Source organism: Bombina bombina, chromosome 3 (assembly GCF_027579735.1).
Source record: "Bombina bombina isolate aBomBom1 chromosome 3, aBomBom1.pri, whole genome shotgun sequence".
In the NCBI taxonomy this organism is placed as follows: Eukaryota; Metazoa; Chordata; class Amphibia; order Anura; family Bombinatoridae; genus Bombina; species Bombina bombina.
Genome location: NC_069501.1, coordinates 895277686 through 895349774, shown reverse-complemented (window position 1 = coordinate 895349774; position 72089 = coordinate 895277686). Strand labels below are relative to the sequence as shown.

Below are 72089 nucleotides of genomic sequence, written 5' to 3'. Positions count from 1 at the left end.
AATACCTTCGTTGTTTCTGTTCCTATCAACAACATAACTGGATAACATTTCTACCATTTGCAGAATTTGCGTACAATAATCTAACTAATTCTTCAACTAAACTTACTCCGTTTTTCGCGAATTATGGATATCATCCTTCTTTCACTCAAGTTTCCTCTACTCCTTCAGATTCTCCCCTGGTGGATGAATTCAATAATTCACTACAGGATAATTTCAATTTTATTAAAGACAATATTATAAAGGCACAAAATTCACAGAAGTACTACTATGATTTAAGACGCCGGGAACCACCTCGCTATCAAATTGGAGACCAAGTTTGGTTATCAACCAAAAACTTAAGGATACAAGTACCCAGTAGGAAATTGACTCAAAAGTATTGTGGACCATTCACAATTGTGAAAGTTGTTAATCAGAATGCGGTTACACTTAAATTACCACCTTGTATGAAAATACACGCTACTTTTCATGTTTCCCTCCTTAAGCCTTATACTCCAACGAGATCTAAAGCTCCTATACTCCCATCCTCACTCAGCATGCAAGACTCGGATGTGTATGAGGTTAAGGAACTCCTTGATTCACGTTATTCTAGAGGAATGTTACAATACCTTGTGAGGTGGAAGAATTATTCGGAAGAAGAAGATAATTGGGAGCCTGCTTCTAATATTTACGCACCTAGGTTGGTGGCACAATTTCACAGGAGATTTCCGGACCGTCCCAGGCCTCAAGCTGAGGATCAGCTTGCTTGAGGGGGGAGTCATGTCAGGAATTGTGGTTATGCTGTACCTTTAAGGAATTCAACCAATAGGATTCTTCCTCCTCTCATTTAAACACCTGCTCAGGTTACAAACGTTGCTTAGTATTTTTTTATTTTCACTAGTAACACTGAGCCTTGCTACAGCTGAACTACTGCCTTCTCTCTGCATTTGTTTAACCTCTTGGTCTTTTGTGTTTGCAAATAGGAACTACAGTCACTGGAATCAATTCCTTTTATTTAGGAACTTTCTGTTTGCACATTCCTGCACAGCCAGTGACTGCAACTAAATATTCATCTACCTTATCAACACCCTCCAACTGCCTTCCTCCAGACTCACCATTGTCTACTTAACAAAGGTACTCTGCAGATGTACATATTTAATTTTACCTTATATTTCTTGTGAATTGCATAATATCAGTTTAAGCTCTCCACTCTGTCCTGTGACATCACAAGCTCTGCAAAGACTCATCTGTGCACACAGAACAGGAAGTCTCCTCCCCTCCAGATCAGATACCAACATTCAGAGACTCTAGTCACTGCTGTGAGCTTCACAAGAGATTCTGTGAGTACACAATGTTTTATTGAACAGACTTAGCATTTAAGAAACTGCTACTTAATTGTGGATTGCATAAAACATATAAGGTTGTCTAAACTGCTACTGAATTGTGGACTGCATAAAACATATAAGACTGTCTTACTTCTCATGCCTGATTAACTCACTCACTGCAGCTTAACTGTTAAAGCAACTCTCAAGTATATTCTAAGGAAAAGACAAAGTAATTCCACCTTATTTTAATTTTTCTTACTACTCAGTTAATTTATCTTTAAAGTTCCATCATCTATAAATAATAGATTGAATGGATACCAAAGTTATATCTTGTTTGTACATTCTCCATACAAAATTAACCTTTGCAAACTAAATGACACTATACTACTTGGTTTCACTTTGAAGCTAGTGTTACCATATCAATTAGTGTTACATTCAAATATTTCTAAATCTTACAGTAATACACATATTTGGGTAATATCAAGTGCTTAATTGGTGTTCTAATGCCTTCCCCTTAATCTGTATTGAATATTGCGTTTCCAATTAGTATGTGTTACCTTAGGAGAACACATCACTGAGGGGAGGTCCTGGACAATGATGCTGCCTTAGTTACATACAGTTAATGTAGCTTAAAGCCATCCATATATACCAGCTAGGAGCAGGTATATTCTTGAATCATTGCAAGAGGAATCACGTGAGCTATTGGTTAAGGAACCAACTCAAAAGGAAGCATTATTAGATATATTGCTTACAAACAGTGATACAGTATCAGGTGTGTCTTTAGGTGAGAACTTAGATTTGCGAGATTTGTTGGGTGTTAAGTTTTATTTCCACTTTCCACTCCTTTGAAGTCTATGGGGGGAAAAAAATTCTACTTTCGCACTTCATTGAAGTCTAAGGGAGAATATTTTAACGCAGTCAAAATATTCAGACTCCGGCTTGCTTGCTCACATGGTGCACATTGAGCTGAATTCTAGGGGAGTGGACAGTGTGCTCACTAAAACTAAAACTAGTTTTCAAATATTGTTGTGGGGACCTAAGTTTATTTAAACCTACACTAACTAGCTTAGATGATGTAGTCTAGGCAGCTGATAGCTAGCGAGACAAACATGAACCTATTCTCCTCACAACCTGCACTTTGCTGCTTTGAACATATTGATCTTGTGTTAATGTGTCCAAAGCAAAATAGAGGCTACTCCTACTAGCATGCCCCGCTAACTCCCCCTGAAGGCCTAAAACTACATCACACTTAAGCTACAATCTCCCTGCACTGCCTCGCTACCTCCCTATGACCGCCTACACCTACATCACAGCTAAACTACCCTCCCCTGCACCACCCAGCTAACTCCCCCTGACCACCTACACCTATGTCACACCTAACCTACACTCCTCTGGAACATCCATCTAAGTAATACTGCGTACACTGACGTAATGTCTAAACAACACTCCTCTGGAAGGCGCAGCTAACTGCGTAATGTCAATAAATAAAACACTATAATAAACTATGTTAAAAAAAAGAGAATAAATCACATAAGAAATTCAGCGCAACAAACACAATGTTATCAAGATAAAGTCAGTCTTAATAGAAGGTCAGTCTTGATATAAAGCACTTTTCTGATCTTCGTTCTTGATGCTTCTAAAGCCTTTCTATCCCCAGTATTATTGTGAGATGGAATATAAATAATACAATATGGTGGGTGTCTCCTTACCGGAATTACCCTCAATCGTATCAGGTAATGAATGCTCTCAAATGTTGGCCCAGGCAACTCTGGATCGGTAGTGATGTTTCGTCTGTAATAGTTCTTTACAGAGTGGTTTAGTTGTTTTTTTGCTCTGTTCTTGTACGTGCCACTTGTCGAATGGAAACTTCCAAAGAATATTCTCCTTGTGATATGGATCCTTCTTGTGGTCTCTCAGGAGTATGGTATTCCTCAGATTCAATAGTTATAGAGGAGAAAAGAAGAAACAAGACATAGCGTAATACTGTATAAAAAATGGTTTATTACAGATACTTTAACGCTACACACTTACATTAAAAGCCCTCAATCCATGATGAGGTAAGCATTCACATGTATAAATGATACAAGATGTAGGTTGGACCAGGCCAATCTAGTAGTGCAGGACTGGATACAATGTAAACCTTAGTCCAGGTATGTTATATTACCATACTAGTTGATATTAAAAAGTCACTCCAGAAAAATAATGAGGCTTCCAATAAGAAACTTCTTGGTGCAAACAAATAACAGTGAGTTAGGTCTAGATATAGTTTGCTATATTTGGGAATACGGGATTGCAGTGCACTTGCAAAACCAAATCATTAAAACATTTTGAATAGGTACCATAAAAAAGCTAAACTAAAAAGTTCGCTATAAGCCCTAAAAACACACTGTGAGTCTTTTATTTCCTGTGGGTGGTTTGTCACCTGTCAGCGTGTTAGAAGCTTAGTGTGAGGCAAGCTGAAAGAACCGGACCGCTATGGGTATGAAACTGCACTGCCGCTATTTAAAAAGAACCCTTACACGTTTCGAAGTATGTCCGTTTGGTACTTCTTCGTCAGAGGTGTATAGTTGTGCAGTCTGTCCGGTATCCGATTTAAAGCCAGCGAAGGGGAGTTTCACTACGCCATGCGTTACGTTGATGCGTAGCGGTCCTCAGCCGCCAATCGTAAGCAATGTTGATATTGTAACCTTAGAAACGGGGAACGGCTACTGTTTGATCTGTTGTCAATGCTTTCTATGTTCACCTAGAGTGAATTAAATTTCTGTTTACGATTTTTTGTAAAACGGAATTAAGTAAAACTTGGTAATTTAGGCAACTGATTGTTGCATGTATACTGGATCAAATACTGTTGTTCAATTTTCGAGGGACTATGTGTGGATTCTATGGTAACTATGGCAACCCCTCCGCTGTCTCTTAAAGGGATATTGTACTCTGTTAGTAATGTAAGTCAGAGTCGTCAAGGGAAAAAAATTCATTGTTGTAACTTGTATGAATTTTATCAGTTTACTCTAAGATTCATTTTCCTCTTTATTAAATGGATTTTGAGCCAGCAAGATTTTATTCGTTGCTGCTAAAGATGCAACTAACGTAAGTTTGTAAAACCTTGTGTGTAGTATACCCTCTAGTATCTACTATATATTTCGTGTGAATTTGAGAAATGGCTGAAGCCTTATGTGCTATATAGATAGGATTGTTCCATGACTATTTGTACATACCATTTTAATCTTTGGTTCCGTACTTAAAAATAGCAAACAGAAACACCATTAGTCTTTTTTTTTTTTTTTTTATAATTTTTATTGAAGTATAAGACAATGTGTACAATACAAGCACATCAATATAGATTATACAGTAAAACATATTCCATACGTGTCATGAATGTCCTTAAACCTGACACACCAAATACATTTACTTGACATTTGAATACATTATATCATACAGCTTGCTTGTTGTACTAGAAACTCTCTATATGGCACCTGAGGCCCCTTTTGGACCTCTTAACTAAATATGGAACTGGAGAGAGTTAACATTCACACTAGGAGACTACTCTTGAGTCTCAAAGAAACACCTCTAATTTACTTTTTTTTTTATAAACATACCCATACAACATATAATATTATAACTGGTTTGGAGGCTTCCCCATGTTGAGATGAACCAGCCACTCATGGGCCGCTGATCGCTAAATGAGAATAGAAAGGGAAGTATAAGGGGTCAAAAATAAATGAAGGGGCCACTTGTGGACCCAATTTCTATAATAAACAGACATAAAGGGGAAAGAACCATCTTAGAGAAATTTAAATGGAACTGAATAAAACAGAGATTTGACTGTAGTACCCCTAGAAGGTACAGAAGAGGAACATACAATATGGGCACATAAGAACTTCTAGATCTACTATACGGTAGTTCTCAATTTACATACAAAAGTACTATAGTATTTCCAAAGTCCTTTAACTAGAAGAAAAATAACTAAGTGGCGGAGTAGTCCAATACAGTGTTTATTCTTGCCTACGTGTAGCTGCCTACTGGTAGTTCTGCTGTTACCATGGGGGTAAAATATTATTGGGAATACTGACCATCTAGACTAAAAGGCCGTAGATGGCACCTCCAGCCAGGAAGAGAAGAAATTAGGGCAGACAGCCACCATACTAAAGGTACAATCATAAAGATTGGTTATCAAGGATGAGAGGGAATAAAACTAGGCAATAAACATCATATGTGGAGAATTATAATGCTCTAGATCTGTGCTATAATATTTATTCTGAGCTACAGAGGTTTACAACTGAGTGGGAATAACAATTAACTGAACTATGCCCATTGTAGGTTGAGGGTGCAACGCCCACCTGTGCATGGATTAATTCGCATAGAAGAGATATTTTGATGAAGTAATAAAAATAAAAAATAAAAAAATAAACAGCCTGCATTGCGAATATAGGGTAGTCCATTAACCTGCAAAACATATAGTTATGTATTCAGAATTTCCAAGCAGCCATTGGGGTTATTGTAAGCTTAGTAAAGAGGGTTTTAACAAAGTAGGATGTCAGTTTTCTATAAACTAACCTAGGTACGCCAAATAACACCTGACTGCGTAGGGACTTACTCCGACAGCAAATGCACTGCACCTAAAGGAGTGTGGTAGGTAGCTTGTAGTGTGGGCATAGGGTAACACGTTGAACCACCAACAATATACACAGTAGTATTGGATAATACCGGCAGTCACTGGGGTCACTGTATAGAAATATAACCATGTGTGTTATTATACCATAGGATGGTAACCTTTCATTTCTAACTTACCCTAGACTTAATGAGGTCAAGGCACTAACTATGCTGTGTCTATTACAAATTATCAATATTACCTTCAATTGTGTGCAAGCTCACTCAAAAAAAAACAATTTTCATATTTAACTGTTAGGAATATTAACATATACTGCATTTGAGCATAATAAGGGTGAATAAAGCATAACACATCTGCTGCCCATAACAAATTTTAACTAACATCAAACAGTGAACTAGGTTGATTGACACATGATAAACAGTACCTATGCTGCCGAAAATTTCACTTCAGAATGCAAGCAGCTCACAATACCCTGTGCTGGAAACTAGTCCAATAGTGGTGCCCTGCTATAACATTAGAGATACTCCTCAAAATATATGCCCCTAAGCAGTTTCAAAGGTGGGACTCATATGCAGGGCTTCAAAGCTTCAGATCTCTTTAACCCACTCCCTGTCGGGTGTCCTGCAAAGGTCTCCGTCTGTGGTAGAGTCCGGAGCGCCAGGAGCACATGCTCCATATATCCATCGCTTGTGGAAGTCCTATTTTAGCATTGCCCAGGGTAACCTGGAAAGTTAAGAGCACTCTGCTTTTCTCCCCTCCAGCTACAGACACTATTATAGGTGTCCGACCAGCAGATATCAGGCAGCGGTAATCATATACTGTGGAGTTAAAATGTACCTTCTCTCCAGCCTCTGTCACAGTTATAGGTGGATGGGTAGGAGCTAGTAGTCTAGGACTGTTGGGCAGGCGGGTCCCTCTCTTCTTCTCTAAGTCCTGTGAAGGGCTCACCATAATGAAAGAGATAGGGCGCCGAGGATGCACACTCCGTGTGGTTACTACTTGTGAGCCTCTTGTAGCCGCAAAGCCCCTTTTTTCTTGCCCAATCAGGGAGTTACCAGATATTTCACCTGCGGCTCCGGTCCCGGTTATAGGCGGTAAGTTAGTAGATAACAGATTAGGTCTATACATTAGTTTGGGATTAGAGCGGATCCGATTATGATTCTCATCAGCCTCCAACCACATTGAATATGCGGGTCTATCAAGCCGCCTACTATAAGGTTTTTTGCTGCTGCAGGCCCTGATGTTATGCTCCCTCAATGACCCGGGCTGTTTAGTTCTCTCACCGTCCTCACTCAGGGGGCCCCCTGTAGCTGCCGGTCCCATGAAGAGTCCACGTACTTCAGCTTCCAAGCTCTGATAGTGTTCTTTAATGAGCTGTGTCACATCTCTTTCCCATTTGTTTAGGGCCTCCATTATCTTCTCTGATTCTGTACCCTGTATTGACCAGTTCGTGTGCGGCTCTGTTTCCCCACTAGCTCCGTTTGTATAAAGATATCTTGAGAGATGGATCCCTTTGTAGAGAAGTGGACAGTCAATTCCTGACTGTAATACCCCAGGTTAATGGGGGGGGGGGGGGTGTCGCAGTCCTGTAGCAAGGCCACCGCCTAAGAACTCAACGGGCCAGATCTGGGTCCTAAAGTTCATGAGCTCTGCAAAAGTAGTGTAGGTCAGCGCTGCTTTCCTTCATCTAATCAAATATGAGGTGAATGGTAGTAGCTTTTGCAGACTTACTGCTTTAATCGGCGGATTGAGCAGGTCCCCTTAGGAGCAACAGATATTGCGACCTTTCATGGCCGCTGCCTAGCCACGCCCCCCACCATTAGTCTTTTTATAATAGCCATAAACTATTTTTATTTTTATTTTTGTTTTTTGGCTTGACTTAACGTGGAGCTTCTGTATTCCCTATAATAAGAAAAAAAAAAAAAGGACTGAAAGGGTGGGTATAAATTTTTCTCTCAGCTGGAAAAAATCTTAAGGGAATGGACCCAGTTAAAAATTATATGTATATATATATTGGAACTGGTTTCTTAAGGATAATGGTGGCCCAGATTGTTGAGTAATTAGGGTTACTATCCTATAAATGAATTGTGTTTTATAGTGTGGAGTTGGAGAGGTTTCTAATAATTAAAAAAAAAATTCACACTTTTTCATATCACATTTCTATACCTATGGGTCTATGTACATGTCTCTATGGGCTACTGCATAAAAACAAAATATATATATATATATATGTGACTATGACTATGACTGTGGGATCCACCCGGGAGGTTTATTCATAAAAAGGCCGCTAGATCAATTTCTTCATTGAGGCCTTTGGGTGCCAGAGTGCCCATATAGTGAATCCAGAAGGATTCTCTTTGCCTTAGTAAGTTAAATCTGTCTCCTCCTCTTTTTGGAACTTGTACGTGTTCTAAAATCGTTCCCCTAAGGAGTTGGGGATTTTGTTGGTGGAACTTTCTAAAATGTTTAGGTACACTGTGATCCTTGTGTCCATTTTCAATTTTTTTGAGGTGTTCCAGCAAACGAATTTTATAGGGTCTTTTCGTACATCCTATATATTGTTGCTTACATGGGCATTCCAGCAGATACACCACAAATGTGGTCTTGCAATTCGTGAGTTTGTTTATTACACATTTTTTATGTGGATATGTATTGGATTGGACAATTTTAGTTGGTTTTGATTGATCATATGCGTGTTCGCAACCTTTACAGTTTAGTCTGTTGCATTTAAAAAATCCAATACATACACACATAAAAAATGTGTAATAAACAAACTCACGAATTGCAAGACCACATTTGTGGTGTATCTGCTGGAATGCCCATGTAAGCAACAATATATAGGACGTACGAAAAGACCCTATAAAATTCATTTGCTGGAACACCTCAAAAAAATTGAAAATGGACACAAGGATCATAGTGTACCTAAACATTTTAGAAAGTTACACAAACAAAATCCCCAACTCCTTAGGGGAACGATTTTAGAATACGTACAAGTTCCAAAAAGAGGAGGAGACAGATTTAACTTACTAAGGCAAAGAGAATCCTTCTGGATTCACTATATGGGCACTCTGGCACCCAAAGGCCTCAATGAAGAAATTGATCTAGCGGCCTTTTTATGAATAAACCTCCTGAGTGGATCCCACAGTCATAGTCATAGTCACATATATATATATATATATATATATATATATATATATTTTGTTTTTATGCAGTAGCCCATAGAGACATGTACATAGACCCATAGGTATAGAAATGTTATATGAAAAAGTGTGATTTTTTTTTTTAATTATTAGAAACCTCTCCAACTCCACACTATAAAACACAATTCATTTATAGGATAGTAACCCTAATTACTCAACAATCTCGGCCACCATTATCCTTAAGAAACTAGTTCCAATATATATATATATATATATATACATATAATTTTTAACGGGTCCATTCCCTTAAGATTTTTTCCAGCTGAGAGAAAAATTTATACCCACCCTTTCAGTCCTTTTTTTCTTATTATAGGGAATACAGAAGCTTCACGTTAAGTCAAGCCAAAAATAAAAATAAAAATAGTTTATGGCTATTATAAAAAGACTAACGGTGTTTCTGTTTGCTATTTTTAAGTACGGAACCAAAGATTAAAATGGTATGTACAAATAGCCATGGAACAATCCTATCTATATAGCACATAAGGCTTCAGCCATTTCTCAAATTCACACAAAATATATAGTAGATACTAGAGGGTATACTACACACAAGGTTTTCCAAACTTACGTAAGTTGCATCTTTAGCAGCAACGAATAAAATCTTGCTGGCTCAAAATCCATTTAATAAAGAGGAAAATGAGTCTTAGAGGAAACTGATAAAATTCATACAAGTTACAACAATTAATTTTTTTCCCTTGACGACTCTGACTTACATTACTAACAGAGTACAATATCCCTTTAAGAGGCAGTGGAGGGGTTGCCATAGTTACCATAGACTCCACACATAGTCCCTCGAAAATTGAACAACAGTATTTGATCCAGTATACATACAACAATCAGTTGCCTAAATTACCAAGTTTTACTTAATTCCGTTTTACAAAAAATCGTAAACAGAAATTTAATTCACTCTAGGTGAACATAGTAAGCATTGACAACAGATCAAACAGTAGCCGTTCCCCGTTTCCAAGGTTACAATATCAACATTGCTTACGATTGGCGGCTGAGGACCTCTACGCATCAACGTAATGCATGGCGTAGTGAAACCACTCCCCTTCGCTGGCTTTAAATCGGATACCGGACGGACTGCACAACTATACACCTCTGACGAAGAAGTACCAAAAGGACATACTTTGAAACGCGTAAGGGTTCTTTTTAAATAGCGGCAGTGCAGTTTCATACCCATAGCGGTCCGGTTCTTTCAGCTTGCCTCACACTAAGCTTCTAACACGCTGACAGGTGACAAACCACCCACAGGAAATAAAAGACTCACAGTGTGTTTTTAGGGCTTATAGCGAACTTTTTAGTTTAGCTTTTTTATGTTACCTATTCAAAATGTTTTAATGATTTGGTTTTGCAAGTGCACTGCAATCCCGTATTCCCAAATATAGCAAACTATATCCAGACCTAACTCACCGTTATTTGTTTGCACCAAGAAGTTTCTTATTGGAAGCCTCATTATTTTTCTGGAGTGACTTTTTAATATCAACTAGTATGGTAATATAACATACCTGGACTAAGGTTTACATTGTATCCAGTCCTGCACTACTAGATTGGCCTGATCCAACCTACATCTTGTATCATTTATACATGTGAATGCTTACTTCATCATGGATTGAGGGCTTTTAATGTAAGTGTGTAGCGTTAAAGTATCTGTAATAAATCCATTTTTATACAGTATTACGCTATGTCTTGTTTGTTCTTTTCTCCTCTATAACTATTGAATCGGAGGAATACCATACTCCTGAGAGACCACAAGAAGGATCCATATCACAAGGAGAATATCCTTTGGAAGTTTCCATTCGACAAGTGGCACGTACAAGAACAGAGCAAAAGAACAACTAAACCACTCTGTAAAGAACTATTACAGACGAAACATCACTACCGATCCAGAGTTGCCTGGGCCAACATTTGAGAGCATTCATTACCTCATACGATTGAGGGTAATTCCGGTAAGGAGACACCCACCATATTGTATTATTTATATTCCATCTCACAATAATACTAGGGATAGAAAGGCTTTAGAAGCATCAAGAACGAAGATCAGAAAAGTGCTTTATATCAAGACTGACCTTCTATTAAGACTGACTTTATCTTGATAACATTGTGTTTGTTGCGCTGAATTTCTTATGTGATTTATTCTCTTTTTTTTAACATTTTTATAAGTGTTAAGGGTACACTTTTATCATTTTTTCATGCTGCACATCCACTGAACTATCAGGTAGTTACATAATATACTATATTGTGTCCACCTTTTCTATTGGTTATAATTTAGCGCTGGTAACATCTCTTGTCTAAAACTATAATAAACTATACTATAAATAATAAACTTACCCATTATACCTATGAAGCTATATCGCTAAAGTTATAATCAATATTTAAATAATGTGTCACATAGATGTGCTAAAATGCTGGCGGCCGACCATCGGAGGGCTGGCAAAGCCTCACCAGCCTAGCCGGGCTCCTGGAACTCAGGGCTGGACTGGAATTTAGCCCCGGTCCACTGCTTTTTTAAAGCGGTGTCAATCAAGTAGGGTCTAATGGATTAAGTCGGTCCTTTAAAATATTATCAGCAATTTGATGAGGCACCTAGGGATACCACTTTTTGGGGGGTTCTACTTTCTGGGAGAATGAGGTACACTTCAAATCCAGTCCACCTATCTTCCTTCAACTAATATAGTGCTTTGTTGGGCCAGTCTCCTTCCATATCCAATGCTGCTTCTTCTTATCTTCCACCCGATCCATCTTCATGCGATCACCACTGCACACTGAAGCTTGAATGCAAGGTTCCCCCTTAAACAGGGTGGCCTTGTATTTTGTTTGGCTGATTTTCAAATCCAAATTAAAATCAGCCAATAGAAAAAGCTTTCATTATATTGGCTGATTTGAATTTGGATTTGAAAATCAGCAAATAGAAATGCAATGGCACCCCTTTAAGGGGGAACCTCACATTCAAGCTTCAGTGTGTGGCATTGACTGCATGAAGACGGGTTGGGTAGAAGATATGAAGATAAGAAGAAGAAGCATAGGATGGAAGATAGAAGATGGAAGAAGTCTGGCACAGCAGAGCACTGCCATGATGAAGAAAGAAGAGGAGCAATGCCAGAGGCGATCACCTAAGAACCGGATTCAAGTTTAGTGAGTACCAATTTTGGGGTTTGGTGATGCTCTTTTCACTCTTCAGGGCATCTTTTTTTAGGATTGGGGTTCTTTTTAGAATAGGTTTTGTTATTTTTTGGGCAGCAAAAGAGCTGAGTGATTATAGGGCACTGCCATACCAAATACCATTATCAGGGCAATGCCCAACCAAATGCCTATTACAGGGTATCTTTTTTCTAGGATAGTTTTTTTAGATTAGGCTTTATTATTTTTTGGGCAGCAAAATAGCTGAGGATGTTTAGGGCACTGCCCTACCAAATTACTTTATCAGGGCAATTATTATAGATTGACTTTTTGGCAGGGGTGGGGGGTTATTTTCAATGTAGAAAGGGTTGCTATATTTTTTTTTATTAGAAAAAGAGCAGTCACTTTAGGGCCATGCCCTACAAAAAGTCCTTCTAAGGGCTATTGCTGTAGTAACTTTTAGTGTAAGACGAAGGTTTTTTATATTGGGTTGTTTTTTTAAGGGGGGCTTTAGTTTTAAAATTCCCATTACTGTGAGTTGTTTTAATTTTGGTAAAAAATAAAAAAAATTCTTTAATGGTAGTTTATTTATTTTCTGTAATGTTAGTTTTTTTATTTTCTTTAATGTTAGTTTTTTTATGTAATGGTACTTTTTTTGCTAACTTAGGGTGTGTTAGGATAGGGGTGTTAGCTGGTTATGCGGGGTTAGAGGTTAGTAAGTGCTTTATGATGTAGGGGTGTGGCAGTTGAGGGGTAATAGTGTTGCTGGGTACTTTGCAATGAAGGGTAGTGGGTTCATGAGTAATTTGCGGAAGCAATCCTCCACAGAAAAGTGATTGATTCTTGGAATAAACTTCCATTAGAGGTGGTAAAGACAAACAGTGTGGGGACTTCAAGAATGCCTAAGAATGTGAGCTCAATCCTATTGGCTGATTGGATCAGCCAATAGGATTGAACTTCAATCCTATTGGCTGATTGCATCAGCCAATAGGATTTTTTCTACCTTAATTTCCAATTGGCTGATAGAATCTAAGGGACGCCATCTTGGATGACGTCACTTAAAGGTACCTTCATTCTGTGTCAGTCGTTGGATGAAGAGGATGCTGCGCGTTGGATGTCTTGAAGATGGACCCGCTCCGCGCCGGATGGATGAAGATAGAAGATGCCGTCTGGATGAAGACTTCTGCCCGTCTGGAGGACCACTTCTGTCCGGGCTTGAATGAAGACTTCTGCCTGTCTGGAGGACCACTTCGCCTGGCTTGGATGAAGACGTCTCCCGGTAAGTCGATCTTCAGGGTGTTAGTGTTAGGTTTTATTAAGGGTGTATTGGGTGGGTTTTATTTTTAGGTTAGGGACTTTGGGCCGCAAAAAAGCTAACTGCCCTTTTAAGGGCAATGCCCATCCAAATGCCCTTTTCAGGGCAATGGGGAGCTTAGGTTTTTTTAGCTAGTATTTTATTTGGGGGGTTGGTTGTGTGGGTGGTGGGTTTTACTGTTGGGGGGTGTTTGTATTTTTTTTAACAGGTAAAAGAGCTGATTACTTTGGGGCAAAGCCACGCAAAAGGTCCTTTTAAGGGCTATTGGTAGTTTAGTTTAGTTTAGGCTAGGGTTTTTTTTTTATTTTGAGGGGGGCTTTTTTTATTTTAATAGGGCTATTAAGTTAGGTGTAATTAGTTTAAATTTCTGTAATTTGTTTATTAATTTCTGTAATTTAGTGGGGGGCTTTTGTACTTTATCTCATTTAATTGTATTTATTTAATTGGATTTAATTTAGTTAATTTATTTAATTGTAGTGTAGTGTTAGGTGTTAGTGTAACTTAGGTTAGGTTTTATTTTACAGGTACTTTTGTATTTATTTTAGCTATGTAGTTATTAAATAGTTAATAACTATTTAATAACTATTCTACCTAAACTAATTACACCTAATCTAATCCCCCTAACAAAATAAAAAGCCCCCCAAAATAAAAAAAGCCCTACCCTACACCAAACTATAAATAGCCCTTAAAAGGGCCTTTTGCGGGGCATTGCCCTAAAGTAATCAGCTCTTTTACCTGAAAAAAGTACAAATCCCCCCCAACATTAAAAACCACCACCCACACAACCAACCCTACTCTAAAACCCACCCAATACCCCCTTAAAAAACCTAATACTAACCCCTTGAAGATCACCTTACCGTGAGACGTCTTCATCCAACCGGGCCGAAGTCCTCAACGAAGCCGGCAGAAGTGGTCCTCCAGATGGGCAGAAGTGGTCCTCCATATGGGCAGAAGTCTTCATCCAGAAGGCATCTTCTATCTTCATCCATCCGGCGTGGAGCGGCTCCATCTTCAAGACATCCAACATGGAGCATCCTCTTCATCCGACGTCTTCTTGAACAATGATGGTTCCTTTAAGTGACGTCATCCAAGATGGCGTCCCTTCAATTCCGATTGGCTGATAGAATTCTATCAGCCAATCGGAATTAAGGTAGGAAAAATCCTATTGGCTGATGCAATCAGACAATAGGATTGAGCTGGCATTCTATTGGCTGATTGGAATAGCCAATAGAATGCCAGCTCAATCCTATTGGCTGATTGGATCAGCCAATAAGATTGAACTTCAATCCTATTGGCTAATCTAATCAGCCAATAGGATTTTTTCTACCTTAATTCCGATTGGCTGATAGAATTCTATCAGCCAATCGGAATTGAAGGGACTCCATCTTGGATAACATCACTTAAAGGAACCGTCATTGTTCAAGAAGACGTCAGATGAAGAGGATGCTCCGCGCCGGATGTCTTGAAGATGGAGCCGCTCCGCGCCGCATGGATGAAGATAGAAGATGCCGTCTGGATGAAGACTTCTGACCGTCTGGAGGACCACTTCTGCCGGCTTCGTTGAGGACTTCGGCCCGGTTTAGTGTAGGGTAGGGATTTTTTTATTTTGGGGGGGCTTTTTTATTTTGTTAGGGGGATTAGATTAGGTGCAATTAGTTTAAAAATCTTATAATTATTTTATTATTTTCTGTAATTTAGTGTTTGTTTTTTGTAATTTTATTTAATTGTAATTAATTGTATTTAATTTAGTGAATTAATTTAATTATAGAGTAGTGTTAGGTGTAATTGTAACTTAGGTTAGGTTTTATTTTACAGGTAAATTTGTATTTATTTTATCTAGGTAGTTATTAAATAGTTAATAACTATTTAATAACTATTCTACCTAGTTAAAATAAATACAAACTTGCCTGTAAAATAAAAAAGAACCCTAAGTTAGCTACAATGTAACTATTGGTTATATTGTAGCAAGCTTAGGGTTTATATTATAGGTAAGTATTTAGTTTTAAATAGGATTAATTTAGTTAATGATAGGAATTTTTAGTTAGATTTCTTTTAATTATATTTAAGTTAGGGGGTGTTAGGGTTAGACTTAGATTTAAGGGTTAATAACTTTAATATAGTGGCGGTGACGTTGTGGGTGGCAGATTAGGGGTTAATAAATGTAGGTGGCGGCGATATTAGGGACAGCAGATTAGGGGTTAATAATATTTAACTAGTGTTTGTGAGGCAGGAGTACGGCGGTTTAGGGGTTAATATATTTATTATAGTTGCGGTGATGTCCGGTTCGGCAGATTAGGGGTTAAAAAATTTCTTTTAGTGTTTGTGATATGGGAGGGCCTCGATTTAGGGGTTAATAGGTAGTTTATGGGTGTTAGTGTGCTTTTTAGCACTTTAGTTAAGAGTTTTATGCTATGGCGTTGTAGTGTAAAACTCTTAACTACTGACTTTAAAATGCGGTACCAGTCTTGACAGGAGAGGGTGCACCGCTCACTTTTTGGCAGACTCGTAATACCGGTGCTATGCAAGTCCCATTGAAAAAAGAGGATACGCAATTTACGTAAGTGGATTTGTGGTATAGCCAAAACTGGCCAAAAAAGTGAGCGGAACACCTGTAACTGCAAGACTCGTAATACCAGCGGGCGTTAAAAAGCAGCGCTAGGACCGGTTAACGCTGCTTTTCTACCCTAACACAAAACTTGTAATCTAGCCATATGTTTCTATAGAGAAGTATTTTTACAAATAAATTATTTTTTTCTATTAGTGTTACTTTGATATTTTGGGGTGACATTGCTGCACTACAATTAGATATTGACAAAACATGTGTTGCTATTGAGTAACTGCTGGGAGTAATATCAATCATTCAATTATACTTAACAAAAACCTTAAATCATTAACTTGTAAAATAAACAATGGAAATGTCAAGCCTTTCAGCCTACATCACTGATAACATTATTACCCAGGAACTGAAAATTGACCTAAGCACCTATGTTCATTTCTAGTCTGAGGTTGGGATAAGAAATTGGATCAAATCCTGCCAGTAAAGAAATTGAAAACAATTAACTCTTAGGGGGAATATTAGAATAGCAGTGAGGCTAAAAAAATGTCTTCTCTGTATTTACACCTTTGCAAGACAGACCACTTCATAGCGTTGAAAACACAATTAAAAGTATATTTACCAACTTTGGTCTCCCTTCCACTGAGCCATAATTAGGTTTGCACAAGGTCGCATACAGATAAATATGCTGTTGGAAGCAATTTTGTCTATCGACAACTTTTGATAGCGCGCTACACCTCAATATCGGCAGTCAGTGTCTGGCTGCTGAAAATAATTTTACGTCCCATATTACAGGGGGGCTGGGAGCATCATTTATTGCAGGGGGCTGGGGGCATCATTTTATTGCAGGGGGCTGAGGGCATTATTTTATTGCAGGGTGACTGGGGCATCATTTTATTGCTGGGGTATCATTTTATTGAAATGCTGGGATCATTATTTTATTGCAGGGGGGATAGGGGCATCATTTTATTACAGGGAGGCTGGGGGCATCATTTTATTGGGGGGAGCTGGGGGCATTATTTTCTTGCAGGGGGCATCATTTTATTGCTGGGAGCATAATGTTATCACTGGGGGGATAAGGGCATCATTTATGGCTGGGGGCATCATTATATTGCAGGGGGGCTGAGGGCATCATTTATTACAGGGGGGCTGGGAGCATCATTTATTGCAGGGGGCTGGGGGCATCATTTTATTGCAGGGGGCTGAGGGCATTATTTTATTGCAGGGTGACTGGGGGCATTATTTTATTGCAGGGGGCTGGGATCACCTTTTATTGCTGGGGCATAATTTATTACATGGGGGCTGGAGGAATTAATAATTACAGGGGGGCTGGAGGCATAGATTATTACAGGGGGCTGGAGGTATAATGTATTACAGGGGGGCTGGAGTCATAAATTATTACAGGGGGCTGGGTGCATCATTTATTGCAGGGGGCTGGGGGCATCATTTCTGGCTGGGGGCATCATTATATTGCAAGGGAGTTGTGGGAATCATTTATTGCTGGGGGCATCATTTTATTGCAGAGGGGCTGGGGGCATTATTTTATTGCAGGGGGGCTGGGGACATCATTTTATTGCTGGGGGCATCATTTTATTGCAGGTGGCTGGTGGCATAGTTTTATTGCTGGGGGGGATAATTTTATTGCAGGGGGGTTGGGGGCATTATTTTATTGCAGGGGGCTGGGGGCATCATTTTATTGCTGGGGCATCATTTTATTACATGGGGGCTGGAGGAATTAATAATTACAGGGGGGGCTGGAGGCATAGATTATTACAGGGGGCTGGAGGTATAATGTATTACAGGGGGGCTGGAGGCATAAATTATTACAGGGGGCTGGGTGCATCATTTATTGCAGGGGGCTGGGGGCATCATTATATTGCAAGGGAGTTGGGGGAATCATTTATTGCTGGGGGCATCATTTTATTGCAGAGGGGCTGGGGGCATTATTTTATTGCAGGGGGGCTGGGGACATCATTTTATTGCTGGAACATCATTTGATTGCAGGGGGCTGGGGGCATCATCTTATTGTTGGGGACATCATTTTATTGCAGGGGCTGGGGGCATCATTTTATTGCTGGGGGCATCATTTTATTATAGGTGGCTGGTGGCATAGTTTTATTGCTGGGGGGATAATTTTATTGCAGGGGGGCTGGGGGCATTATTTTATTGCAGGGGGGCTGGGGGCATCATTTTATTGCTGGGGCATCATTTTATTGCAGGGGGCTGGGGGCATCATTTTATTTCAGGGGCTGGGGGCATCATTTTATTGCAGGAGGGCTGGGACATCATTTTTATTGCTGGGGGCATCATTTTATTGCAGGGGGTTGGGATCATTATTTTATTTCAGGGGGGATAGGGGCATCATTTTATTCCAGGGAGGCTGGGGGCATCATTTTATTGCAGGGGGATGGGGGCATTATTTTCTTGCAGGGGCAGCATCATTTTATTGCTGGGAACATAATGTTATTGCTGGGGAGCTAGGGGCATCATTTATGGCTGGGGGCATCATTATATTGCAGGTGGGCTGGGAGCATCATTTATTGCAGGGGGCTGGGGGCATCATTTTATTGCAGCGGGCTGAGGGCATTATTTTATTGCAGGGTGACTGGGGGCATTATTTTATTACAGGGGGCTGGGATCATCATTTATTCCTGGGACATTTTTATTACAGGGGGCTGGAGGAATTATTAATTACAGGGGGGCTGGAGGCATAGATTATTACAGGGGGGCTGGAGGTATAATGTATTACAGGGGGCTGCGCGTATCATTAATTGCAGAGGGCTGGGGGTGTCCTTTATGGCTGGGGGCATCATTATATTGCAAGGGGGCTGGGGGAATCATTTATTGCTGGGGGGGTTGGGAACATCATTTATTACAGGGGGGCTGGGAGCATCATTTATTACAGGGGGGCTGGGAGCATCATTTATTGCAGGGGGCTGGGGGCATCATTTTATTGCAGCGTGACTGGGGGCATTATTTTATTGCAGGGGGCTGGGATAATCATTTATTGCTGGGGCATAATATATTACAGGGGGGCTGGAGGCATAGATTATTACAGGGGGGCTTGAGGTATACTGTATTACAGGGGGGCTGGAGGCATAAATTATTACAGGGGGCTGGGTGCATCATTTATTGCAGGGGGGCTGCGGGCATCATTTATTGCTGGGGGCATCATTATATTGCAAGGGAATCATTTTATTCCCCCAATGATGGGGGGCTGGCAACATCATTTAATGCAGGGTTCTGGGGGCATCATTTTATTGCAGGGGGGGCTGAAGGCATTATTTTATTGCAGCGTTACTAGGGGCATCATTTTATTGCAGGGGGCATCATTTTCTTGCAGGGGGCATCATTTTTTTGCTAGGAGCATAATTTTATTGCAGGGGGGCTTGGGGCATGATTTATGGCTGGGGCATCATTTTATTGCAGGGGGCTGGAGGTAAAATGTATTACCGAGGGGTTGGGTGCATCATTTATTGCAGGGGGGCTGGGGGCATCATTTATTGCTGGGGCATAATATATTACAGGGGGGCTGGAGGCATAGATTATTACAGGGGGGCTTGAGGTATACTGTATTACAGGGGGGCTGGAGGCATAAATTATTACAGGGGGCTGGGTGCATCATTTATTGCAGGGGGGCTGTGGGCATCATTTATTGCTGGGGGCATCATTATATTGCAAGGGAATCATTTTATTCCCCCAATGATGGGGGGCTGGCAACATCATTTAATGCAGGGTGCTGGGGGCATCATTTTATTGCAGGGGGGGCTGAAGGCATTATTTTATTGCAGCGTTACTAGGGGCATCATTTTATTGCAGGGGGCATCATTTTCTTGCAGGGGGCATCATTTTTTTGCTAGGAGCATAATTTTATTGCAGGGGGGCTTGGGGCATGATTTATGGCTGGGGCATCATTTTATTGCAGGGGGCTGGAGGTAAAATGTATTACCGAGGGGTTGGGTGCATCATTTATTGCAGGGGGGCTGGGGGCATCATTTATGACTGGGGGCATCATTATATTACAGGGGGCTGGGAGCATTTATTGCTGGGGCATAATTTATTACAGGGGGTCTGGAAGAATAATTAATTACAGGGGGGCTGGAGGCATAGATTATTACAGGGGGGCTGGAGGTATAATGTATTACAGGGGGCTGGAGGCATAAATTACTACAGGGGGCTGGGGCATGAGGGCATATACATACTCCTCGTTTATACAGTGTAGCATGCATAGTGTATAGATTCTGATAACCATTATATAGTTTACATTAAAGGGCCACTAAACCCAAAATCTTTCTTTCATGATTCAGATAGAGAATATAAATTTAAACAACATTACAATTTACTTCTATTATTTATTTTGCTTATTTTTTTAGATATCCTTAGTTGAAGAAAAAACAATGCACGTGGTGAGCCAATCACACGAGGCTTCTATGTGCAGCACCCAATCAGCAGCTACTGCGCATATCTAGATATGCTTTTCAGCAAAGAATATTAAGATAATAAAACAAATTAGATAATATAAGTAAATTAGAAAGATGTTTAAAACGGCATTCTCTTTCTAAATCATGAAAGAAAAAAATGTGGGTTTCATGTCCCTTTTAAAGGGCCATAATACCCAAATGTTTAAACACTTGAAAGTGATGCAGCATAGCTGTAAAAAGCTGTCTAGAAAATATCTCCTGAACATCTCTATGTAAAAAAGAAGGATATTTTACCTCAAAAGTTCCTCAGTAGCCACTTCCCATTGTAAAGGATTTCTAAGCAGCATTTTAGTGTGTTTGTCCTGGGACATCCGAAGGGACTAGCATCGTGCACTCTCATATTATTTCACCAATCAGGTAAAGGAAGCTTACTATGAAATCTCATGAGAGTTATGTCAAATCTCATGAGATCACAGTAAGAGTTCATGACCTCAGCACTGCTGATGCTGATTGGCTGCTGTTCATTTCTTCATTTTTTTAATTTTTTTTACCTGCAGCTGGGAGCGGCTGAGTATAACTTTTTACACAGAACTTACTCTGCTGAGCTGAGGAAGTTGTGAGGTAAACTATCTTCCTTTTTTACATAGAGATGCTCAGGTGATATTTTCCTGTCAGCTTTTTACAGTTATACTGCATCAGTTTCAAGTGATTTAGCATATGAGTATTATGTCCCTTTAAGTTCCATTTTAAGCAACCTTATTTTATTTATTATATGCTATGTGTTTCACTTGCTCTGTTGTTTTCATTATTAAATATTGGATTTCAAAGTGGCACAGTTGCTTTTCCCGGGGCCTCTGGGTTGTACTTGACCACTGGACAAAAAGTTGCCAGTCCCCCATATGGTCATTTAAAATATTGGTGGAGACTGCTCTGCCTTAAAATGTCCAGGCCTATTTTTGGTCCCAGTCCGGCCCTGGCTATGAGAGGAGGAAGTTTGTATTAGACTTTCGGACTGAGCTCCCGATTGGAGACAAAGTGTGAACATTTCAGAGAGGAAATGTATATGTTCATAACCACATATACACTATTGAACATATTGATTTAAAAGTATGATAGAAAACAGTGCACAGTTTATGGACAGAAAGTTCAAGGATTGGTTGTGAGCAGAGCATGAGACACATGATGAAGACATGATTAGAAAGAGATGCTGAATAGATGCTTAACAGAGATTGTAAAACTAACAGAAGAGATTTAAGGTATCGTTTGAACTAACTATAGCATGAATCACGCTTCTTGTTTGCTACATTTATGAAAAGCGACATTGTGCCCTATAACTATCAGAAAAAGGGTGAAAGATACATTGTATAAACAGATAAATGTCCTATATTGGTTGCTTCCTAAAGGACTGATTGTTTCACAATAAACAGTCTGGAATATAGATGGAAGTGTGTATTTTATTACATTTCATATTAAATTTTTGTTACAGCAGGATCCTGAAGTTCACCGACCAATAAAGAAAAAGATAAAAACAAAAATAGATGTGGCGCTAAAGACAGCTCGGTATATCTAAAAATCAAGATTCCAATAAAGGATAATACCTAATATTAAATAAATAGTAATACAGAAGATGGACTCAATTGTTATTAATAAAATCAAATAATCTTTATATTGGATATTAAAATTAAACTGAGTTAAAAACTAAATCATTCAATAACATAAGTTAATAGTACATATAAATACACATACATAAATTGATATATAATGACATTCAATGAACCACCGGTGGTTTAAATAAATCCTAAAAAACTATTTAATTCTAATTATTAAAAAGGAGAAAACTTTTCTTAGGCATATATCAGTGTAGATTCCACTGAAAATTCCACTTTGCAAAAACTGTCCTATGTAAAATCCAACAGTAAAAAAATTGTGTGATTAGAAGGTCAAATAAGCCAAAAAGACCCATTATTTTTCCGTAGTATTTCAAGATCTTGACAGCCAATAGAACAGCCAATAGAATGCAAGCTCAGTCTGATTGGCTGATTGGATCAGCCAATCGGATTGAACTTGATTCTGATTGGCTGATTCCATCAGCCAATCAGAATATTCCTACCTTAATTCCGATTGGCTGATAGAATCTTATCAGCCAATCGGAATTCGAGGGATGCCATCTTGGATGACGTCATTTAAAGGAACCGTCATTCGTCGTTCAGTCGTCGGCCAGGATGGATGTTCCGCATCGGAGGTCTTCAGGATGCTGCCGCTCCGCTCCAGATGGATGTCGATAGAAGATGCCGCCTGGATGAAGACTTCAATCGGATGGAAGACCTCTTCTGCCCCGCTTGGATGAAGACTTCTACCGGATCATGGACATCTTCAGCCCCCCGCTTGGGCTTGGATCAGGACATCGGAGGAGCTCTTCAGGACGGATCAGTGAACCTGGTATGGTGAATATAAGGTAGGAAGATCCTCAGGGGCTTAGTGTTAGGTTTATTTAAGGGGGGGTTTGGGTTAGATTAGGGGTATGTGGGTGGTGGGTTGTAATGTTAGGGGGGGGTATTGTATGTTTTTTTTACAGGCAAAAGAGCTGAACTTCTTGGGGCATGCCCCGCAAAGGGCCTGTTCAGGGCTGGTAAGGTAAAAGAGCTTTTAACTTTAGTAATTTAGAATAGGGTAGGGCATTTTTTATTTTGGGGGGATTTGTTGTTTTATTAGGGGGCTTAGAGTAGGTGTAATTAGTTTAAAATTGTTGTAATATTTTTCTTATGTTTGTAGATATTTTTTTATTTTTTGTAACTTAGTTCTTCTTTATTTTTTGTACTTTAGTTAGTTTATTTCATTGTAGTTATTTGTAGATATTGTATTTAATTAATTTATTGATAGTGTAGTGTTAGGTTTAATTGTAGGTAATTGTAGGTATTTTATTTAATTAATTTAATGATAGTATAGTGTTAGGTTTAATTGTAACTTAGGTTAGGATTTATTTTACAGGTAATGTTGTAATTATTTTAACTAGGTAACTATTAAATAGTTCTTAACTATTTAATAGCTATTGTACATGGTTAAAATAATTACAAAGTTGCCTGTAAAATAAATATTAATCCTAAAATAGCTACAATGTAATTATAATTTATATTGTAGCTATATTAGGATTTATTTTACAGGTAAGTATTTAGCTTTAAATAGGAATAATTTATTTAATAAGAGTTAATTAATTTTGTTAGATTAAAATTATATTTAACTTAGGGGGGTGTTAGTGTTAGGGTTAGACTTAGCTTTAGGGGTTAATACATTTATTAGAATAGCGGCGAGCTCCAGTCGGCAGATTAGGGGTTAATAATTGAAGTTAGGTGTCGGCGATGTTAGGGAGGGCAGATTAGGGGTTAATACTATTTATTATAGGGTTAGTGAGGTGGATTAGGGGTTAATAACTTTATTATAGTAGCGCTCAGGTCCGCTCGGCAGATTAGGGGTTAATAAGTGTAAGCAGGTGGAGGCGACGTTGTGGGGGCAGATTAGGGGTTAATAAATATAATATAGGGGTCAGCGATGTTAGGGCAGCAGATTAGGGGTACATAGGGATAATGTAAGTAGCGGCGGTTTACGGAGCGGCAGATTAGGGGTTAATAATAATATGCAGGGGTTAGCGATAGCGGGGGCGGCAGATTAGGGGTTAATAAGTGTAAGGTTAGGGGTGTTTAGACTCAGGGTACATGTTAGAGTGTTAGGTGCAGACGTAGGAAGTGTTTCCCCATAGCAAACAATGGGGCTGCGTTAGGAGCTGAACGCAGCTTTTTTGCAGGTGTTAGGTTTTTTTTCAGCTCAAACAGCCCCATTGTTTTCTATGGGGGAATCGTGCACGAGCACGTTTTTGAGGCTGGCTGCTTGCGTAAGCAACTCTGGTATCAAGAGTTGAAGCTGCGTTAAAAATGCTCTGCGCTCCTTTTTTGGAGCCTAACGCAGCCTTTATGTGGACTCTCAATACTAGAGTTATTTTTATGGTGCGGCCAGAAAAAAGCCGGCATTTGCTACGCGGGTCCTTACCGACAAAACTCTAAATCTAGCCATTAGTTTGATGTGTGCAGGTATTTTTAGTACTTAGAAGTTTTAATAAATTTTAATATAATAAAGAAAAACATATCCAGTGTGACCCTAGATTTGAAAAGGTTAAGACACTTCTGATGTATACATTGATATATAACTATGTAAATATTGTATTGAACAGACATAGCACTGCTCATAGTCACTGCCCTCCACTGTCTCTGATATTCATTTAATCTGAACTGTTTAAATGATAACCTCAAAATATAATAGCTTAAGTCTGCCAGCTGTGGTAAAAATAAATAAATAAAAGGAGAGTTATTCTTATATCATAATGTGTTTCCTCAGCAATCCTAGATCTTTTAAAATGTAGTGCACAGAAAGTAAGTTAGCAGACCTATTTCTCATGATAACAAATGATGCAACAGTGTATGCAGTAATGTGGACAACTCAGATGTGTATATATCCATGTCTCAGTTGCATCTTTCTTGAATACATGATGACTCAACCATTTCAGCAATAGGATCATAAAACTATTTTATTGCACCATGTAGAGAATTACCCTACATCATGTAAATTAAGTTATAAATGTAACTTGGTTATAAATTCCAATAATAGAAGATATATTAGATAAATGCACAGAAGCCATGATAAAAAAGGACACAGATGCCTCATTTAGGCAGGATTAGAAATCTTGGAGGGGAAGTGACATAGCCATAAGCATATGTCAAAATGTGAATTCTAAAAATAAACACAGAACATTATTCCTGAGTTTTACAACAGATAAACAAGGTAATAATGCATTTTGTTGTTGCAAAAGTAAAATAACTTGTCTCTGCAAATAAATTATGTTTAAAGGTACACTAAAGTAAAAAGAGAGAGAAAGATAGAGAAAGAGAGAAGGAGAAAGAGAGAGAGAGAGAGAGAGAGAGAGAGAGAGAGAGAGAGAGAGAGAGGGGAAGAGAGAGAGAGAAAGAGAGAGAAAGAGAGAAGGAGAAAGAGAGAGAGAGAGAGAGAGAGAGAGAGAGAGAGAGAGAGAGAGAGAGAGAGAGAGAGAGAGAGAGAGAGAGAGAGAGAGAGAGAGAGAGAGAGAGAGAGAGAGAGAGAGAGAGAGAGGGGAAGGGAGAGAGAGAAAAAGAGAGTGAGAAAGAGAGAGAGAGAAAGAAAGAAAAAAGGAGAGAGAGAGAGAGACAGAGAGACAGAAAGAGAGAGAGAGACAGAAAGAGAGTGAAAGAGACAGAAAGAGAGAGAGACAGAAAGAGAGAGAGAGAAAGAAAGAAAGAAAGAAAGAAAGAAAGAAAGAAAGAAAGAAAGAAAGAAAGAAAGAAAGAAAGAAAGAAAGAAAGAAAGAAAGAAAGAAAGAAAGAAATCCACAGATTTTCCTTTCATATCAAAATCATAAAATATTGCAGGAGTTTTTTAGTTCCAAATGTTGGCGTGTTTCATGATATCCTCTTCTTAGGAAAACATAACTTGCATTCAGAGAGAAAAAAATCATTACATTTAACTTAAAGTTCCTCCAGCATAGAAATGAATTTGCTGTAAACAAGCGCAACCATTGTGAGTCACATATATGTGCAGTAGCAGGGCGTGTTTCTTAGCCCTTGGTATGAATAGCAATTAATGATAGTTTCTACAGTGTGAGGGATGTGATCCAGTTATGCTATGTCTCACTTGTATGATTCTCTTTACTGCCTATTTTCATCTGAATATTATGCTTTTATTATGTTGAATTCTCTTAAGGGCTAATCTGTCAGATAAATGTGGTAGATCAAAGCTCTGTTCATTCCCATCAACGTACCTCAGGGACATGCAAATGCCTAAACACATTTCCTTTGCATGGGCATGAATTTGAATTTCACTGGAAATTGGGTAATACTTATTTTCTTTGCTTTGCTGAATGATGTTTCTCATTTCATGTGCACTTTTTGTCTCTAAGTTTATGATTCATGTATGTATGGTAGGAAAATGATTTTATTCTGTGACAATTTGATATTTTTTTTCTAAAAAGGATGTTGAAAAGGCAAACATATTTTAAAAATGCATTAGTAGTTTTGGAATAACAAAATTAATGTCACAGTGCAAATAGATTTGTGTATTGCTTCACTCAATTAATTTACTAACTACCTTTACAGAAAATATCAATACTAAATGTAAAATCAGGTGTGCCGAATGGAGGCGCAGGTTCACTCAAACGACTTCCGTGGTCTCTCTATATGCCTAATTTCTCCTCAGTTTTTATCTGTATCTGCATAGAAGTGTACTCCTATTTCAGAGTATAGGATTGTGCTGAGATTTCATGTCAACACACCAAATTAAGGCATGTATATACTCACAGCATATATTCCAGATGACCGGCTGTTTATATGTGCAAAGAAGTAGAATTTCACAGGTTTTTTCCTAAAAAGCTGTATTTTTATTGTTTCCAACGTGTTTCAACGGACCCAGCCGTCTTTCTCAAGAGCATTTTTAAAAGTGCTTTACAAACCAAAGCTTTATAAAGCTCATATAAAGAGCCGGTCATCTGGAATATATGCTGTGAGTATATACACGCCTTAATTTGGTGTCTTGACATGAAATCTCAGTACAATCCTCTACTCTGAAATAGGAGTACACTTCTACGCAGATACAGATGAAAACTGAGGAGAAACTAGGCTTATAGAGAAACCACGGAAGTCATTTGAGTGAACCTGCGCCTCCATTCGGCACACCACATTTATCTATACAGGCTTCGGGAGAGACTGTGGGATGGCTGCGGTTCTGATATTTTAAGGGGAGTATCAATCCATATTGTACATTATCTTGCGTGTAACTAAATGTAAAATCAAGCTTGTTTTATCACCTTTAATTATTTCCGTGGTTCAATTAAAAACATATAAATAATAGTAATCACGCATCCATTCTGTTCTGAAAAGTCAAGGTCACAAAATGGTTAAGCCCTCTTTAGACTTTTCATATCACATAAAGCAGGTACTGTCATTTGCACAAAGAAACAAGGCAGCAGACAAAAAGAGCCTATCAGGCTGTGATACATTCAATAGAATCAGCATGAACCTTCTTTATAAATATAGCAATACATCTTGTTTCAAGAGTATAATGATCTTGGAAACTGAAATGCATTCATCAATACTCAGTCCTGGTAGGCATTTGTTTCTAATATGGAACATATCATTTTATCTTTTTTTTGTTTGTTTCAAGAAAATGAATTTCTGCCTATTGCACTTATTTTAATATGTGCAACCTAATTATAGTGCACTCATATAGTTACAATAATCATATACTAGGCTTAAATAACACAATTTACAAAAGTGATTTGCAGCACAGTTATACCTGAAAAAAATCCACAAAGCTGTTTTAATATGAAAGATCAGAATGTGCGAGCTGGAATCTAAACCTCAAGTTTGTATTTTGAAAGCCGCCAAATTACCAGTATACCAAAGTCTTGATCTACAGATCAATATATACAAACGCTTCAATCCAAGTCTATAAAGGATGTCAACAGCTCTGAAAATAATGTAAAAGCTTGTTAACAATGTTCGATATATGTCAGCTATTGTTGAATTTGATCTTTTAAGGACAAACACAATTGTTCTTGGAAAGAGAAAAATTGCTTTTAAACCTCCTGAATTACATTCTGAAAGAAAAAAAATGTCCCCAAGAGAACATTTAATGCAATTCTATCATGTTGTGAATGCAAAGAAAATCGCACTTTTACAAAATAAGGTCAATGGGAAAAAAGCTTATGAATGCACTCATTCACGCTGTTAGGCCTGATATATGCATTTGAAATTTCACAGGATGGAATATTCAGTGTACACTCCTCTTCTTTGTATTTTTCACACGTCAAGTCTGTGAAAAACCTAAGGGTATTTCCCATGTTAATGTTATTTAGAAACCTGTAAACAAAAGCTGTGGGAAAGTAAAATGTCTACTAATTAACAAGCAAATGTGCATACCAAAGCAAAAGTGTTCATTTATTTAAGAAAAAAATTGAAAAGCAACAGTTGAATGATATTTTTGTCTCCATTTAGCATGCTGTGGATGCAACTTTGGAGTGCCTTCCGTAGCAAGCGTGCATGAGCGAGCCTGCAGCCGAAGTAGCTGTCATCAGACTGCTGCATCCTAACCTATATGCCACCTCTGACCTTACGATTTGCAATACCCCAGACATGTCTGACAGAGATGATTGACAGCCGCGTGAGAGAAGGGGTGGCACTGTTAGCCGCGATGATGGCCTACAGGTTCAGAATTGTCAGCCAGGTGCTTCTTAAATGGAGCCCTTTGTACTACAGCTAATAGGTTGGTTTTCTTATAATATATAAGTAAATGTGCTTTTCAATTACCAAGATTTGTTTAATGCTGCACTGCACACTAATCTTCTGGTCATTGTTAGCATTGAGAAGTTAAAGGGACGGAGCATGATTCTGATAGAGCAGGGAATTTTCTAACTTACTTGTATTATCTAATTTGATCCATTCAATTTGCATCCTTTGTTTAAAAACATTTGCAGGAAGGCCCAAGAGCAGCACATATATACCTCTTGTCATTTGCTCACTCGATGTGTTCAGCTAGATCCCAGTGTGAATTGCTGCTTCTTTATTAAAGGATACTAAGAGAATGAAGCACAATTGATAATAGAAGATATTAGAAGTAAGTTGGAAAGTTGTTAGAAAATGTTTTGAGTTTTATGATATAAGTGACAACACAGAGCTTGTAACACAAATTTGGCAGTAAAAGTAAAATTATTTGTACAGCCCCAACACACTACAAAACTTGTAAATACGCTATCTAATATAAATTATTCACATATATAATTAAAATTAAAGGAATAGTCTAGTCAAATTTAAAATTTAAAGGGACAGTCAACTAAAAAAAAATTATTGTTTTAAAAGATAGCTAATCCCTTTTTCTACCCATTCCCCAGTTTTGCACAGAAAACATGGTTATATTAATACACTTTTTACCTCTGGGATAACCTTGGGCGCGATCCGATATACGGCGCAGGTTTCGGCGCAAGCGTGGAAAACTGCACCACCCGTAATTTCACCTCACACATCGAGCTATCACATATACAGCACTGACAGTTGCTAAAGTGCCATAAGTCAGACAAACTAGCGATGTCCAGAAATAAGCATAAGTACAAATTTCTGGAGTCGCCAGTGACTTACGGCACTTTAGAAACTGCCGCCTAAAAAAACTGACTAAAATATTAAATCTCCCGTTACTGTCTAACATGCCTCTCAAACATAGCCTGACACGTATACCCCTCTATCCGCAATCCCCCCTCTCACTCCTAACAATAAATGTATTAACCCCTAAACCGCCACTTCCGGACCCCCCCGCCACCTATATTATATGTATTACCCCCTAATCTGACCCCCCTACACTGCCGCCACCTATATTATATGTATTACCCCCTAATCTGATCCCCCTACACCGCCGCCACTATATATTAAATGTATTAACCCCTAATCTGACCCCCCTACACCGCCGCCACCTATATTAAATGTATTAACCCCTAATCTGACCCCCCTACACCGCCGCCACCTATATTAAATGTATTAACCCCTAATCTGACCCCCCTACACCGCCGCCACCTACTTTAAATATATTAACCCCTAATATGATCCCCCTACACCGCCGCCACCTATTTTAAATATATTAACCCCTAATCTGAACCCCCTACACCGCCGCCACCTATATTAAATATATTAACCCCTAAACCTAAGTCTAACCCTAACACCCCCTAACTTAAATATTATTGAAATAAATCTAAATAATATTAATATTATTAACTAAATTATTCCTATTTAAAACTAAATACTTACCTATAAAATAAACCCTAAGATAGCTACAATATAATTAATAATTACATTGTAGCTATTTTAGGGTTTATATTTATTTTACAGGTAACTTTGTATTTATTTTAACTAGGTACAATAGCTATTAAATAGTTAATAACTATTTAATAGCTACCTAGTCAAAATAATTACAAAATTACCCTTAAAATAAATCCTAACCTAAGTTACAAATACACCTAAACTATCAATAAATAAATTAATTAAATAAACTACAATTATCTCAACTAAAATACAATTAAATACACTAAACTATATTACAAAAAAAAAACACTAAATTACAAACAATAAACAAATTACAAGAATTTTAAGCTAATTACACCTAATCTAAGCCCCCTAATAAAATAAAAAAGCCCCCCAAAACAACAAAATGTCCCTACCCTAAACTAAATTACAAAAGTAATCAGCTCTATTACCAGCCCTTAAAAGGGCCTTTTGTGGGGCATTGCCCCAAAGTAATCAGCTCTTTTACCTGTAAAAAAAAGAACACCCCCCCCATTACAACCCACCACCCACACACCTCTACTCTAAAACCCACCTGATCCCCCCTAAGTCTAACCCCCAAGTGCTTCTTACCTGTCCTGAAGATCGGCGGAGAAGGTCCTGTTCCAGGTGGTGAAGTCTTCTTCCAGGCGGCGACCTCTTCTTCTTCCAGGAACCAGCCAGCGCGGAGCGGAGGAGTTGAAGACCAATGACCGCGGAGCTGAAGACCGTCCACTCTGGAACTGAAGACCGGCGATGCTGGAACTGAAGAACGCAGAGCCATGGAGCATGGAGGATCCTCTTCATACGATCTCCGCCGTACACTGAATAGGAATTCAAGGTACGCAATTAAAAATGGCGTCCCTTGAATTCCTATTGGCTGATTTGAGCCTTCAAATCAGCCAATCGGATGAGAGCTACTGTAATTCTATTGGCTGAATTGAATATCCAATAGAATAAGAACTACTGTAATTCTATTGGCTATTAAATCAGCCAATAGAATGTCAGTAGCTCTAATTCTATTGGCTATTCAAATCAGCCAATAGAATTAAAGTAGCTCTCATCCGATTGGCTGATTTAAATTCTATTGGCTATTCAAATCAGCCAATAGGAATTCAAGGGACGCAATTTTTAATCACGTACCGGTGAGTGTATATGTATATGTGTACATACATGTGTATTTATGTGTTTATATGTGTATAAATGTATATACATAAATATATACACATATAAACACATGTATACATATATATATATATATATATATATATATATATATATATATTTACATACATTTGTAGATATAATGAAAGTAAATGATGAAATATTCAAAAAGGTCGCCACACAAAGTTCTTAGGTAAAAATAAAATCAACATTTATTTCAGTACATACTTAAAAGTAGGTGCAGGGGGATGGAAAAAACAGTCCCAGCCAAAAAACATGTCCGTAATCATAGACATAAAGAGTAACACATGTGTGTGCATTATAAAGGTTAAAACAACAATGTGATTGGATAAAACCACTGACTAGTAAATTAGAGCCTCTTAAAGGTACAGATACATAGAGGATAAAGAGTTCACAGTTCACACCAGAAATATAATTAACGCTATAAAACATAACAAACACACTGAATATATAGCTGATAAGCATATGAAGCAGAAGTCATGAGTGCTTCAAGTAACACATAATGGTTAGTATTTTGTTACTTTATCAGTAGCCCACATACGAACATATTCAAAAGAAAAAGAAAAAAAAAGGATCTCCTAATATAATGTGCAAGTGAGAATATGACACTAACATACACCTAGATTACGAGTTTTGCGTTAGAGGCTATGCGGTGCTAACGAGCAGTTTTCCCTCACCGCTCACTTACCTACAGCACTGGTATTACGGGCTTTTACAAACCCGTCGTTAAGTGAGCGTTGAGCAAAATTTTGCTCATTACCGCACTCCAATACCAGTGCTGCTTAAGTCAGCGGTGAGCTGGTGTAACATGCTCGTGCACGATTTCTCCATAGGAATCAACGGGGAGAGCCGGCTGAAAAAAAGTCTAACACCTGCAAAAAAGCAGCGTAAAACTCCCTAACGCAGCCCCATTGATTCCTATGGGGAAATAAAAGTTATGTCTACACCTAATACCCTAACATGAACCCCGAGTCTAAACACCCCTAATCTTACACTTATTAACCCTAATCTGCCGCCCCCGACATCGCCGACACCAGCATTATATTATTATCCCCTAATCGGCCACTCCGGACACTGCCGCCACCTATATTATACTTATGAACTCCTAATCTGCTGCCCCCAACATTGCCGACACCTACATTATATTTATCAACCCCTAATCTGCCGCCCCCAATGTCGCCGCTACTATAATAAACATATTAACCCCTAAACCGCCACACTCCCGCCTCGCAAACATTAGTTACATTTTATTAACCCCTAAACTGCTTGCCCTAACATCGACGCCACCTACCTACATTTATTAACCCCTAATCTACCGCCCCCAATGTCGCCGCCACTAAATTAAAGTTATTAACCTCTAAACCTAAGTCTAACCCTAAACCTAACACCCCCTAACAAATATAATTTAAATAAATCTAAATAAATATTCCTATCATTAACTAAATTATTCCTATTTAAAACTAAATACTTACCTGTAAAATAAACCCTAAGCTAGCTACAATATAACTAATAGTTACATTGTAGCCATTTTAGGATTTATTTTTATTTTACAGACAAGTTTGAATTTATTTTAACTATTTAGAATAGTAATTAAATAGTTATTAACTATTTAATAACTACCTAGCTAAAATAAAGACAAATTTACCTGTAAAATAAAGCCTACCCTAAGTTACAATAACACCTAACACTACACTACAATTAAATAAATTCCCTACATTAAATACAATTAAATAAATTAAATTAAATTAGCTAAAGTACAAAAACAAACAAACACTAAATTATAGAAAATAATAAACAAATTACAGAAATTTAAACTAATTACACCTAATCTAATAACCCTATTAAAATAAAAAAAAGCCCCCCCCCCCAAAAATAATAAAAAAAAACCTAGCCTAAACTAATTTACCAATAGCCCTTAAAAGGGCCTTTTGCGGGGCATTGCCCCAAAGTAATCAGCTCTTTTATCTGTAAAAAAAAATACAAACAACCCCCCCAACAGTAAAATCCACCACCCACACAACCAACCCCCCAAATAAAATACTATCTAAAAAAAAACTAAGCTCCCCATTGCCCTGAAAAGGGCATTTGGATGGGCATTGCCCTTAAAAGGGCAGATAGCTCTTTTGCCGCCCAAACCCTAATCTAAAAAATAAAACCCACCCAATACACCCTTAAAAAAACCTAACACTAACCCCCTGAAGATCGACTTACTGGGAGACGTCTTCATCCAAGCCGGGCGAAGTGGTCCTCCAGATGGGCAGAAGTCTTCATCCAAGCCGGGCAGAAGTGGTCCTCCAGATGGGCAGACGTCTTCATCCAGACGGCATCTTCTATCTTCATCCATCCGGCGTGGAGCGGGTCCATCTTCAAGACATCCGACGTGGAGCATCCTCTTCATCCGACGACTAAAACAGAATGAAGGTACCTTTAAGTGACATCATCCAAGATGGAATCCCTTAGATTCCGATTGGCTGATAGAATTCTATCAGCCAATCAGAATGTAGGTAGAAAAAATTCTATTGGCTGATGCAATCAGCCAATAGGATTGAAGTTCAATCCTATTGGCTGATCCAATCAGCCAATAGAATTGAGCTCACATTCTATTGGCTGTTCCAATCAGCCAATAGAATGCAAGCTCAATCTTATTGTTCATACGCTGCTTTTTTACCCTAACGCACTACCCGTAATCTAGCCGATAGTATCTGAATAAGCACACTTGAGGGATAAGATAGATGTAATTTAAACCTGTAGGATTGTATTAATAATAGGAATTGAGGATACTATAGTATAGTATACTTTGTAGCCCTTTCCATTCAAATACTTTCAAATATGAAAAATCCTTTTAATTAAATTTTAATATTTAATAATGTGCTTAACTGTGTATTTACTGTAAATATTTTACATTCTAATGTTCTTCACATAGAGGAAAATATTCTATGTATTTTTAAAGAGAAATTCATTCATATATATATACTTTAGATATATATATATATATATATATATATATATATATATATATATATATTTAAAAATAAATATTTTCTTCTATGTGAAGAACATTGGAATGTAAAAAATTCATAACTACCTTCAGGTTAGTGCTGTAGGTTTAACTCCTGTCGGATTAGTGCGTGAGTTTGTGCTCTCTATAAAGTCAATGAAGAAAAGTTTGTGCAGTTGCTTTATCCAAAGTATTGAAGTAAGAGCAAGTTAGCTTTTACTCATGCGCAAAGATTTTATTTTCCACTAGCAATAAAAGTTTACTTCTGGCGGTGTTATAGCACAGGCGAAAGCGGTAAGTAGCGTGCCACTTGTAATATGGCACTTTATTTTTAGTGCCTTTGAACCCACACACATTATTACACTGCAGTATCTATTAACATTTATAATAATATGATATTTAGGGTGCTTAAATTTACAATGGACATGAGATTTGGGGTGCTAGCCTAATTTACAATTATATTACAGTTGATTAAAGTGATGATAAACTCTCCCTTTATAAAAACAGATCCGGAATGCTAGTGATTATTTAGATGGAGTTCAATTCATTAGTTGTAACAAAGATGCGCTATAACTTACTTTTTAAAGTCAATATGAAATTCAAAAACCCTGCGCTCCTCCGCCCACTTTAAAAGTCAATTTTTCTATGAGCTAACGGTTTGAACTGTTCTCCAATCAGCGATCTAGCTACAACAAAGACACCCAAAGGGGAGAGCGCTGATTGGAACCATTAGCTCACGGAAAAAATTTACTTTTAAAGTGGGCGGTGGAGCATAGGGAATTTGAATGTCATATCTATAAAAAAGTAAGTTATAGCGCATCTTCATTACAACTGATTAATTAAACTCTATCTAAAATATCACTAACATTACAGATATGTTTTATAAAGGGAGAGTTTACCATCACTTTAATTACCACTGAATATAATTTTTAATTGCTAAACTAACAGATGAAATTTTAAAAAATCCCTGCTAATTATTAACTGATAATCACCAACCACCATTACCTCCTCTCTAAAATGATCTACCATAAGCCCCCACCTTAAATGACCCCTACCCTAAGATGCCACTAAACCCTCTAAGTTAACAAACAGTTTCAGGTACTGTTAAAAATACTACATTTTGGGGGCGTGTCCAGGCCGCGGCCATGCCAAGCCGCAAAATTGTAGGCTCTACCTGAAACCAAGATAATCCGCTGATTATCACCACAGTTGAACACCATCCTACATCACTAGTGATATAGTTTACTAAAGGAGATCCTACAGTTTCAGATCATACTATTTTTATAAAATTTAGCTCGACAGAGACTCTAATCCAGACTGTTGGAAGTTATTAGGCGGCGGACACATTCTAAACTTCACAACATCCCCGCACCCTGTTAATCCGGGTTAAGAAGAAGGAGCCTGATAACCACTTCAGTTCACTTCACTGTTGAATATCTTCAAATCTAGAACATGGATGTGGAAGAGTTTAATTACAAGATGCAGTCTTTACTGGAGAGATTTGAGGCAACATTCTGCAACAGAATGAACAACCTGATGGAAATAGTGCGATCCAGAAGTAAGCTGACAGACCACTTCTTACTAGAAAGAGAGGAGAAAAGCGATCTGGTCTATTTACACAATTCTAAGCCAGCTAAACCTCTGCAACCACCGGCACCTCTTCTGGTAATGCCACCATATAAAACTGACATGGCATTTGAGCTGACTGACACACAGAAGTCTGGATCCTATGTAGCAGCTGCCACATTAGCGAGAGTGGATTTACCGGTAACTGACATATCCACTGCAACTGAGGGGAAGCTGCACACAGTCCAAGAATCTTTCTGTGGAAAGGATGGTCAGTATTCGACCGAACAGTATCAGCACCATAATAGTGTGAGATGCAAGTTAAGTATGACACTGGGAGATGCGGCCGACTCCAAGGTATGATATGCTTCTCAGTCTCTTGCATATTCTATAACTGAAGCCCCTCTGCATTTGATTGCTTGTGGACTATCTCGATGGAGGCATTATACAGGAGACTTTCCTCTTCTTCCACAGGGTACACAATTGGTGAAAGAGAATCCAGTTGATGTGACTGTCATTACCCCGTCCTATAGCCATGGCATTGGCTGAAACTAACTGTCTCACTATAGTATAGGAGTCTGCTTGTGAGCTAATTCAATGAAGGCCTCAAAACCTGATAGCTCTTCTGGTAGCAATTTCCAGATAATCACTACCCTACCGAGTTGGTATTTACTTCTGAGCATTTGTGTGGGGAACATATATATTAGGCAAATAAGTATTTTGACCACATCATCCTCTTTATGCATGTTGTCTTACTCCAAGCTGTATAGGCTCGAAAGCCTACTACCAATTAAGCATATTAGGTGATGTGCATCTCTGTAATGAGAAGGGGTGTGGTCTAATGACATCAACACCCTATATCAGGTGTGCATAATTATTAGGCAACTTCCTTTCCTTTGGCAAAATGGGTCAAAAGAAGGACTTGACAGGCTCATAAAAGTCAAAAATAGGGAGATATCTTGCAGAGGGATGCAGCACTCTTAAAATTGCAAAGCTTCTGAAGCGTGATCATCGAACAATCAAGCGTTTCATTCAAAATAGTCAACAGGGTCGCAAGAAGCGTGTGGAAAAACCAAGGCGCAAAATAACTGCCCATGAACTGAGAAAAGTCAAGCGTGCAGCTGCCAAGATGCCACTTGCCACCAGTTTGGCCATATTTCAGAGCTGCAACATCACTGGAGTGCCCAAAAGCACAAGGTGTGCAATACTCAGAGACATGGCCAAGGTAAGAAAGGCTGAAAGACGACCACCACTGAACAAGACACACAAGCTGAAACGTCAAGACTGGGCCAAGAAATATCTCAAGACTGATTTTTCTAAGGTTTTATGGACTGATGAAATGAGAGTGAGTCTTGATGGGCCAGATGGATGGGCCCGTGGCTGGATTGGTAAAGGGCAGAGAGCTCCAGTCCGACTCAGACGCCAGCAAGGTGGAGGTGGAGTACTGGTTTGGGCTGGTATCATCAAAGATGAGCTTGTGGGGCCTTTTCGGGTTGAGGATGGAGTCAAGCTCAACTCCCAGTCCTACTGCCAGTTTCTGGAAGACACCTTCTTCAAGCAGTGGTACAGGAAGAAGTCTGCATCCTTCAAGAAAAACATGATTTTCATGCAGGACAATGCTCCATCACACGTGTCCAAGTACTCCACAGCGTGGCTGGCAAGAAAAGAAGAAAATCTAATGACATGGCCTCCTTGTTCACCTGATCTGAACCCCATTGAGAACCTGTGGTCCATCATCAAATGTGAGATTTACAAGGAGGGAAAACAGTACACCTCTCTGAACAGTGTCTGGGAGGCTGTGGTTGCTGCTGCACGCAATGTTGATGGTGAACAGATCAAAACACTGACAGATTCCATGGATGGCAGGCTTTTGAGTGTCCTTGCAAAGAAAGGTGGCTATACTGGTCACTGATTTGTTTTTGTTTTGTTTTTGAATGTCAGAAATGTATATTTGTGAATGTTGAGATGTTATATTGGTTTCACTGGTAAAAATAAATAATTGAAATGGGTATATATTTGTTTTTTGTTAAGTTGCCTAATAATTATGCACAGTAATAGTCACCTGCACACACAGATATCCCCCTAAAATAGCTATAACTAAAAACAAACTAAAAACTACTTCCAAAACTATTCAGCTTTGATATTAATGAGTTTTTTGGGTTCATTGAGAACATGGTTGTTGTTCAATAATAAAATTAATCCTCAAAAATACAACTTGCCTAAAAATTCTGCACTCCCTGTATATTCAAAGCAGTTTACACAGTGTCTAATTGCTTATTTATTCCAATATTTTACAAAGCAGTTTCTTCTGCATGTATACTCTGTTTTCTAGGATTTTGTATAATCATTGTTTGATGTGTGTGAAACTCCAGTTACATTCTAGCAATATGTACTAGCTGCAATATGAGAATCTTTCTTATAGAATTTATTTATAAGCATTTGAGTGGAGTACACATATGTCAAGATTATTTAGCTATTGCTGATATGTTCAGTACAGCTTACACAGGCCTAGATTTAGAGTTGGGCGGTAGCCGTGAAAACCAGCGTTAGAGGCTCTTAACGCTGGTTTTGGGCTACCGCCGGTATTTAAAGTCAGTCATTAAAGGGTCTAACGCTCACTTTCCAGCCGCGACTTTTCCATACCGCAGATCCCCTTACGTCATTTGCGTATCCTATCTTTTCAATGGGATCTTTCTAACGTCGGTATTTAGAGTCGTGGCTGAAGTGAGCGTTAGAAATCTAACGACAAAACTCCTGCTGCAGAAAAAAGTCAGTAGTTAAGAGCTTTCTGGGCTAACGCCGGTTTATAAAGCTCTTATCTACTGTGCTCTAAAGTACACTAACACCCATAAACTACCTATGTACCCCTAAACCGAGGTCCCCCCACATCGCCGCCACTCGATTAAATTTTTTTAACCCCTAATCTGCCGACCGCCACCTACGTTATACTTATGTACCCCTAATCTGCTGCCCCTAACACCGTCGACCCCTATATTATATTTATTAACCCCTAACCTGCCCCCCACAATGTCGCCACCAGCTACCTACAATAATTAACCCCTAATCTGCCGACCGCAAAGCGCCGCCAACTACGTTATCCTTATGTACCCCTAATCTGCTGCCCCTAACACCGCCGACCCCTATATTATATTTATTAACCCCTAATCTGCCCCCCTCAACGTCGCCTCCACCTGCCTTCACTTATTAACCCTTAATCTGCCGAGCGGACCGCACCGCTACTATAATAAAGTTATTAACCCCTAATCCGCCTCACTCCCACCTCAATAACCCTATAATAAATAGTATTAACCCCTAATCTGCCCTCCCTAACATCGCCGACACCTAACTTCAAGTATTAACCCCTAATCTGCCGACCGAATCTCGCCGCTACTGTAATAAATGGATTAACCCCTAAAGCTAAGTCTAACCCTAACACTAACACCCCCCTAAGTTAAATATAATTTAAATCTAACTAAATAAATTAACTCTTATTAAATAAATTATTCCTATTTAAAGCTAAATACTTACCTGTAAAATAAACCCTAATATAGCTACAATATAAATTATAATTATATTATAGCTATTTTAGGATTTATATTTATTTTACAGGTAACTTTGTATTTATTTTAACCAGGTACAATAGCTATTAAATAGTTAAGAACTATTTAATAGCTAAAATAGTTAAAATAATTACAAACTTACCTGTAAAATAAATCCTAACCTAAGTTACAATTAAACCTAACACTACACTATCAATAAATTAATTAAATACAATATCTACAAATAAATACAATGAAATAAACTAACTAAAGTAAAAAAAATAAAAAAGAACTAAGTTACAAAAATAAAAAAATATTTACAAACATTAGAAAAATATTACAACAATTTTAAACTAATTACACCTACTCTAAGCCCCCTAATAAAATAACAAAGACCCCCAAAATAAAAAAATGCCCTACCCTATTCTAAATTAAATAAGTTCAAAGCTCTTTTACCTTACCAGCCCTGAAAAGGGCCCTTTGCGGGGCATGCCCCAAAGAATTCAGCTCTTTTGCCTGTAAAACACATACCCCTAATCTAACCCAAACCCCCCTTAAATAAACCTAACACTAAGCCCCTGAAGATTTTCCTACCTTGTCTTCACCTCACCGGGTCCCGATCTGTCCAGAAGAGGGTCCGAAGTCTTGATCCAAGCCCAAGCGGGGGGCTGAAGAGTGACGTCCATCCTCGGGCTGAAGTCTGTATCCACGCGGCGGCTGAAGAACTCCATCATCGGGCTGAAGTCGGAAGTCCATCATCGGGATGAAGTCTTCTATCAAGCCGCATCTTCAATCTTCTTTCTTCCGGAGAGGAGCGAGCCATCTTCTTCCAAGCCGACGCGGAACATCCTCTTCAACCGACACCTACTAGCTGAATGACGGTTCCTTTAAATGACGTCATCCAAGATGGCATCCCTCGAAATCCGATTGGCTTATAGGATTCTATCAGCCAATCGGAATTAAAGGGACAGTCTAGGCCAAAATAAACTTTCATGATTCAGATAGAGTATGTAATTTTAAACAATTTTCCAATTTACTTTTATCACCAATTTTGCTTTGTTCTCTTGGTATTCTTAGTTGAAAGCTTAACCTAGGAGGTTCATATGCTAATTTCTTAGACCTTGAAGCCAACCTCTTTCAGATTGCATTTTAACAGTTTTTCACCACTAGAGGGTGTTAGTTCACATATTTCATATAGATAACACTGCGCTCGTGCACTTGAAGTAATCTGGGAGCAGGCACTGATTGGCTAGACTGCAAGTCTGTCAAAAGAACTGAAAAAAGGGGCAGTTTGCAGAGGCTTAGATACAAGATAATCACAGAGGTTAAAAATATATTATTATAACTGTGTTGGTTATGCAAAACTGGGAAATGGGTAATAAAGGGATTATCTATCTTTTAAAACAATAAAAATTCTGGTGTAGACTGTCCCTTTAAGGTAGGAATATTCTGATTGGCTGATGGAATCAGCCAATCAGAATCAAGTTCAATCCGATTGGCTGATCCGATCAGCCAATCAGATTGAGCTCGCATTCTATTGGCTGTTACGATCAGCCAATCAGAATATTCCTACCTTATAAGTGTAGGCAGGTGGAGGTGACGTTGTGGGGGGCAAATTTTGGGTTAATAAATATAATATAGGGGTCGGCGGTGTTAGGGGCAGCAGATTAGGGGTACACAGGGATAATGTAGGTAGCGGCGGTTTACGGAGCGGCAGATTAGGGGTTAATAATAATATGCAGGTGTCAGCGATAGCGGGGGCGGCAGATTTACCGGTTAATAAGTGTAAGGTTAGGGGTGTTTAGACTCGGGGTACATGTTAGAGTGTTAGGTGCAGACGTAGGAAGTTTTTCCCCATAGGAAATAATGGGGCTGCGTTAAGAGCTGAACGCGGCTTTTTTGCAGGTGTTAGGTTTTTTTTCAGCGCAAACAGCCCCATTGTTTCCTATGGGGGAATCGTGCACGAGCACATTTATTAAGCTGGCCGCGTCCGTAAGCACCGCTGGTATCTAGAGTTGCAGTGGCGTTAAATTATGCTCTACGCTCCCTTTTTGGAGCCTAACGCACTGAAAACCATTATGTGAACTCTAAATACCAGCGGTATTTAAAAGGTGCGGGGAAAAAAAAGCATGCGTTAGCTAGCTACGCGGGTCGTTACCGACAAAACTCTAAATCTAGGCGACAGTGTTTAATAGCTTATATGTTCATATACTTTACAAACCAGTTTTTCTATAGGCATATTACATCTTCTAGCACTTTATATATTCACTATATTTTTTGACTGTGAAACCCCAGTTAAACTCCAACGATGTGCTTTAGCTCCAATATGAGAATCTCTCTTACAACATATCCCCCACATAACCCCAGCTATAAGTTGCTCATTAAATAGTGTTTCATTTATACTACTTTCCTAGGAGGACTACTAAATTTATCAGTTACCAAACCTTTTTGATACCAGACGCCCCCTTTATTTAAAGTTTTTCTGTCAGCTTAGCTATCCTCTTTCATGAGCTATATATATATATATATATATATATATATATATATACGTATATACATATATATATATATATATATATATATATCTACATTTGTTTAAACCATCTAGTGCATTTTCCATCCATATTGTTAGACACCATTATTATTATCAGTTATTTGTAGAGCGCCAACAGATTCTGCAGCGCTAATATCTTACTATGACAGTTTGCAAGCAGAAACACATTTGAACACACGTTAAAGTTGTGATGTTTTTTTGTTTTTTTTGGTTCTATTTATGCTTTATGTTTGCATTAGTTGATTTGTCCAAAATTCACTTGTATATCGTTTTATTTTGAATTCATTGTTTATTTTGAAAATAAGGTTCACACACTCCTGCAATATTTTTCTCACATTTTTTTACTTGTAAGGATTTACACCCTTTTTGGATAAACACATAGGCACAACCTCAGGTCTTATATTTTGAATTCAGGTTCTAGACATTTCTGTAACATTTTTTGTCCACCTGTTAGGATTTACACAATTTTGGTTAAACACATAGGCAAAACCCCAATTCGGAGCCACTTACATTTCACACCCACTGGTTTCAAGCAACCTGGAATCTATCCACCTGTGCATTGTAACCCATTGTTTTTATAAATAGAGTGTGCATAAGCGCTCCTAGCATTCACGTATTAGAATTTAAGTTTTATGCGATAGACATTATTTGTTAGATTTTTTTTGTTGTTATTTATTGTTCTACAAGCATTTTTAAATTGTTCCTAGTGTTTCAATATATATTTTAAAGTGTAACATGGATCCATGACTAATTGTTGTATAATTTTGAATGTACCAACTTTTTTATGTATTAAATCATATTCTTTCAACCTATTGTTACCTTTGGTATTTGACTATCTGCCCATAGACCCTGCCTACGTTGTTTGGCGCTCTGATATCCAATCTTAAAATTGAATCTTACTATGATATTCCCTTGCTATGATATTCCCTCTTCCTCAATCGCTATCCCCAAACTACTACATAGCTGTACCTGCACCTTGTATTATATGCCAATACATACCCAACATATTACCTATACTATTCTAAGGCCCAAGAGTGGCCACCTCAGATACCAGATTTCCTCAACTAGGTCATTCATGATTTTAGGGGTCCAAGAGTGGCCCTAGATAGTTTGGGAGGAATTTACACTAATATTTTAAAAAGTTTCATTTTTATAAGTCCCTTCACATAACCGTTCTATTTACAAGTAGGTCATCCACAAGTCTGTCTACTCTCATACTCTTCTCTCAATAGATATTATTACCTCTATTACATGAGACGTGAATTACATATATTCATTACAGAAATATTTTACTGACCTACAGTTCTTGTACCTATTGGTTTATATTTAACTTCTGATTACTTGTATGTTTACAATTTGTTTTTGAAGGGACAATGTCATGTATTATCTGTTGTATCCCACAATAACTTCAATAAAAAAATTACACTCCCATAGGAAAAAATAACATGTTACTTACACAGCACAGTGTTCTCTTGTTACGTCCATAAGTTCTGCCTCTTCTCTGGCATTTTCCATTAACAAACAGCCACTCTACTCATTTTTTATTCCTATTTCCTGGTTTATTTGAAATTATCCAACAGGAATTGTCATTGATCCTACTGGTTGATTTGAAAATCAGCCAATAAAATAATGTAATGCATTCTATTGTTTGGTTTAACATTGTTTTAGGGGCTTTTATCAGTGGGTTGGTTAATTGCCAGGGGGTTTATGGCAGTTAGGGGGCTAGCTGTGATGAAGTGCCTGGCTTATTTGCATTACTAACTAATTTGAGGGATAAAATGGAAGATTTTGCCTGAGCTCTCCATACCATAGGCATATTTGTGCTCCACTTGGAATCTGGTTCATTATCTTTTAAACCGTTTTACATACCTGAAAAATGATTAAAGAAATAGGCATAATAAATCTAATATTTTTCTGGAAAATTCTTTATTTGATTTGTTTTTGGTTTGAATTGTTTTGGAATTCCAAATAATTTCAATATCAAGAACCATCTAAAAGCTGCTCTGTAGACTACAAAAAGCATTTATATATGGTTTGGCATGAAAAACAATACATTGAACAAAGAAGTAATAAAATAGAGATGGTGACTGATTTTACTTATTCATCTAATGTCTAACCCTTGACATAACAATAAATGTGTATCTTGTGGATTTGGGGATATATATTCACTATCTTAAAATCAATCTATCCACTATTGGATACCACCAGAGAAGCATTGTCAAGTGACTGAGAATCACAAGCCTAGCATAAAATCTGCTGCTCAGTGTAAGATGGCTCGTACTTCAAATGTTTAATACATCGCAATGCTATAGGCACATTGTCCCTAGATGTGATCTATTGTTTAGATGATGCTCTAGTACACAGGTGAGCTTAAACGGATATGAAACAGTGCTAATTTAGTTATATATATATATATATATATATATATATATATATATATATATATATATATATATATATATATATATATATATATATATATATATATATATATACAGTATGTTAAATCAAAGTAAACATAAAAAGAAACACTTTATGTTTAAAAAAAACAACTACTTTTTCCCTGTAAAATGAACACTTAAATTTCAGAGGGAGCTGACATTTTGACAACTTAAGTTCTAAAGTTGTATCCTGTCCTCTACTGAGCATGGCCAAGAAACTGATATGCCATTATTATTATTCAGTGAGTGATAGAGAAAGTCAGCTCAAGCTGCTCAAGAACATTTATGAGAACAAGCAGAGACCAAAGCTTACTTGTGCACAAATTAAGTTGAAAAAGGTAAATTCCTTCTAAAATTATACATTATACATATTGAAATTAGCTCTATTAAGTATAATCCACTGCTTAATGATCTTTTTTATTGCAACAATGAAACAGACTGTTTTATATCCCTTTGGCAAAGACGCATAAATTCTCATAGTGAAATAAGTAAAATAAACACTTTTTCTACATATGTTTGTGGATATCCTTATAGCAGGTTAAGTGGAATAACTGGATAACGTTTAAATCATATTAGTGACTACTCCTGCTTATGCTTGTAAATTGACTGTATTCACTTCACAATTTACCAATCACTTTACCAATCATGTTTATTAAAGCCACAAACATTGGGCATTCACGTGTTCAAATCTCAAAACTATGAGGTATATAACAAGCTTCAAAATAGGGTCTTAAAGGGACATAAAACACATTTTTTTTCTTTCATGATTGTTATAGAACATCAAATTTTAAACAACTTTCTAATTTACTTCTATTATCATATTTTCTTTGTTTTCTTGCTATCTTTATTTGAAAAGCCGAAATGTAAGCTCAAGAGTGTGCACGTGTCTGCAGCACTATATAGCAGCAGTTTTGCAACAATGTTATACATTAGCGGGAGCACTAGATGGCAGCACTATTTCCTGTCCTGTAGTGCTTCAGGCATGTGCATCTTGTCAACAGAGAATAACATGAGAATGAAATAAATTTGATAATAGAAATAAATTGGAAACTTTTTAAAAATTGTATTCTCTATCTGAATCATGAAAGAATTAAAATGGAATTAAAATTAAATGGATTAGATAAAGCATACAATTTTAAACAACTTTTGAATTTACTGCTATCATTAATTTTGCTCAGTTCTCTTGGTATCCTTTGTTAATTAGTAACGGTGATCTCAGGAGCGTGCATGTGTCCTTAGCCATCTGGCAACAGTGTTTGCAACAATGTTTATGTTAATGTTATACATAGTTACACAAACTGCTGCCATAGACTGCTACAGACACTATATGGCAACAGAGTCTGCAATTATGTATATTATGTATATTACATTGCTGTAAACATTGTTGCAGTCACTATGCCAGATGGTTAGGGACATGTGCACACTCCTGAGCACACATAGGATTACTCTTTAACAAAGGTTACTCATGGGACTAAGCAAAATTGATAATATTAGTAAAGTGGAAGGTTACTTAAAATGGAGATTATTCTAGCTTTAGTGACCAAATAAATAGTTTTATTTAAGACAAGAGGCAAACTTTCTTTACTTCTCAACATAGCAGCAAAGTTACAAAGTAGCAAGATTGAACCAAATCAAAAAACAGCACAGCACAATAAACTCTTCCTCTTTATTTGAAGGAATAAAAGAAGGTCCTGAATAGCAGTCAACAAAACTGGAGTTCAAACATCAGAACTGGAACCAAATGCTAACAGTGGTGCAGATAAGTGTTAACCAACCAGAAGGAAAAATCAGGAACAACAATTCAAGCTGGAAAAACACAAGAGAGAAAACAAATCCCCATATGAGTAAAACTCGAAATAAAGGAATAAATAATAACAAGGAACAATAATATTGAGCGATAAACCAATATACAACAAAGTGCAAATGTAGTCAAAATATTTTTTTTAATAAACACACAGATAAGGGAGGGAGAGGGTTGGGAAAATATTTGCCTCCTTTAATAAAATTCTGATTAATCAGTCACTAAAGTTAGAATAATCACCATTTTATTACAAGACAGGAGGCTTCATATTTTGCCTTTTTAACTTTACAAAAGAGAAGAAAACTTATTAAAACAAAAAAGGCTCACAGGTATGGGAGATGGTTAGGAGACTAAGGCCTAATAAATGGTTACCATCAATAATCACCTAATCAACCCCATACAGGTATGGGGAGTGGTTTGGGGTTTAAACCTAAACCGCCACCTCCCAACGAAAACTAGAACTACACTAACACCTAACTATCCCTCTAAACTACCCCCCCTCTAAACTAAGCCCCCTAAGTTACAAAAAAAATCTAAGCTACAATACAAGTAACCCCTCACCCCACCTCCAAAAAACCTATCCTAGAAAATTAAAATTAAAAAGCCTATTCTTAAAAATAAAAAAAACACTCCAAAAAAGCCCTAACTAACCCCAAAAGTTGTACTCACCATTAGGAAATCCATCTTTTCTTTATCTGATGTTGGGTACTCTTTATCCCGGTTCCTGTTGCCGGGGGCCATCTTTATGGAGGTGGACTTTGGCAGCCTCTTCCGCCACCTCCACTCTGCATCTTCTTTTCTTCGGCTTTCTTCTTCAAGCCCTCGTCTTTATGCAGTGATCATCGCACACTGAAATTCCAAAAGCATGAAACCCCAATATATAGGGGTACCACATAATCCTGATTTTAATCGGCCAATAGCAAAAATGTTTTTAAATTTAAATTCTAATCATCCAGTAGAAAAGGATCATTAGAATTTAAAAATGTTATTGCTATTGAACGATTAAAATCAGCCAATAAGGATTGACAGATTTAAAATTAGCTAATCGGGATTAAGTGGTACCCCTATATTTTGGGGTTCTGTGCTTCCGAAATTTCATTGTGCAGTGGCAACTGCTAAATCAGAAGCTTGGAATAATTCAACAGGCTCACTCAACATAATGGCAGATCTTTTGGAATATTTAGTTACCTCGTAGTACTTTCGATTTTCGGGGTCTGGGAGTCAAAGGGGATTTGCCCACATGGCTCACAAAACCAAGGCTCTGAAGAAGCAAAATGACTAACTCCAGTTGTTTGAGTAAAATGGCTTTATCCTGAGACCTAATAAGAATATCGGCCAAGTAAATTATCTGGGCGTTCTTGACTACCCCTTTGAAAATCAGCTTTTCTATATCCTATCTATGAGAGCCTGATTCTTGGAATGGGAAGAGATAGAAAAGGCACAAGCAGCTAAACTGAAGAGAGGACAAATTCTAGATTAAACTCTTTGGCAGTCTGAAGTACCCACCAATCCTGGGAAATCTCTGCTCATTTTGGGGAGAAAAAAACTAACCTCCATGCAATAAACTAGGGGACAGGAAGCAGTATGGAAAAAACTAAAGACTGTCTCACCTGGTCCTGCTTGACCTCGGGCAGCAGTGTGGTTGCCTCTATTTCTGGCAGCTCTGGTTCTTCTCAGAAAGAAAGCTCTACCTGGTTGGTACTTAGGTTCTGGGGCAAAACTATAACCTGGTATTGAGGCCGTAACAGTTGAACAGATGGGAAAACAGCCAGGAAAATGACCTCTACGTCCCCTGGCACTGTTAAAAACACATATATGCAATGCTTTCTTAATGTTAGCTTGAGCTTTGCCTAGGGCCTTAAAAGTAGATACATATTTACTTAGCTAAGTGATAAAATCTTCACCAAAAAACAAGCCACGGACAGCAGACCCCAATTCATTGATGGCATAATTGCTTAATTTGGAGTCTAGTTTCATAAGTGCAGCCCTACGACTTTCTGCAGAGCAACATTTGTGTTACCAATTTGACAGATGGCTCTTTGAATTTACTCCCTGATAGCTGGCATATCCAAAGGTCTCAGCATTAAGGGCATTATCAGACAATTAAAATGTTTCAGCCAAAGGATTGGTGACATCAAGTAATTTGTCTTGTATTGATTTCAAGGACTTTTCTAACCTATTACTAGGGTTTCTGCCATTGCAAGACTGAAATTGTGTCATAATCTCTTAGGAGGGCGAATACATTCTGCCCTCAAATGATTGCTATCTCTTCTTTCAAGAGGCCTGCACATCCACTCTTGTAAAAATTTGGAGATGTGATCAGGGGCAGCCAATCAAATATGTATATAGGGGGCGTAGTTAACTGCCTAATGAAGCAGATGAATTTTAAATTAGCTCTCTGCTTCATAGCGGCTTAAACATTCTTTTTGGGCAAAAGGAGGCTCATATTTGACCCTATCTTGCTAGATTGTCTCTACCAAGGTGAGGGCACTCTTTGCCTAGGGTTCCAGAGCCCACCAAGTTATTTTTGTTACTTACACAGGGCCGCAGTTTGCGGCCTATGCACCAGCAACCAATCTGTAACTGGCCTGAGGCATATTCCTGAACCGAAGTTCCCCACTGGGCTCCGGAGGGTTGGGCATCCGCTCCGGAGCTAAAGGACCAAGAACTGAAGCTTGAAGTCTAGCTTACCTCCTAATGAAGGACACTGGGTGATCGCTACTTAACTGAGGCGCCACAGTTACATCAGACTGGTAGTGGCCACCTGGGAAGGGGGCTGTATCACTCCACACTTACCTGCATCACCATCTTTGAAGGACGGGCACTGTACCCTGCCTTAACAAAGCGGCGCGAACGGCCACCATCTTTCTTTTGGCCTGCTCCTCCTGCTGAGGAAACTGGACACCAGCGGGACTCCATGCCGTCTCTGTTCTGAAGCACAGGAAATTCCTTGATGCTGGTAAGACTGTTCCATCCTCTGTCTATACCCAGTTTGCTACCTCTGGCCCTTGTGTGCTCTGGGTGGCAGGTTACTGCACAACACTCCTGTACTATAGCCATCAAAAACTGAGCAGTTCTTACACATTGTTTACTTTATAATAACACAAACACTCCCATTGATCTCCTGAGGTGCTCTGGGGAGGGATAATAGTACTGGCTAGGTTCCATCAGCTCAGCTAGGTTAAGGCACATAAATAAATATAACGCTGGTCAACCCACCTGGCTTCTGTAAGAGGACATTTCCGCCAAGACATTTGCAGGTCTCATTGGCCAAGCTTCTAAGAGTCCTAACATCTGGGCCCATCTCCTTTATTTACCCCCAGTGCTGGGCATCTACCTTACCTTAAACCCACCTGGGGCACTCTGTCCTGTTGATTAAATTACAGTATACATCTGCCCACAGAACTGAAACATTTAGTGTTATTCTAAGGCTCTCTACCCACCCTGCACAACTACTGTGGAGCCCACTCCTGGATATTTGCCCACAGGGTCTATACATTGAGCTATACATTTACTATAGAATTCTCCATAGGCTCTCAGGAGTGTCCTGTAGCCTTAACATCTGCACCTGCAGAAGGAGCTAATTGTTAGGGGGTTTATACAATCCACCCTGTCCTTAGTGTTCCTTTCTCAGGGATGCCCATGCTAATAATAGCTGCTGCATCAGCTGGGGTGTCTTTGAGGCGCTTCCTTAAGGTGTAGTGTAATTTCTTTGTACAGTTCATATCTTGCTCTCACATCCCCTAGCTACTATTGTTATATCTGAATGTTAACTGTATTGGTCTTTCATTTATTTTTTGCCTAGTTAGAGCTCCTGTAATCCTTACCCTTACCTCCCCGCTCCCACCCAGCTTGTCTGGGTGGGTCACAACCTCTCTCCCTTTCCCCTTCCTTTGGGTCGTATCCTTCCTACCCCGAGGTGAGGGCGGAGGTCTAGAATAAGTATAAGTTATTGCCTGTGGTTGCTGCTGTAGGCTCTTATCTCTATGTTATATCTGTTTGCGCTGTCCTGCCTTCACACCAATTTATGTAGTCTGTTTGCCCCTACTCGTGGGACTATGTAGAGGGTTGTCCCTCACCCGAAGTGGTAGGTAGGATAGCGGAAGGTCAGAGTGGTTGCCCTACCCTAACAGCATGAGTATCATAATATATATATATATATATATATATATATATTGTTCTCTAACATGTAACTTGTCATTTTAACTGTCTTTCAACATCAGCCCACTCTGTAACACAGGGCTTGGTTTGCTCAAATGGTGTGTTATTGTTGTTAATCATTAAGGCATTCATCCTGCCTATGCAATGCCTCATACCGCTAGGAGACAATCCAAATCTCCCGCTAAGCCTCAGAAGACAGTCTTGGACCACTTCTCGCTACAGGCTCAGCAAGGACCTATCAAGCCACTTTCTAACCATTTGCAGACTAGTTTCAAAAATAAGAAAAGAACAAGCAGAATGGGAGTTAACAATTGAAAAAATTAATTCTGGAGTTGAACTGAGAAAACCAAAAAAAAAATATGAAATCATAAACAACAGGATAATGAAAGTTTTAGAAAAATACAGTGAATACTCAAGATTAGACTTTTTAAAGGCAATAGCACATAATATATAACATTTACTTAAATAAATCAAGATACATTCGGCCGAGGGCAGATACGATCCAAAATTTTCTGTTACAATCAGTGACTCGGGCGCCGCAACCGCCTCTGGGAACCTATCCATGGGTCCCTACCCTCACGATGTACTTTTAACACATAATAAAATTATTATAATTATAATATTATAATTAATATGTTATATATAAATTGATTTAATTGTCTTTTGTCAGTCCACTATTAAAAATGTTATAAATATTATATATAAGTTGATTTAATTGTCTTTTGTCAGTCCACTATTAAAAATGTTATAAAACCGTGATTTTTAAGCTTCATTCCCACCCAGCAGCCGGATAAATGTCTTTCGGAATATTGTCCGTCGGACAAATGTCCGTCGGACAAGCGTCAGTCGGATAACAGTCCGGCCACGGAATAAATGTGCTGTCTCGGAGGATGTAGGTACTTTGTGGTACGGGACGAAATGGGCCATCTTAGTAAAAATGTCTTTGACCACTAAGATTGTTGTCTGTTTATTGGATTCAGGTAAATCCACTATGAAATCCATTGATAAATGGTACCAGGGTCTTTTCGGTACTGGCAATGGAGTTAATAACCCATATGGTGCTCTTCTCTCGGATTTTGAAGTGGCACAAATAGCACAGGTTAGGATGTAATCTTGGATGGATTCTTTCATTTTTGGCCACCAACAATCTCGTGAAAGTTGTCCCAAAGTTCGGTGAATTCCTGGATGTCCAGCTAGGGGAGAATCATGGTATAACTTGAGCAAATTTGTTTGCAAAGATTTGGGGATATATAATTTCCCTTTATGATAGTACAGGTCATCTATCTTATGTACAGATGGGTGAGGTAGCTCCGTCTCCAAGAGGCAGTGATGTTTGATTTCTGCTATCACATCGGTGGTCAGACCTACGAAACATTCAGTAGGTAAAATGGTGGTATGTTGAGTTGTGGTTTTTGGTTTCTCAGGTAACCGGGACAGAGCATCTGCTTTACCATTCCTGGAAGCTGGTCTATACACAATATTGAAGTTGAAGCATGAGAAAAATAAACTCCAACGGACCTGTCTTGCTGAAAGAGTTTTATTGTTTTCTAAATAGAGAAGATTCCTGTGATCAGTGTAAATGATGATAGGATACTTGGTCCCTTCTAGGAGATGCCTCCAGTGTTCCAATGATCTTTTTATTGCGAGGAGTTCTTTATCTCCTATGGAGTAGTTTCTTTCAGATGTTATCATCATCTGGGAGAATTAGGAAACTGGATAGATGGGGTCATTGGGTGTTTCCTGTTGAGATAGTACTGAGCCTAACGCGAAGTCAGAGGAATCGACTTCCAACACATAGTGGTGATTGGGGTCTGGAAATCTTAGAATGGGCGCTGTTGTAAATCTATCCTTTAAAAATTCAAAAGCTGAATTGGCGTCAGAGTCCCAGATATATGGTGAGGACGTGCTGGTCATTTTTGTTAGTGGTTTTGCAATCTTGGAGAAGTTTCTAATGAATTTCCTATAGTAATTTGCAAAACCAAGGAATTTTTGAAGTTCCTTTCTGGACTTAGGGACTGTCCGGTTTTTTACTGTGTCTACTTTTTGTTTTTGCATTGTGATACCTGTTGGCGAAATTTCATGTTTTATGTGTTCTGTTTCAGTTTTTGAATAAATCAAAATATCGTCTAGGTAGATTACTAGACAGATGTCTAAGAGATCTCTAAAAACGTCGTTTATAAAGTGTTGAAAAGTGGCAGGTGCGTTGCATAGACCAAACGGCATGACAAGATACTCATAAAGGCAATACCTTGTCCTGAAAGCAGTCAACCATTCATGTCCTTCTTTTATCCTTGCTAAGTTGTAAGCTCCCCTTAGGTCGAGTTTAGTATATATTGTTGCCTCTGATAACCTTTCAATTAGTTTGGGAATTAATGGGAGCGGGTAACGATTTTTTATTGTGCGTTTGTTGAGTTCTCTGTAGTTGATTATAGGTCGTAAAGATGAATCTTTGTTCCGCACAAAGAAAATTCCGGCACCTGCTGGTGATGTTGATGCTCTGATAAATCCTTTCCGTAAATTTTCTTCTAGGTATTGTTTTAGATGATCCAATTCCGGTTTGCAGAGAGGGTACAAGTGACCATAAGGGATGGAAGGTTCAACCAGGTTGAAGTTGTTTTCTGATTCTACTTTACTGAAAACATCCTCAAAATCTGCATAGGGTGAAGGAATCTGTAATCAGGTATTTCGGTTTGTAGTAGGATATGTTTGTGATAACATGTTGTTTTACAATATTCTGAAGTGAATTTTATGGAAAATGGTGACCAGTGAATAATAGGAATATGCAATTTGAGCCAACTTATACCCAAAACCACTGGAAAATGGGGCGAAGATAGAACGTCAAATGAGAGGTGTTCTGTGTGACCTGTGGTAGTAACTGACAACTGAGTGGTATGGTGCGTGATAGGACCTGTGTTAGGTTCAGAACCATCAATCATACGAAAACAGAAAGGAGTTTGTTTTTGAATAAGGGGTATTTTTTATGCTTCACAACATTATAATCAATAAAGCAGCCATAAGCTCCCGAGTCTATGATGGCTTCAGTTGTCAGCTGATCTTGGCTCCACTGTATGGAGAGAGATAACATACAATAAGTATTAGCTTTGCTGTTGTTAATTGAAGTATTTATAACTTTGAACTTACATTTCTTGCTTTTCTGCAGAATGGGACACTTCTGGACTGAGTGTGAAGGACTTGCGCAGTACATACACAAGTTATTATTCTTCCTGCGGTATCTTTCTTCAGATGTTAGGGGACCTTGGGCTATTCCGATCTCCATGGGAACAACTGTTTGTTTGCTAGGTTGCGTTGGTTGTGGAGGGGAAAAGATGGAAGTTTTTGGTCGAACATCTGCAGGAAACCTTTCTGACTTTCTCTCTCGCAGTCTGCGGTCCAATTGTTTTGCAGCATTCATCATTCCTTCTAGAGTCTTTGGGAGTTCTATCCTGGTGATGTCGTCTTTCAGGCTTTCCGAAAGGCCTAAACGGAACTGGTTTCGGAGTGCAAACTGACTCCATTCCAAATCGGCTGCATATAATTTGAATTCCGTGATGTACTCCTCCACGGGTCTCTTTGCTTGCTTGAGATTCCTCATGGAGGCTTCAACAGACAATTGTACGTCGGTGTCGTGAAAAAGGTCATCCATACATGTAAAGAAGTCGGAGAGAGATCCTAGTACGGGGTCGTTATGTTCGCACAAATTGTCGGCCCAGGTTCTTGGCTCACCCCTCAGGAATGATATTGTATTGAAAACCTTGATCCTCTCTGTGGGGTAACTGCGAGGGCGTAAATTATATAGTAAGTGACAAGAATTCTTAAACTGCCTATATTGCTTTCTGTTTCCAGAAAAGATCTCTGGCAGTGAAACTGAAGGTTCTGGTATTTGTTGAGATGGGGCAGTGTGACCAGTAAGAGAGTCTCTTATTATACCCCTTAAAGACTGATTTTCAATTTGCAAATCATGAACTGCCTGAGCAAGCTGATCAACCTTTTGGGATAGGTTGAAAACAATCTGTGGGAGATCTGTTGGCTCCATGTTAGGGCTTAGTAATATGTCAGGCTTTCAATATAATTTTAATGAAGGAACTCAATTCACAGATCTAAATAAACTTAAGGTTGTTTTGTTTCACTATAATAAATGAATGACACTATGGCTTAGTGAAATTCACACCTAATAGTGATAGTTTATTTGCTGGAATTGCCTTTTCCCCAATTTGTGCAGTTAAGGGTTAAGCAAAGTTTAAATGGATTGAAGGAATGCTCTCAGTTATATAAGTATGCTTTTGAAATAAGGATGCGTGTGTAGTATCGTCTCTTAAATCTTACAGCGTCACAACTGGATTAACACTTTAAATATTATGCTTTGTGCTTTCTGATTACCGCTAACATATGTTGGTAACTTCTTCTATCAATTTTTTTAAATTGCAGAGTTAGCTTTTACCTTGTCTTGACATGCACTTTGTAGCATGGCAGAGCCGTTAGAATGCAGAGTCCATTCTGTGGAAGTTCCGGTTAGGAGGTGGGAGGAGTGTAGGCTTACTTTCAACTGACAGAGGGAGATACAATATGGAATAAAGCCAGGTACTCAGTGATAAGTTCTTACGGTAACTAATATATTAAGACAAGCTATAGAGTGAAAGTTCTTCCTGTATTAGACTTGCTTTAGTACATGTACTTATAATACTTGCGGTTTCCTCAGCAGTTCATTTTTATTCGCTTTGCGTGTTCAGCTTCTAAGTAACCGTATATTGCTCTTGCTTGGCTGAAATCCAGATGACTGTGATACAAAGTTGCTGTAATATTCCTGTGAGAAAGAAGTTTAGAGAACAATGTTATTTTTCATAAGAGTAGGCTCAGGAAAAAAGGGTAGCCCTGTACACCAAATTATTTAGCAAAGAATATTGGGTTTGCACTGTTTTTAAAGGCAAGCTGCAAGTTGTTGATTGTAAGATTCACTGGGTCCTAGAAGGAGCAATGTTCCTGACAACATCTTACTTACTCAAAGCAAAGTGTGGAAAACAGCACCAACAGATATGTGGCTTGTGGGGCACGGAACCCAGGATCTGCCTTATCCTGCAATACTCCAAGTAGCAAAAAAGATTTGTTCCAGCCACCAATAGTTAAAAAACCTTTATTTCTTCATATGGGGTCTTTGGACAAACATACAACGTTTCAGACCTGCTATACATGACTAAGGACCTATAGCAGGTCTGAAACGTTGTATGTTTGTCCAAAGACCCCATATGAAGAAATAAAGGTTTTTTAACTATTGGTGGCTGGAACAAATCTTTTTTGCTACTTGGAACATCTTACTTACTGACATTCCTTTTAGAGAAGAGTTACGGAATTCCATGAGCGAATTAATTGAATTGAATGATACCCACTTAGTCTCTGATGATACTCTGTGGGGAGCTTTGAAGGCCTCCTTCAGAGGCCTGGTAATCAAAAAACAGGCTAACTTAAGGAAAGCTTGAGGATTACCCTTATCACAGGCCTTTAGTGAACTAAAAAAATTGGAAGCTCAGAATCGCAGCTCTGCCGCGCCGCCACAAATGGAAGCGATTCGCAATTTGAAGGCCCATATCTGTGAACTGGAACTGAAACGCACACAACAGCAACTTATTAAGACTAGGCAATTATTTTATTATAAGGGTAATAAAGCTGACACATTACTAGCCTATAGATTACGCCATAAAGAAAGCGCTTCTCGCATTCAAATGCTTAAACATAAAGGCCAGTCTATTACTTTGCCCAGTCAGATAGGCTCTATCTTTGTTAAATACTATGAAGACCTTTACAACATTATGGACTCTGAGTCTCCCTCTGCCATGCCCCGACCTGCTATCAAGCAAATTCTTAAACAACTCAATCTCCCTACTCTGTCAATGGCTGACCAGGATTCCCTGAGAGGACCCATTTCCCTAACTGAGGTTAAACAGGTTATCAGGCACCTTAAGCCACTAAGGCTCGGGCCCCGATGGCTTTTAATTTGTACTCTATAAAACATACAACAACGTTTTTTCCACACGGCTGGTTCACAGGGCTCATTCTGCAGGGAATTCCCGGAAGCCACTATTATAACTATCCCGAAGCCCGATAAGGACCCATGTTTATGTTCCAGTTACAGGCCAATCTCCCTCATAAACACAGAAATTAAAATTTATTCAAAAATTCTGGCTAATAGAATTGCTACACTTCTCCCCAGGTAGGCTTTATCCCCAACCGAGAGGGGCCCGATAACACTAGGCATTTGCTTAATATTGCTATGGAAGCCACTAGACTAAATAAACCCTTCTCAATCCTATCATTGGATGCCGAGAAGGCAGTTGATAGGGTCAGATGGGAATACCTCTGGGAGGTCTTGGAGGCATTTCAATTCCCAGCAGAAATGTACTCTCATATACAAGCTCTGTACTCTTCTCCTTCAGCAAGGGTCAGGGGTATGGGGTTTTGCTCTGCTTCATTCTCACTGTCCAATGGCACCCGTCAAGGCTGCCCTTTATCCCTCTCTTGTTTGCCTTGGCTATAGAACCCCTTGCCGAACTCATCCGTCGGGAATCCTCTGTGGAAGGTATTACTCTACACGGTACTTCCCACAAAATTGCGCTCTTTGAGGATGACATCACCATTTTTTCCTCTTCCCCCAAAGATGCTATCCCACCGCTTTTGTCCCTTTTGAAACTCTTTAGCGATATGTCCTTCTACAAATTAAACCCCACAAAAACAGAACTTTATTCATAGGGGTTCCCCCCAGACTATATCCAAGACCTTGTAAACACATACAACTTCCAGAGTAGAAAGGAAAACATCAAGCATTTAGGGATTTATATCTCAAACAACATTACTCAGCTTATTCACGACAATTATACCCCACTGTTATCTGAACTACGCTCCCTGACCTCCAATTGGAACCTTCAGGCGGTGTCATGGTTGGGTAGGATAACTGCCCTCAAGATGTCATTCCTTCCTAAATTGATGTATTTGTTTAGTTGCCTTCCACTTCGGCTTCCTAGGCACCTGTTAATGCAGTTCCAGAGCGGGTTTACCAGATACATCTGGCGGGGGAAGCCAGTCAGAGTGGCTCACAAAGTTATGCAGTTCCCTAAGTCCTTTGGGGGTATTGTGTTGCCATCCATAATCAGATACTACAAAGCTGCTATGCTCACTCATATATCACTCTGGGGAATTATCAATCCCACTAGTAAATGGAGCACTTTGGAGCAGGCATCCTTGCCCAACCATGTTTATCTGCGGGATCTTATTTGGATCCCTCCAAATTGTCGACGACACCTTTACATCAACAATAAAGTAATTAAGGAATGCTTACTTATTTGGGATAAACTCTGGCATTACTCTGGGGTAGTACCACATCCATCACCCATTCACTCTATCGCAGGCCTCCTTCTAGGCCTCCCTGACTCCCACCCTAATACCTGGACTAATCTGGGGCTTACGAGGTTCAAGGACCCGTTGGTCCCTCAATCGCCAAACCATTTCCCTCCCCTTTCCCAGCTTGTAGGATCTCAGGTAATCCCCCCAAGCTACATTTTGGATTTTAAGAGCATACTTAGCTCCTGGGTATTTTCCCCCTCCATTCCCTGGGAAGCTAGGTGGCAGAGGGGTGGGAAGCTGTTTAAACCTATGTCCCAACATTACCTGTTAATAGACGGGGCACTGCCCATAGATAAGGCAGCCCATGTTCTGAAATGGGAAAACACACTGCACACTTCTTTTCCGTCACAGATATGGGTTAGAGCATTTGACGTTACCTCCAAAGCCATCCATTGCACAACTCTATTTGAAACATTCTACAAACTCCTATCACACTGGTACTTTATTCCCACAAGATTGTTTAAGCTAGGTATAATTGCTTCCCCTCTGTGTTGGAGGTCTTGCGGCCTCCCGGGTGATTCCCTCCATAAATGGTGGGGATGCCCTAAAATTAAGTTATTATGGAATAGGGTCTTTGCGACCTTGTCGATATTGGGCATCCAGGTTCTTAAGGCTCTGGAAACGGCCCTTCTCCAAATAGGACTTCATCCTCTTCCCAAATTCCAAAGCTATTTATGTATTTACTTTTTCACTGCCACGAAACTAGCTATAGCTAGATCCTGGAAAAAAAGATAGGCCCCCTGAGTGGAACTCTATCCTAGAAACCATGGCTTATATCAAAGCTATGGAAAAGAACGTATTTTAACACTTAATATATTGATCTCCACAAACTTATTTGGGAGAATTGGGCAGCCCTATTTAAACCTCATTGGCAACCCGCAGTCTTTATGTGATAATAATAATTTTTAAAAAAAAAGTAGCCAGTGTCTGCCACCACCCCCTTTCCCCCTCCCCCTGCCTTCCCCCCCCCCCCCCTCAAGTATATGCCTAAATCGTGTTCTTATTTTGGTTGTAACATTTTCATCTGCTCTTGTTGGTCTCTGTTTGGACACTTTGCAAGTGTTACTCTGTGTTAATTTGAAACCAAAAACAAAACAAGAATATGTATATAAGCATATACAGTACATGTATATTTATTGGGAACACAGAGTTCCCATAGAACACAATGTAAAGGCACTTTTCAGTGCTGTTATTTTTCTAACACCCCACTCCTGCCAACTTTTAAGCCTCCAAAACTGCTCAGTGCAGTTGTTTGTTATTAAAAAAAAATGCAACTTTTATTTTAATACAAAACTATAATGCCCTCTATGTTGAGAGATTTGGGATACTTTTAGAAAATGAATCAGAGATCTGATCTCTGGTTAATTTTCTGAGCTCTAATTGCTACCGCAAGCAAATTGCCTGTTTGCGAGCTTGTGATAATTTAGCACTCCATTTGTAATCTGGCCCCAGTGGGATATTTAACCCTTTTAATTGATGGCAGGGATTTGATCAAAACTTGTTGAAATCTTTGAGAGAGAAGGTTTGAGCCTTTTCAAAAATCCACCTTGCTGACCATGATCAGATGAGGGCAGCCATCAGAAGAAGAGGGATCATAATTGTCCTATGAAACACAATGCTTAAGGTGTGATTCCTCCCAAAAAAAATATTTTAAAGGCAGACCAAGAGACCGTGGAGGACACTACTCTGTCAATAGACTTATTAATCTTATCATCTATGGAGATATCAATCATGGAATAAATGGGATGTAAAACATTCTCTTCTATCTGGGCTTCCATGACAGTAAAATAAACTAAAAACTGACAAATAACAAAAATGTGCACCGATATTAATATTAAGGGGAAGCACTGGGAATTAAATATAAGGCCAGCAAGGTGAAATAAAACACAATCTATTTTTATTACCAGAAATTGGTCTGGTACAAAACACAGACCTACAAAAATTTGTGGATCAATAATATGCTAAAGATCCCCAAACAAAAACAGATTAAATATTTAGCCAACCATTAGGAAAGGGTACCTCTTGTACAAAAATAAATGAATGTTAAAAAAATAAAGTGCCTCTACCTGAAAAAAATAACCTTAGACAAAACAAAGATGGCTGCCTCACCCACTACAGTCCAATATGCATGCACATGAGCAATAAAGATGACTGACACCATCAGGATGTGAGTAAAGGACAGTCTAAGGAGAAACACCTTAGTAAATATGGTAGCACTAAGAAAACTCTCAGAGCTACGGAACACAAAAGAAAATGGTTGGAATAAACAAAACAACCACCAAAAAAAAAAATCAAAAGCAGAGGAAAATATAAATGAAAGGAAAGAATTAAAAGTAAAATCAGAACGGACCTCTTAACAGAAAGAGGTAAAGTAAAAGAAACCAATAAGAAATGGAGCTAATAAATAATAGCAAACAAATAAGGAAAAAGATACAAAATCCAAATACAAACAATAAGAAAAAATTGCGGGAGCAGCAAAGAAAGTGGAGGAGTTTATTGTGTTAGGGTCTTATATACACTGTGTTGTTTTATAATTGGTTCAATCTTGTTACTTTGTAAATATGAAGTCTCCAGTCTTGTAATAAAATTGCATGCGCTATCTGAATCATGAAGGTGTGACTTTACTTTCCCTTTAAGTTTCGCTTTGCACAGGTACCTCTTTTTCCTGGTCTATTTTTAAAAAAAATAAAAATAAAATATAATTCAGTATAATATATATATTAGATGCTCAGGATGCTGCTCAGATGTATAAAGAATCAACCTAAATCAATTAATTTATAAATTTCAAGGTGACCAATTAAACAATGCATGGCCCAACCATCTAGGTCATTTAAGGACAACAGTTCCATTATCTTAGGCAAACATTAATTTAATGAGACATACTAATATTGTACATTCCAAATCAATATTTTGAAATTGTCTATAGCATTGATTATCAATCATGCTGTCAGGATATCCTGGATTGTCACAAGTCACAGCTAAACATATCAAAGGGAATTAGGTTTGCAGATAAAAACGCCTGCGTGTGGTGAGTCATAATAGATACTGTATGTAAGAAATTATATTCTATAAGGGAAATCGTTGCTTTTACTATCATTCTTTCTACATTATTTATTTAATTGTATTCATATTTTAAACAGATAATCTTGTACTTTTTTCATGACACATACTGTAATAATATTGCTTATAATGCAGTAGATTCTCTCTCTACTAGTTTACTGTGATTTCATTTTTCTCATTACTGTTTTTGAAATATCCCATACTGTATGTAAAAATAAACTAGGTGTGTCATATCAATTTCAAAATTATGTCAGTCATATCAAAAGGCAACAAAAAAAAATCACTGGTTAGTCAGATAATAATAAATACTGAATAGAAAACCAGCTATGTTGAATTCAAAGTGTTTCATAAAATATAAGAGTTAGTGAATTACAGATATAAATCATTCTATATGATGATGCACTCAAATCTCCATAGAAAATATAACAATTTGTCAGTGCCATATGCAAATTTTTATTATATTCAGTTTCTATTTATTTGCTTAAATATATGTTTCTGCGGATCTGCAAAGGTCTCAAATTGTGATTTTTTTATAGTCTACATTCATATAAAATTATTATTAAAACATCATTTTGGAACATTATTTGTAACAAACTACTAAACTGGTCTATTTTTTAGCCACAAAGAATTTGTTAAAATTGACAATAAAAGGAAATGTTTTAAATTTAAATTGACTGACAGTGACTTGCTTCCTTGTTGCTTTGAAATATTGTAACGTCTGTTTATTCTCTTTAGTCATTTTCCGTTCCATTGTCCAATTTATTTTTCTTTATCTTTGTTTTATCATGTACATTCAGTGGTGTCCCCAGAATTTTTTTCTGGTGGGGGCACTTTCAGGAGGCCCACCAGTGATTTGTGAATGGGGCCTCTTTGAACGGGGCGTGTTGCAAAATGGGCCAGGTGTGTCATGGGCAAAACAGGGTGTGTCATGTGTGGGGTTTGGAGTGTTGCTGTCAGGGTCCACTAGAACTGCTGCAGTGCCTGGTTAGAGTGGTGGTGGGAAACCATCGCTGGAGGTATACATGGGGGTCCAGCCATTATGCGGGGGGGGGGGGGCTAGGGACCCCAGCCTCTCTGGCAATAGCACTGTCTATATTACTGTTTCACATTTCTCTCCACTCTGGGGTAAAAATGTAAAAGCTGCTTCAACAGCCTCTCAGATTTGTTATTTGTGCTGCCGTCACTAAACAATGGAGAAGTGTGTGAGTTTTAGTAAATGTGCTCCTTGGAAACTGATGTTAATGAGGTAACACTGAGAGTTAGCGAACCTAACTTCAGGAGACTACAAGTGATAAAACTCTGTAAAACATGTAAACAGTTATGGGCCTGTTTACCACAGACAATTACTGGACTACTGACTGATCATTCATTTCTCAATCATGTATTTTCTTAGCAGCTTTCTATGACATATTAATAGTGAAACAAAAAGGAATCTACTAAATGCTCACTTCCCACCGTCTGTTTTCCTCTTCCTCTTGTGGCTGTACTTACCACCTTACAAGGAATTGATGTATGTTGTCTAGCTGTCTTTATTCCTAGAAGACTAGATTTTGTCATTTAAGTGTTTACTTCCCAGTTTGTATTTATGTATGAAAAGATTTCATATTATATCATTTCCTATATAGGATATAGTTTCGGAGGTTCTTTAAACTTTACATTTTTTCCCAAGTTTGCTTATTCAATAATCTTTTCACATTCATGCACACCCTTTCACATTTATGCACAATTATTTCTAAATACCACTTATATACACATACTGTCTATGTTATCATGAGCAATTTTATTCATTGAGATATCAACCTAAAATCCACACTATGACAATCTTTTCAACCATTCATTTTTTTAGGGTGATTGTATTTTAGCCACTATGTCGATTGTACACAGTGTTCTACAAAATGTCTCACCAATTTAGGATTATATATATGGACTTCCCGATGGGTACAGGATTATATATATTATTGATGAGAAAATAAACATTATCAACTATCCAACAGGTATATTGTAAATCCGTACAGTGTTTTTTATATATACATATCGAAGTTGATTACACCTATCACTATTAACCTTTCAATAGGTATACAGGTAGCCCTCATTTTACGCCGGGGTTAGGTTCCAGAAGGAATGGTTGTAAATCAAAAACGTTGTAAATTGAAACCCAGTTTATAATGTAAGTCAAGTGAGGGAGTTAGGTTCCAGGCCCCTCTCAAAATTGTCATAAGTAACACTTAATACATTATTTTTAAAGCTTTGAAATGAAGACTTTAAATGCTAAACATCATTATAAACCTAATAAAATAATCCCACAACACAGACTTTAGTTGCATTTTTTTGAAAACAGTTCTTTCTATGCATTCCAATCTGGACTGATTTATAGACAGGAAGATATTGTTCCTTTGAAAGCTGCTCGGTAGCTCAGGTCTAGCTAGCTAGACTAATTAATTTCAGCCTGCTTGTGTGCTTGGCTTGCATATCTTTGCTAAATAATATATATAGTTGGCGCTTAGAGCGGAAGGATATGTGGATATGTACAAAACTCTATATGTATCAACCTTTAACAAATTCTATTGTAGCCGTGTATGATAATTCCAAAATATATTTCAGCACTGCAATCTAATAAAAAAGACTGCAATATAATAAAATATACAATCACTACCAACTCTATATGTATCAACCTTTAACAAATTCTATTGTAGCCGTGTATATTAATTCCAAAATTTATTTTATTTTGACACTGCAATCTAATAAAGAAGACTGAAATATAATAAAATATACGTTCACTTCCAACTATAGTTGTTCATTCAAACACTCACACTTCCATATATTCTATACAATGAAAATAACAATGTTAAACACATAAATTCCTTTTTTCCTTGGAATTAATATACACGGCTACAATAGAATTTGTTAAAGGTTGATACATATAGAGTTGGTAGTGATTGTATATTTTATTATATTGCAGTCTTTTTTATTAGATTGCAGTGCTGAAATATATTTTGGAATTATCATACAAGGCTACAATAAAATTTGTTAAAGGTTGATACATATCCACATATCCTTCCGCTCTAAGCGCCAACTATATATATTATTTATCATATTGGATTTTCATACTATCCAGGAAGGGCGTAGTGAATTTAGTTAGGCTGAGGAGGATAGATTCAGTGCTTCACCCAATCAACTGTTGACAAATTGCATATCTTTGCTGCAACACAAGGGGACAGCTCTACCTACTGGCTATTTTAATCAATGCACTGCTTCTCAAGCACTATGAGCATCCAGTTTCACATAGTAATTATTAGTATTGTCATATTAGCCAGTCATTAAATTAATCACTTGATTTTTGGTATTATTACCATATATTACCGTTACTTTGATTATCAGTAGATATGCCCGTATGCTTGGCTCCATTCTCATATTATGTTAAAAATATAGAGCCTCTTAGCATTATTACCATTAACAATACTTCTTAGGATAATACCACTAGCTTAAGAACGTTCATATAGAAAGACAGAATCCTTTCAGCAAACAATCTATCCCAGTGAATAAAATCTCTTATTGAGAATACCCGTCACTATGGCAAATAAAAAACATTTTTAGTTATCCAATTACTTCTACATAAGTTTTCACACCTCCGAGTGAAAAATTTTTTAGGAGGACCTAAGGAAGCACAGCAGGGAGCAGTTCACATACACATCAGTGTTTTTCATTTGTTACATCTACAGTGACGCTCTCTAACACCTCCTCAACATATGCCTATGTCTATAAACACATGAACTACTGCTTGTCCATAACCATATCATCCCTATTATTTGTAATCAACAAAATATTTATTTTACTGGCCAGGCAATCAGCCATTCATTCAGTGATGACAGCCCCTGCCTCACTATTACGTTTACTACTGACGATAATCAAACAACAAGAAAAATAATAGTTTTCATGTCTATATACACACGCACATGAATCCAACAAATAGGTATGAAGAGATAAAACTTTATAGCAATGTATATGGGTTTAATAATGATTTTATAACACTACAAAGGAGCATGATCTTTGTGTTACATCTTGATGAAATGTATATACACTTTAATTAATTATATACATAGCTGTAAACTAGATAACAGTTGTATATAAGGCTCAGTATTTTAACTTTTAACTTTTGGGACTATGAGAAAGAAATATATACTCTAAACGAAGGGTTAAGCAGCTGGGAACCTACCCCTGAGGGGGCGGTCCCAGGTGTATGTGTTTTTCATCAATAATTGATTGGTAAGTTTAGTGTATTTAAAGGCCATGAATAGTTTGTATTTTATGCCTGATGAAACAGCGTTGTGAAGCACTGAGAAATGTGTTGCATATTTAATGAGGGCTATTTATATACCCTACCTTATGGTTCCTGTTTTTATTTGTTCATGATTTTAAATAAATATTTTTATATACTGGAACCATTTCCAATATGCCTACTATTCACCACTTGCCAATCAATCCCATTGGGAGCTGTCAGCTGTGGATCATTTCCCATTCCCCGCTCTTGGGGTTTCAGAGCTCCAGTGTTCCGGCTATCCTGCTCCAGTGTTCCAGCCCTTGTCGTGGGGATTTCAGTAAGCTGGGTTGCTGTAAAATACCCAGTCTGCACCTGATAGCACTGTTTAAGTGCTCCACAAAAATGTGAGTACCCTGATTTGGGGACTTAAACTGTATCATCTGTTCTATACTGGTACACACAAGCGCCTCTTCTTTTTCCTCATCTTTTCAGACTCCATGACACTTTGCTCTGAGGAGAGTGCAGCCTTTTCCTTCTACATCTTGTGCATCTGAGCCACAGATTCGTTAACTTAGAATTGACTGGGTCATCCATCTCAAGTGGAATACATCTTTATAGAAATTTGTTTGTCCTATGACACTCTATTCATACAGTTTTGTATCCCTTGTTATACAGTTGGTATCATTTAAATGTGGTGGAGAGATATCTACCTGTTTATAGTGTGTATTTTATGATATTGTGAAAAATATGCTTTGAATTATATATGGATAATACTTCAATATCTTTTCCACTAAATCAAAGAAGATAAGATATAACACCTATGGTAGATTTAATTTTGGGAAATATCTCTGTTTAAACAAATTAATTTGTGTACAACACACACATTAGCGCCCCCTATCTAGGATCTATTGAATTAGTAATCCCTTGCGCCTAGATTTAGAGTTCTGCGTTAGCCGTCCAAACCAGCGTTAGGGGGTCCTAACGCTGGTTTTGGCCGCCCGCTGGTATTTAGAGTCAGTCAGGAAAGGGTCTAACGCTCACTTTCCAGCCTCTAATTTTTCATCCCGCAGATCCCCTTACGTCAATTGTGTATCCTATCTTTTCAATGGGATCTTTCTAACGCTGGTATTTAGAGTCTTGGCTGAAGTGAGCGTTAGAAATCTAACGACAAGACTCCAGCCGCAGCAAAAAGCCAGGAGTTAAGAGCTTTCTGGGCTAACGCCGGTTCATAAAGCTCTTAACTACTGTGCTCTAAAGTACACTAACACCCATAAACTACCTATGTACCCCTAAACCGAGGCCCCCCCCACATCGCCACCACTCTATTAAATTTTTTTAACCCCTAATCTGCTGACCGCACACCGCCGCAACCTACATTATCCCTATGTACCCCTAATCTGCTGCCCCTAACATCGCCGACCCCTATATTATATTTATTAACCCCTAATCTGCCCCCCTACCTACAATTATTAACCCCTAATCTGCTGACCGGACCTCACCGCTACTATAATAAATGTATTAACCCCTAATCCGCCTCACTCCCGCCTCAAAAACCCCATAATAAATAGTATTAACCCCTAATCTGCCCTCCCTAACATCGGCGACACCTAACTTCAAGTATTAACCCCTAATCTGCCGACCGGACCTCGCCGCTACTCTAATAAATGTATTAACCCCTAAAGCTAAGTCTAACCCTAACCCTAACACCTCCCTAAGTTAAATATAATTTTAATCTAACGAAATAAAATAAATCTTATTAAATAAATTATTCCTATTTAAAGCTAAATACTTACCAGTAAAATAAACCCTAATATAGCTACAATATAAATAATAATTATATTGTAGCTATTTTAGGATTAAAATTTATTTTACAGGCAACTTTGTATTTATTTTAACTAGGTACAATAGCTATTAAATAGTTATTTACTATTTAATAGCTTCCTAGTTAAAATATTTAAAAATTACCTGTAAAATAAATCCTAACCTAAGTTACAATTAAACCTAACACTACACTATCAATAAATTAATTAAATAAACTATCTACAATTATCTACAATGAAATCAACTAAACTAAATTACAAAAAAAAAAAAACACTAAATTACAAAAAAAAACAAACACCAAATTACAAAAAATAAAAAAAGATTACAAGAATTTTAAACTAATTACACCTACTCTAAGCCCCCTAAAAAAATAACAAAGCCCCCCAAAATAAAAAAATGCCCTACCCTATTCTAAAATAAAAATTTAACAGCTCTTTTACCTTACCAGCCCTTAAAAGGGCCTTTTGCGGGGTATGCCCCAAAGAAAACAGCTCATTTGCATTTAAATAAACATACAATACCCCCCCAACATTACAACCCACCACCCACATACCCCTAATCTAACCCAAACCCCCCTTAAAAAACCTAACACTAAGCCCCTGAAGATCTTCCTACCTTGTCTTCAACACGCCGGGTATCACCGATCCGTCCAGAAGAGGGTCCGAAGTCTTCCTCCTATCCGGCAAGAAGAGGTCCAGAAGAGGCTCCGAAGTCTTCATCCTATCCGGCAAGAAGAGGAGATCCGGACCGGCAAACATCTTCATCCAAGCGGCATCTTCTATCTTCTTCCATCCGGCGCGGAGCGGGACCATCTTGAAGCAGCCGACGCGGATCCATCCTCTTCTTCCGACGTCCTAAGTCCGAATGAAGGTTCCTTCATCCAAGATGGCGTCCCTCGAATTCCGATTGGCTGATAGGATTCTATCAGCCAATCGGAATTAAGGTAGGAAAAATCTGATTGGCTGATTGAATCAGTCAATCAGATTCAAGTTCAATCGGATTGGCTGATCCAATCAGCCAATCAGATTGAGCTCGCATTCTATTGGCTGATCGGAACAGCCAATAGAATGCAAGCTCAATCTGATTGGCTGATTGGATCAGCCAATCGGATTGAACTTGAATCTGATTGGCTGATTCAATCAGTCAATCAGATTTTTCCTACCTTAATTCCGATTGGCTGATAGAATCCTATCAGCCAATCGGAATTCGAGGGACGCCATCTTGGATGACGTCATTTAAAGGAACCTTCATTCGGACTTAGGACGTCGGAAGAAGAGGATGAATCCGCATCGGCTGCTTCAAGATGGTCCCGCTCCGCGCCGGATAGAAGAAGATAGAAGATGCCGTTTGGATGAAGATGTTTGCCTGTCCGGATCTCCTCTTCTTGCCGGATAGGATGAAGACTTCGGAGCCTCTTCTGGACCTCTTCTTGCCGGATAGGAGGAAGACTTCGGACCCTCTTCTGGACGGATCGGTGATACCCGGCGTGGTGAAGACAAGGTAGGAAGATCTTCAGGGGCTTAGTGTTAGGTTTTTTAAGGAGGGTGTGGGTTAGATTAGGGCTATGTGGGTGGTGGGTTGTAATGTTGGGGGGGGTATTGCATGTTTATTTAAATGCAAAAGAGCTGTTTTCTTTGGGGCATGCCCCGCAAAAGGCCCTTTTAAGGGCTGGTAAGGTAAAAGAGCTGTTAAATTTTTATTTTAGAATAGGGTAGGGCATTTTTTTATTTTGGGGGGCTTTGTTATTTTTTTAGGGGGCTTAGAGTAGGTGTAATTAGTTTAAAATTCTTGTAATCAATTTTATTTTTTGTAATTTAGTGTTTGTTTTTTTTGTAATTTAGTGTTTGTTTGTTTTTTATAATTTAGTTTAGTTGATTTAATTGTTGATAATTGCAGATAGTTTATTTAATTCATTTATTGATAGTGTAGTGTTAGGTTTAATTGTAACTAAGGTTAGGATTTATTTTACAGGTAATTTTGTAATTATTTTAACTAGGTAGCTATTAAATAGTTATTAACTATTTAATAGCTATTGTACCTAGTTAAAATAAATACAAGTTGCCTGTAAAATAAATATTAATCCTAAAATAGCTACAATATAATTATTAATTATATTGTAGCTATATTAGGGTTTATTTTACAGGTAAGTATTTAGCTTTAAATAGGAATAATTTATTTAATAAGATTTATTTTATTTTGTTAGATTTAAATTATATTTAATTTAGGGGAGGTGTTAGGGTTAGGGTTAGACTTAGCTTTAGGGGTTAATAATTTATTAGAGTAGCGGCGAGGTCCGGTCGGCAGATTAGGGGTTAATACTTGAAGTTAGGTGTCGGCGATGTTAGGGAGGACAGATTAGGGGTTAATACATTTATTATAGTAGCAGTGAGGTCCGGTCGGCAGATTAGGGGTTAAGAAGTGTAGGTAAGGTAGCGGCGACATTGGGGGGGCAGATTAGGGGTTAATAAATATAATATAGGGGTCGGCGGTGTTAGGGGTACATAGGGATAACGTAGGTTGCGGCGGTGTACGGAGCGACAGATTAGGGGTTAAAAATAATATGCAGGGGTCAGCGATAGCGGGGGCGGCAGATTAGGGGTTAATAAGTGTAAGGCTAGGGGTGTTTAGACTCGGGGTACATGTTAGGGTGTTAGGTACAGACTTAGGAAGTGTTTCCCCATAGGAAACAATGGGGCTGCGTTAGGAGCTGAACGCTGCTTTTTTGCAGGTGTTAGGTTTTTTTTCAGCTCAAACTGCCCCATTGTTTCCTATGGGGGAATCGTGCACGAGCACGTTTTTGAAGCTGGCCGCGTCCGTAAGCAACGCTGGTATTGAGAGTTGCAGTGGCGGTAAATATGCCTGTACGCTCCCTTTTTGGAGCCTAACGCAGCCCTCCTGAGAACTCTCAATACCAGCATTGTTTAAAAGGTGCGGGGGGAAAAAGCACGCGTAGCTAACGCACCCCTTTGGCCGCAGAACTCTAAATCTAGGCGTTGTTTTTTTTGTATTTATGTATCTTTTAAAAATTACATTGCACTTTGCATTTTTTTCTGTGTGAAATAATCCTGTCAGTTTCAGAAAGTGGGAGGGACAGGGGAGTTCTCTGAGCTAAATAGGAGAGTTCCTTGGCTGTGCTTGAAGCTCTCTCAAAACTTTTACTATATTTTCTAAGCATTTTACCCCTGTAGTTCTCACTGAATTTTTCTTGCCAGCTTTATGCCAAAGTTTGCTCAAAATTCAAAATACACTTATTTAAAAGGGACACTGTACCCAAAAATTTTCTTTCGTGATTCAGATTGAGCATGAAATTTTAAGCAACTTTCTAATTTACTCCTATTATAAAATTTTCTTCATTCTCTTGGTATCTTTATTTGAAATGCAAGAATGTAAGTTTAGATGCCGGCCCATTTTTGGTGAACAACCTGGGTTGTCCTTGCTGATTGGTGGATAAATTCATCCACCAATAAAAAAGGGCTGTCCAGAGTACTGAAACCAAAAAAAAAGCTTAGATGCCTTCTTTTTCAAATAATGATAGCAAGAGAACAAAGAAAAATTGATAATAGGAGTAAATTAGAAAGTTGCTTAAAATTGCATGCTCTTTCTGAATTACAAAAGAAAAAAATTGGGTTCAGTGTCCCTTTAACTGACAGAAAGGTAATGTGTACTAAACTAGAAACATTGTAGTGAAAAAATGTCAGTTTAATTAGTATTTTCTGCAGACTGAGAATACATATCAGTGCCAAGTGCACCCTGTTAACCTCACTCTCCCCTGTAATATTGTCTATCCCAGTGGGCTTCATTATTTTCTATGGTAGGGAGCTCACATCTTGCTGGGACTTCCAGGTTCTGACGTTTTTTTTCTTAAAGAATTCAGTGATTTCAGCCCTGTGAATTCTGCACCTTTTTTCAAATCCAGAGAATTTGAGATTATCATGCTCTAAGAGTAAATGATGTTTTAGAGGAAGAGATGAGATAGCGAAGAGAGAACGTGAATGAAAAAAACCATGATGATAGAGACAGCATAGGGTCTTAGAGGCAATGAAGGAATAGAAAACTGGAAAAGATACCAGAGATGCACCCCTTAGTATGAGCACTGCTTGCTTCATAGTATTGTTTGTACTCAGACTTGAGTATCTTTTAGAAAACTGCTTATTGTACTGTAGGTAAAATGGACTTAAAGTTCAATACATGATTTTCACAAGCTACAAAAAACTGGATTTAGCTTTTGCACTGAATTATTGTAATAATAGAAGAAAGATGATGGCCAAGCTGGTTCTTCTTTATTGACTTTTTAAATCTATTTTAAGAATAATGTAGGAATATAAAGATAAAGGGCTAGATTACAAGTGGAGCGCAAATGTTTGCACACAAGCGATATCGGGTTAAAAGTAAACGTGTTTGCTTGAGCGCAATTCAAGTTAGTGCTTGTCAGGTTAGTGCATCCTCAGAGCTGTGGTTAATTTGTTCTGGAAACAAAAAAGTGTCACAAAACACATTACAAAGTACAGTTAAACTTATAATAACACCATATAATACAAATTATTTATAAAATATATTGCACACAAAAGTTATATGAGCTCAAAGATATGAGGTGTTAGAAGAAAAAAAAAGGCAGGCATAGGGCTTTAACATTGAGATACATACATATACACCTCTAAAGATGGATATGTATGTATTAATATATATGTCCATATATGTGTACATATGTATTTATATGTGTACATATGTATTTATGTATTTATATGTGTATATATGTATTTATGTATTTATATGTGTACATATGTATTTATGTATTTATATGTGTATATATGTATTTACAGACATACATATACTTATAAACACATAGGGGCCGATTTATGCCCCTCTTTCCACATGAACCTTCAGGCTCGCCGGAAACAGAAGTTATGAAGCAGCAGTCTAA

The 72089-nt window shown here is 38.2% G+C and overlaps 1 long non-coding RNA gene across 1 annotated transcript; it reads left to right on the top strand.

Annotated features, from left to right (window-relative positions):
- The first annotated feature begins 26293 nt into the window (after nt 1-26293).
- LOC128654158 (uncharacterized) lies at nt 26294-46595 on the top strand. Its single transcript, XR_008401426.1, has 3 exons — nt 26294-26427; nt 28587-28854; nt 46355-46595. It is a non-coding gene; the product is annotated as an uncharacterized LOC128654158 (long non-coding RNA).
- The last annotated feature ends 25494 nt before the right edge of the window (nt 46596-72089 follow it).